Below are 72,089 nucleotides of genomic sequence, written 5' to 3' on the forward strand. Positions count from 1 at the left end.
ATAGATCTTGTAAAAAAAATTGACTTGACCATGCATCGAAAGTTGGCCTCATATTCCAATTCTCCAATCTTGTTCATGTAGTTGTTCCTTGATAAATATAGCATCTAACATATCACTCAATTATTACTAAAATTTCTTGGGAAGTACTATGTTTTTCTTTTGTTTTTCTAATCACCCGAGTTATTTTGTAGTCACTTAGTGAATAAAGACTCCCTTCATTAACCTTGTCACTTGGTTAACCTTTTATTCTTCAATACATTGCAACAATATATGATTGTAAAACAATCAAATCAATATTACATTATCACTATCCAACTCATTCAAGTACCCATTGAATACCTAATATATCACTTTTGTATTCATCATACTATCTTCAAATCCTCTTCATTAATCAAATGATATGGTACTCTACTAAGTTAGCATAATATCTAGCCAATTAAGACTTTGACATGAATGGAAATTTATAACAATTGATATGACTCTCTTAAATGCATTCCACTCATAGAATCAATTTCCCACTTATCAATTACATTATCAATTGGTGATAATACTTCAATCAATTTTGGAATACCATCCTTGAGAGAATCCAGAAAAAGTTTGTTTTCTAGAAGGGTGAGCTTTTGAGTAGTGCAAGGAAGCTGTAATTACTCACAACCTCTTTGTAAGGAGTTTTGGTGTACTTCATGTCCTCCTTCAAGATAAACAACAACATGGTAGAGAAGTTGGAAAAACTTTAAAGGAATTTCTAATGGACAAGAAGTGATGAAATGAATTGGGATATGACTTGTAAACCAAAGAATAAAGGGGGATTGGTTGTGAGAAGGCTTATGGACATTAATAAATCTCTCTTTGCTAAGGTGGGTTGGAGGCTCATAGAGAACCAGGAAGGTTGGTGCAAGATAATGAAGGATAAGTACCTTGGCAATGTTCCTTATGTCTATTGAATTTTGGAGAATGACATACTACAAGGGTCCAAAATTTGGAATAATGTGATAAGAAATGGAAAGATTCTAATAGAAGAGTTATGAGGTTCGTTGGAATAGGAAATAGAGTCAAATTCTCTCAACTAGAGGATGTGTTCAAACAAAAATTTGAGAAAAAATTTTGTGACTACTTTTCTAAGTAGAGGAAGTGGAAAAATATTTTAGAAGAGGTTCCAAATAATTTGAGCTCTTTTGTAGGTAAACTAAAAATATAACTTGATGCTTATAGAATCACTCTTTTTCTAGGGGAGGAAAGCTTTTCCAAGGAAATAACCTTGGATGGTACCTTTTTTGTGAAGTCTTCCTATCACATTTTTTTGGGTAAAGATTTCAAACACCCCCTCCCAGCAACCCCCCCCCCCCCCCCATCCCCCCCACCCCCCCCGCACACCCCGCCCCCATATCAGAAAAAGGTTTGAAAATAACTAGCTTATATTCAAGGTCAATTTTGTTTTATGGACAGCCTTGCATGGAAAAATTCTCACCATTGACAAATTGAGAAAAAGAGGATTTCAAATCCCTAATAGGTGTTACTTGTTTAAAGTTGAGGAAGAAAGTATCTAATGCATTTATATTCACTGCCCATTTGTTGAGAATATTTGGTAATCATTTTTGCATAAGTTTTAGGTGGAGTAGGTATCTCAACTTGACTTGCAGTAGTTCTTCCTAAACTAGTATTGTCCCTTTGTACATAATTTTCTCAAGCTCATGTGGAATTTGATACCTCCTTATATTGGTTGGGGAATTTGGAAAGAAATGAATGATAGGATCTTTAGGGAAATGGAGATGAAAGAAATTGTAAGTGATATCATCATCAAACTCTTGAAGGAGAATCTAGAATTCAATAAATGGAGAATGGCATAGGTTTCCATGTGGATATTTGAACAAAAGATCCTTATGCAATGGAATCTCCTGGAGGTAGTTAAAACTCAAGAGAAGAAATATTAAATGGAAAACTTTGGCTATACCTAGGGTGAAGCTTTATTTTGATGGTGTTGCCAGGAATGGGGGAGCAACTAGAGGAGGTATTATCAATGATTCTACTAGTAGACAACTCATGGCATATGTTGGCAACCTAATAAACAACTCCATCAATGTGGTTGAAGTTATGGACCTTTTGTTGGGGACTCAAGTTGGTTGTCATCTTAGGATGGAGATATACATCCATTGAAGGTGACTCTATGCTAGTTGTAGAGATAGGTAAAATGTAATTATGACTAGGGTGATCATTACGAAAAATTATGGGAGACATCTAGCACCTTCTAACAAATCTTGAAAGTTATGTCCTATGACACACTTATAGAGAAGGCAATGTTATGGTAGGATTCTATCAAAAGCTTTGGGATGCAAGTCAAGGGTTTAAGATGTTGGAGGCAAATGAAGGTCATTTCTTGTAATGGCCCACCTGAAGATCCTTGGAAACAAGGATGAAAATACAAGCCAGTTTTTTAAATTTTTAAAACAAGTGTAAGTGCACATGAAAAAAACATACACAGATCACAAAGATCGCAATGAAAGACTTAACAAACATCCAACCACCAACAGATCCCCAAACACCACTACTCACCAAAAACACAAACAAGAAAACATAAGAGATCGACCAAGCTAAAAGATCAAAATAGACTCCTCAAAATTGGCTAAGTTTGAATTCTGAAGCCCTAGAATTTCCTAGAATCTTTATCTTAGCCCGTAGAGGTATGAAACCCATATCAAATGAATTGTCGCATATATTAAAATATATCTTAAGTATAAGGAATTAAATATGCGTCAACTTATACTTCAATGATATATTTTAAACCTTAAAGAATGAACTACGAAAAAAACACAATAGAATTCCAAATTGCGCCGCCAAGGGATTGAAGAACACCTAAAAGGGTACCCTGAACCATCCTTGAAAATTTTAGATCGGACCGAAAAGTGCTCGCTGCCCACCCATGTAGGTTTCATAAAAATTGTGCAACACTTTATCAGCACTGTGCGATACTTTACCAGTATCGCACGACATTTCTCTAGAAGGAGGGTGACACAATCAGGGGTTGGGTGATACTTCTCCAAAGGGCATGCAATACTGGAAGTGTATTGTACAACATTTCTTTTGAGGGTGTGCAATATTTTAAAGTATCATACAACATTTCTCAAATGGGCAAGCAACACTATATTGTATCGCATCATGCTGACACATGGTCACTTAGGGAAAAAGAAAGAAAACTCTAAGGACAAACAACAAGCTAAAATATAGATAAAAACCTCCACTCCAAGGCATACTAGATCCATATCTCAAGGCAAAAACACTCAACAAACTAAAAGACAGAAAGCCAAAATCTAACCATCTAAATCCTACATCAAAGGGAAAGAACAGAAGGAACATCATAGTGTACTGAAAGAAATATCACAATTAAACTTAATTAACATCGCAAAGTACAGAACAAACAAACAAAGTACATGGTTCCTCACATCCATTAATGGCATCATAAGACAATCGTGGGTCCTAGCCATCCCCCGTGCATAACGTCCCAGCCACTAATCGGATCATCGGTGCTATCGTGACAGGAACGTCACTACTAAACATGCTATAACAATCATAAAGAAATCTAACATGCTAGTCGTAAAGCATAAGATAACATCATCTAACATACACTAATCATCATCATAAAGAAATGCATCAAAATAACATCATCTACACATGATAAACAAGAATCCCAATGAAAGCATAAATCACAATGAAGCATACTCCAAAGAATGAAGTACCAAGTGAAAACATCTAGCAGTGGTCATACTAGGCTCAAGACCATCTCTGTATATTGGTCCCTAGTAGTGGTGAAGGTAGCTATGCCTCCCAACCACATGACACCCGTAGGTCCATACCCATCGTGCTGATGGAGATAATGATCTAACCACAACCATGCAAAACAACATCCATGGCTAACACACACACCAAGCAATATGATGATTAAATCCCAAGACAAAGACAATGCATAAACTATAGGTCTTGGTCAGACATCTCAATAGGCTACTAAGTAGGGGCTAACATCATAGAGAGTTGCTTGGCATCCAAAAACCCAAGCTAGTATAGGAAACTACTCTTCTCAACAAAAGGTGCATAACCTAGGGTAGCAACTCTTCACAATGAAAGGCGCACAACCCACACATTTTATTATCTTGTATTTATTACCACCCAATGTTTTAATTTAATTATCACTTATATAAAACTTCCTCTACCAACTAGGGAATAGTCACCAGGTTGTAGGATAGAAGCCCCTCCATATGCTACCCTACCCTACCCATGCTCATCCAATGATGAGTTCTTGTGGGCATGCAAACTCCTAACCCAACCCCAATCATCAAACTTCTAGAAATACCACAAAAGATCGAGCCCCGCAGGTCACTCGACACATGTACTCGTGTGTGGTGCACCACCATCATGAAGATCAACACAAGGATTGGATGAGAACACAAATAGAAAGTCAATCAATCAAAAACATAATTAGGAGGACGGATGCTACATGCATCCCAATGCAAAATAAAGTGCAAAACTGGTCTGATGGATATCCAAACAGATCATCCAAGTCCATGACCCACATTGTGCCAAGAAAATTCAAGAAAACAAGGTAACACGTAAAACAAGGCAAAAACCCCAAATTTTGGAAAAAATTCAAAATTAAAATGCATTGGGCCTTTGGGTGCAAAAACCTCAAAAATCCAAAAATAAAAGAAATCAAACATTGTATGCAAAAATGGCCAGCATAACGGTTCAAAAACCCAAACCCCCATTTCAAAAATAGGGAAAACGTTCATACCTAACCAACTGGGCAGAACCAACATGCAGAAAAGGAGGGGAACACTAGTTCTCAACTTCCTAACATACTCCTACAAGAAATAGAAGCTGAAATGCAGTGAAAACAGTAAAACTAGAAAGCCCTACCTGACAGCAAAAGGGGCAGAAATAGTAACTTGCACAATAAAATAAATCACCCACCAAATGTGCTGAAAATGATGGCAAAGCATAACTCCCCGAGTCGAATCCAATGAGACCAACCATGCAAAGATCCCATGCTCGTAGCTTCTAGAACGAACGAAACAAGAATCCTTCAGAAGAGGATTTCCAAATTTTCTCTCAAAATTCTATTCTTAAAAAGTGAGAAGTGAATAATGAATTCACTTTTCCAATACTTATTCACTTTTCAAGTGAATAGTCGATTCTGGTAATTAGCCAACTAGAGTAGCTAAACTTTGAATTGACCCAAGCGAAAATAGGTTATTATCCAAAATGAAAATTCATCTAAGGCAAACTTGCCAAAAATTAAATTTGAAAAGATTTAAAACCCAAAAACTCAAAATCATAGAAAATCACTTAACACTTTCACGACAAATGCAAACTTCTAAATGCACAGACACACTCACTGGTCTAATCACATAATGTAGATGAGTTCAAATTTACTAATCATCGAAAGGTTTTAATTAACATAACTAAAATAAGGATATGTCAACCATACATGGATGACATTGGTAATTATGAATAGCTAAATCACTATCTCCATGTCCCACTGCTAAGGATATAATTCCTACACACTAAAACACCCGATCAAGTGCAATTGCATATAATATAATAGCTGAAGCAACATGTATTAAAATACCTATTTAATCCATATACATCACTCATGTTTGCAGAAAGCGTAAAGATACAAGAATGAAGTGAATAACCATAGCATAAAATTCATCTAATAATCATAACCAACAAATATGTCCAAATAAACCGTAAAACCAGATATCATCATAGATCTACTATCATCTCAAAATAGCATCAACATGAAAAATGATAAACTGAATAGCATAGCAGTATAACATCTATGGTACTAAGTCAAAGTATAACATCTGACCCTCGGGTCATCATAAGGTACAAAATAAGAGTATCAAGTATCTCTCGAATCAAAAAATAAACAAGGTACAGATTGCAAACATGAGAGGCACTACATCCTCCCCCACTAGCATAGGCTTACTCCTGGAAGCCAACAAAAAGATAGGGGTACAATCCCCTCAGTCATGTAGCATCTTCCAAAGTCATAGAGATCTCATCGCTCGGGTCTCATTGGACCCTTACTTGCTCTATGTCCTTACCTCACAAGGTCAACCTCCAGTGCTTTAGGATATGAATGGGCTCCAAAGTAAGCTACCCATCCACTACTTGCAAAGCATCCCAATCAAGAACATGGGTCACATCTGGAATATACTGTCTCAACACAAAAACATGGAAAACATCATGAATGCGTGACAGGCTAGGTGGCAATGCTAGTCGATAAGCAATATGACCAATCCTCTCAAGGATCTCAAAAGGTCTGACAAAATGTGGCACCAACTTAGAGCCTTTCCCATAATGGATGGGGCTCTTCCTTGGATGCACTCTCAAAAACACCCTGTCACCAATAGAAAAGTGACGATCCAAACTATGGGCATCTGCATACTTCTTCTGCCTATCCTAAGTAGAAACCAAATGCTCCCTAATGCGAACAACTTGATGCTCCATATCCTAAAGCATCTCTAGACTGAAAAGAACTTGGTCCTCTAAAAACTCCCAACTCAAAGGTGTACGGCATGGTCTACCATACAAGGCCTAAAAATGTGACATGCCAAGAGAACTATGATACCCATTGTTGTATGAGAACTTAATAAGGTACAAATAGTCCTCCCACTTCACCTCCCCATCCATAACATACATGCAAAGCATATCCTCTAGAACTTGATTTACTCTCTCAGTCTGACCATCGATCTCTGGGTGATAAGTCAAACTGAAATTGAGTTGCCTGTCCAAAGCATGCTGGAGAGATGTCCATAGTGCAGAAGTAAACACTGGATCTCTATCTGAAATGATCAGACAAGGAATCCCATGCAAATGAACAATTTTTTCCAAGAAAACATGTGCTACTGAAGAAGCTATGTAGGATGCTCTCATGGGAAAAAATGTGCTACCTTGGGCAACTTGTCCACTGTCACCATGATACAATCATGTCTCCATAATGACATAGGCAACCTTATGATAAAATCAATAGATAACATATAACACTTCCACTCTGAAATGGTATGTGGCTGAAAAAGACCTATTGGATGCTAATGCTTTGCCTTCACTCTCTAGAACTCAAGACATCTAGCAACAAAATCAGCAACATTGCATTTCATCCCTTCCTAGAAGTACAAATGTTTGAGATCAACATGCATCTTCTTGACTCCAGGATGTGCAGAATATGGTGCATGATGCGCTTCTAACAAAACCAAGGTACGAAAATCACTTGACAAGGGTACATAAATATGCCCCAAGTGTCACAATAGTCCATCAAAATCAAGCATATAACCTAAAAATCTCCCCTCAAGGGTACATCTAGACTCAATCTCCACCCTCACCTCCTAATACCAAGTGTCACTAGGAAAAGCCTCGAAAATACGATTTCACAAATCCACTCCCAATGACATCATTGATACCTCATGTCACCTCTTGCTCAAGGCATCTATGACAACATTCTCCTTCCCTTTGATGTAATGAACATCAAAGTCATACTCACACAGGAAATCCATCCAATGACGCTGTCGTGCATTCAGGTTTGGTTGAGTAAAGATATACTACAAGCTCCTATGATCGCTATACAACTCAAACCTATGTCCCAAAAGAAAATGCCTCCAATGGACAAGGGCATGCACTATGGCCACAAGTTCCAAATCATGAGTGGGGTAGTTAAGCTCATGGTCCTTGAGTTTCCTAGACTCATATGCAATCACTCAACCATCCTGCATCAACACCGCACCCACACCTTCCAATGAAGCATCTATGCAAACCATGAAATCATCTACAGGATTAGGCACTGCAAGGACTGGTGCACTAGTCAAACACTCCTTAAGAGTAAAAAATACTACCTCACACTAGTTTGACCAAACAAACTTCTTCCCTTTGAACTGAAGAGAAGTGATGGGATGAGCTACTCGTGAGAAATCCTTCATGAAGCAATGGTAGTAACCTACCAATCCCATAAAATTATGAACTTCTGAGACATTCATGGGTACTGGCCAATCCATGACAGCATGAATCTTCTCCAGATCCATAGCAATCCCATCACTAGTGATGATATGTCCCAAATACTTCACCTCAGACTAGAAGAACCCACATTTACTCAAGTTGCCATACAACTGATGGTCTCTCAAGCACTGTAATAGTTGACATAAATGGACTTCATGCTCCTCCTTAGTCTTCGAATAGATCAATATGTCATCCAAGAATACAATGACACACTGATCAAGGTAAGTATGAAATACACTATTTATCAAACTCATAAATACTGATGGCACATTGGTTAACCCAAAGGGTACAACCATGAACTCATAATGCCCATATCATGTACAAAAAGTTGTTCAATGAATATTAGCCTCTTGGATACAAAGCTGATGGTATTTGAACTTAAGATCAATCTTTGAGAACACTCATGCTCCCTTCATCTGATCAAACAAATCATGTATCCTTGGCAAAGGATAATGGTTCTTCACCGTCACCTTATTCAACTGCTGGTAATCGATGCACAAACGCAATGAACCATCCTTCTTCTTCACAAAGATGACTAGTGCACCCCATAGGGATACACTAGGACAAATATGGCCCTTGGCCAATAATTCCTCCAACCATAATTTGAGCTCACTCAACTCTTGTGTAGTCATGCATTAAGGAGCTCGTGAAATTGGCTCCGCTCCTGGTACAAGATCAATCCAAAAATCAATGTCACATTGTGGTGGCATACTTGGAATCTCCTCAAGAAACACATCAACATACTCACGAAGGAGTGGGTGATCATCAAGTGTCACTGTATGGCTCCTGGCTTCCTCGAGATCACTGAAAGACACAAGAAACAACTGGCAACCTTTCTGCATACTTTGCTTCAGCTAATTAGCTAAGATCATATGAAGCAAGACTCATATCTGAACTCCCAAAAGTTCCACCTACCCACCTGTGTCATCAATTTACTATAGCACCTTACGATGGCAATCAATATTCGCCTGATGAGTGGCTAACCAATTCATGCCCAACACAATTTTATACAATCCCAAAGGTATAGTGTGTAGATCCACTATGGTGGTGAAGGTTCCCAAATTAAAACAACTCCTAACCAATGAGTCAATAGCCACCTTGGAACTCGTGGCTAACTCAACTTTCCACCTATCAACCTGACACATTGCCACTAACCCACATCACTGAATGAGAGATGGTGAAATGAAAGAATCTAAAGCACCAGAGTTAAGAAAAAATGAAGTTAAAATACCATGTAACATATCTATAGCCTCGACTACCGTACCTTGATGCTTAGCTTGATGGTTGTCAACCACTGCAAAGACTCTATGATTCTGACTTGCATCTGCTACAGTAGGCTCAGATCTCACTGCACCCTTATCAGATCCCATAGATGGTTTGATGGAACAATCATAAGATTTATGGCCAGGTTGGCCACAAGAATAACAATTCCTAGAAAAGTTGGGTCCTGTCCCATGACTACCCTGAGTAGCACTAGGATATGATGCACTACCTCTGCTGGAATTCTGCTGACTATTTTGAGGAGGACGATCCTGCTGAGATTTCTATCCTTTGTTCTGATTATCTCCTTTCCTTCCTAAGGTACCAAAATATTGCCCCCCTATAGCCCTATGTCAATAACGACCTTTCTTACCAGCTTGAGAGGGTTCTGATTGGGCTTGACCCTTCCTAGTGGACCGAGAATATGGAGAATCTTGTCTTGAATACCTTGCACTTTGGTTCTGAGAACCAGATCTACTATTGAATCCTCTAGCCAAATTCTCCTCTACAATATGAGCTTTCTCAACAGCTAGATCAGGAGTCCTAGGCTGATGCATATGAAATTCTCCAATGAGGGAATCCTTAAGGCCTTGGATAAAATGATGCACTAAGAGAAAATCATCATTTTTATAGCATGAATACTACCTGAGTTCAAAGAATCAAATTTCAAATCAATCCACAATCATGTTCCCTTGATGGATTGCATGGAACTCATCAGCATGGGCCTCTCTAAACTAAGGAGATAAGAATCTCTCTCGAAACCTCTCCTCAAAGATCTCCCAGGTGAGATCTGCAACACTAACCTGAAGCTTATGACTCTTAATATTCCACCAAATGGATGCATGGTCCCTCAACTACATAATTGCACAATGGGCCCTCATGTTGGTTGAATATGGATACATGGTAAAGCACCGCTCCATGTCCAACAACCAAGTCTCAGCCTTGAGGCCACTTCCCTTGCCATCAAACGATGGCGGTTTGGAACTCTGAAGGGACTTCATGATATCCAATCTAATGGAATCCTCACTGCTGCAATCTCGACCACCCCAATGATGCCCTCTACCACTAGGTGGAGTAAGAGAATGCTCACATTCACATTCCTCCCCTCTATGCTTAGAGTGACAGGAATCTCCACGATGAGATCCCTCTTCTAGATTTTGATCATGTTGGCGCTCCTTAACACAAGGGCCCAGCCTAGCAAGAATCTCTTGGAGTACTATCATCAATACCCCCATGCCATCCTGATTAGAATTATTACCCTATTCTCCCCCTCCTCCCTATTGTTCCTCTTCATGGTGTTCATCTCCATAGTTACCACTACAGGTACCACCATGGACACCAAGTCTACGTGTAGGAGGCATCACTGTGGGAACAACAAGGTGATGTCAGAACAATTGGATCACAAGCATAAGAGTTAAAACCATGAACAAACAAGATATCAAATAATAAAACATAACATAGCAACACACAACATCAAAAAAAACCATAGTGGAAGCATAAAACAGAGATCCCAATGTTGCAACATGGGCTTTGATACCAGATGTAATGCCCTACCCAGAGATCCTTGGAAACAAGGATGAAAATACAAGCCAATTTTTTTTTTTAATAAAACAAGTGTAAGTGCACATGACAAAAACATACACATATCACAAAGATCACAATGGAAGACTTAACAAACATTCAACCACCAACAGATCCCCAAATGCCACTACTCACCAAAAAAACAAATAAGAAAACATAAGAGATCGACCAAGCTAAAAGATCAAAACAGACTCCTAAAAATTGGCTAAGTCTGAATTCTGAAGCCCTGAAATTTCCTAGAATCTTTATCTTAGCCTGTAGAGGTCTAAAACCTGTCTCAAATGAATCGTCGCATATATTAACATATATCTTAAGTATAAGGAATTAAATATACATCAACTTATACTTCAAAATTATATTTTAAACCCTGAAGAACAAACTATGAAAAGACACAACAGAATTTCAAATTGCACTGCCAAGGGATTGAAGAAAACCTAACAAGGTACCTCAAACCATCCCTAAAAAGTTTAGATCAGATCAAAAAGTGCCCATTGCCCACCCGCGTAGGTTTCATAAAAATTGTGTGACACTTTATTAGCATTGTGTGATACTTTAGCAGTATCGCGCGACATTTCTCCAAAAGGAGGGCAACACAATTAGGGGTTGGGTGATACTTCTCCAAAGGGCGTGCGATACTGGAAATGTGTCGTATGACACTTCTTTTGAGGGTGTGCGATACTTTAAAGTATTGTACAACATTTCTCAAATGGGCATGCGATACTATATTGTATCTCACCATGCTAACACATGGTCACCTAGGGAAAAAGCAAGAAAACTCTAAGGAAAAACAACAAGCTAAAACATAGATAAAAACCTCCACACTAGGGAGTACCAGATCCACATCTCGAGGCAAAAACACTCGGCAAACTAAAAGATGAAAAGCCAAAATCTAACCATCTAAATCCTACATCGAAGGGAAAGAACAGAAGGAACATCACAGTGTACTGAAATCAATATCACAATTAAACTTAATTAACATCACAATGTACAGAACAAACAAACTAAGTACATAGTTCCTCCCTTCTATTAAAGGCATCATAAGACTATCATGGGTCCTAGCCATTCCCCATGCATAACGTCCCAAGCCATTGATTAGATCATTAGTGTTGTCATGATAGGAACGTCACTACTAAACATGCTACAACAATCATAAGGAAATCTAACATTCTAGTAGTAAAGCATAAGATAACATCATCTAACATACGCTAATCATCATCATAAGGAAATGCATCAAACTAACATCATCTACACATGATAAACAAGCATCCCAATGAAAGCATAAATCAAAAGGAAGCATACTCCCAAGACTGAAGTACCAAGTGAAAACATCCAGTAACGGTCATATTAGGCTCAAGACCATCTCTGTACATCAGTCCCTAGCAATGGTGAAGGTAGCTACACCTCCCAACCACATGGCACCTGCAGGTCCACACTTGTCGTGCTGATGGAGATAATGATCTAACCACAACCACGTAAAACAACATCCATGGCTGACACACATGCCAAACAATATGATGACTGAATCCCAAGATAGAGACAATGCATAAACTATAGGTCCTGGTTAGACATCTCAATAGGCTACTAAGTAGGGGTTGACATCATGGAGAGTCACTTGGCATCCAAAAGCCCAAGCTAGTATAGGCAACTACTCTTCACAACAGAATGCACACAACCTAGGGTAGCAACTCTTCACAACAGAAGATGCACAACCCACACATTTTATTATCTTGTATTTATTACCACCCAATGTTTTAATTTAATTATCACTTATGTAAAACTTCCTCTGCCAATTGGGGAACAGTCACCAGATTGCAGGATAGAAGCCCCTCATATGCTACCCTACCCTACCCATGCTCATCCAATGATGAGTTCCCGTGGGCATGCAAACTCCCAACCCAACCCCAATGATCAAACTTCCAGAAATACCACAAAAGATCGGGCCCCACAGGTCACTCAACACATGTACTCATGTGTGGAGCACCACCATCACGATGATCAACACAAGGACTGGATGAGAACACAAACAGAAAGTCAATCAACCAAAAACATAATCAGGAGGATGGATGCTAGATGCATCCCAATGCAACATAAAGTGCAAAAGTGGTTTGACGGATATCCAAACAGATCATCCAAGTCCATGCCCACATTGTGCCAAGAAAACTCAAGAAAATAGGGTGGCAAATAAAATGAGGCAAAAACTCCAAAATTTTGAAAAATTCCAAAATTAAAACCCATTGGGCCTTTGGGTGCAAAAACCCCAAAAATCCAAAAATAAAAGAAATCAGACACCGTATGCAAAAACGGCCAGCATAATAGTTCAAAAACCCAAACCCCCATTTCAAAAATAGGGAAAACGTTCATACCTGACCAACCGGGCAGAATCCGCATGTAGAAAAGGAGGGGAACACTAGTTCTCAACCTCCTAACATACTACTAAAAGAAACAGAAGTTGAAATGGAGTGAAAACAATAAAATGAGAAAGCTCTACCTAACAATAAAAGGGTCAGAAATAGTAACTTGCACAATAAAATAAATTACCCACCAAATCTATTGAAAATGATGGCAAAGCATAAATTCCCTGAGCCGAATCCAACGAGACCAACCTCACGAAGATCTCATGCTCACAGCTCCCAGAACGAACAAAACAAGAATCCTTCAGAAGAGGATTTCCAAATTTTCTCTCAAAATTCTATTCTTAAAAAGTGAGAAGTGAATAATGAATTCACTTTTCCAATACTTATTCACTTTTCGAGTGAATAGTAAATTTTGGTAATTAGCCAACTAGAGTAGCTAAACTCCGAATCGATTCAAACGAAAATAGGTTATTATCCAAAATGGAAATTCAACTAAGGAAAAACTACCAAAAATTAAATCCAAAAAGATTAAAATCCCAAAAACCCAAAATCACAGAAAATCACTTAACACTTTTGCGACAAATGTGAACTTCTAAATGCATAGACATGCTCACTGGTCTAATCACATAATGCAGATGAGTTCAGATTTACTAATCACCGAAAGGTTTTAATTAACATAACTAAAATAAGGATATGTCGACCATACAGGGACGACATTGGTAATTATGAATAGCTAAATCACTATCTCCATGTGCCATTGCCAAGGATATAATTCCTGCACACTAAAACACCTGATCAAGTGCAATTGCATATAATATCATAGCTGAAGCAACTTGTATTAAAATACCTATTTAATCCATTTACATCACTCACGTTCATACAAAGCGTAAAGATACAAGAATGAAGTGAATAACCATAGCATAACATTCATCTCATAATCATAACCAACAAATATGTCTAAATAAACCATAAAACCAGATATCATCATAGATCTACTATCATCTCAAAATAGCATCAACATGAAAAATGATAAACTAAACAACCTAGCAGTATAACATCTATGGTACTGAGTCAAAGTATACCATCCGACCCTCGGGTCATCATAAGGTACAAAATAAGAGTATCAAGTATCTCTCAAATCAAAAAATAGACAAGGTACAGACTACAAACACAAGAGGCACTACATTTCTGGTTGATATTCACACTCTAATTGAGGAGGATAAAAACCTTATACAAAGTGATCAATGAGTAAGTTTAAAATGAAATATTGTTATTAGCTCTTGTGGGTAGAAACTTTATTAAGGAAAGACATAGATTCAAGGTTGATTCCAAATAATAATAAATAGAAATGATTATTATTTTAATACGAATATCAATAACTTGAATTGGTACAATAGTGGTTGCAAGTTGGCAGAGATTTTGGGAGAATATATCACTTTAAAACATAGTGTTCATATTATTACTTAATTATGAAACCTTTAAATGGATTTTGGAAGTATGATTCCTAGAGGCTTAGGTGGAATTTGGAGAAAGGTGTAGATGGAAGTATGCACATGATTGTCTATTGTCAAAGGGCTAAGATTTTTAGTGCATGCTTTGTCATTATGAGTCTACCTCTAAATTTCTTGTGAAGCAAAAAATGTTCATTTTATTTCTAAGGCTTTTGAGAAAAAATTAGGGTATTTTCAAACTTGGTAATCTAGAGGTTTTAGAGAACCCTAAGTAGGGCCCAAAAATTGGGGGTATATGGTGTGCATTGAGCCTTCTAAAATCAAGGAATATGCAAGGAAACCATGTACTTAGATGGATTTATGTGAAGGCATCCTAGTTCTATTTATGGAAGCCATGATGAGGTATGATGATAATATCTCAGCCCAATTTATTGATATTTGGGTTGAAAGGAGAGTCACCATTAATGGTATTTATTTTCATCTAAACAAGGAGATCATTGCAATGTCCACTAGTCTTTCTAAGGATGAGCAAAAAAGGAAGAAGGTCATGAAGGTTACAAATGGGAATAGTATGAAATTATTTTCAAGAATAATGAGTAGTTGGTAAGGTTTAGAGGCAGGTTTAGCAAAAAAAGTCTCCCATCCCCATGGAATGAGGTATGTTTTAGTCTCATGAAGTACTTGACCTTATAGGGTAGGTTTAGGGTCTGTTATTTTTATCATTTCCCCTTGTTGAATCACTTTAGGCACCATGATGAAATTTCTATACCTTTTTTTCTTTTTGCATGATCTTGAGGCTACTGTCACGGATGTTAGGGATAAGAGAAAAAGAGAAAAAGTTATACTATTTTGCATTGGGGGTTAATTCTTAGGCTTTATAACTCCTACTTTGTCTTAGCCCCTCCCCACTCTAGCATTAACAACTATGAGCTATCATTTCCTCCTGGCAATGGTTGGGTTTGCTCTAAGTTCTCCTCTCCTAAGACTTCTCCTTCATCTACACCCTTAGAAAACCCAAAAAAGAATGGGACCCATAAAAATCCAAAAGTTGAAAAGGATGAAAATGACCTAGTAGATTTGAGGGAAGAAAATGACACTAGTACATTTGGGGGTAATTTTTGATGGCAAACCAATTAAGAGATTTTCAGCACCATCAAGGTAAGGTTCATGGATTCATTTTCATTATCCATGTCATCTTCTATTTGGAACTTGCTTTCGAGGTAAGGTGTAATCCTCTTCTTTTTGCTTGCTTAATTTCAACGTAAGGGTTCAAGGTATTTTTCATTTTTATTGTAAGGTTTCAAGGTAATTTTTGTTTGTATAATTTTAGTGTAAGGATTCAAGGTAATTTTTACTTTGTCCATTGATTATGGTGATTCAGAAATTGTTCATATTGCCCAATTTCTTGATTGGATTTTATAAAGACCTAGTCATCTAAGATTTACTGAACCAAAAAAGTGCCCTTGATTGCACGATGATAAAATGGGTTTTATTTGTGAATTTATTTTGCATATTCATTATATCTAAAAGTTTTAATTGATTAAACCTATTAGACTACAGAGATTGGTTCTAATTTGGATGCTTCCTTAGTTATGCATTGAACCATAGGAGTACTATCATCATCTTTATCCTTTGCATATCTATCATTAGTTCATTTTCAACATTGGCTTGGTTTGTCTCCATTCTTCTCTCTATTTCAATTTGGTTATTATGTTTCCATCTTCCATTAATGAGCCCTCTTCATGATAAATATTTGTATTGGGAATCAAAGAGACAATTTTTTTTTGGATAATGATTTATTTCAAAATATTCAAGGATGTTTTCTTTTTAGGAATTTGTAATGGATGTATTTGAAATTCTCTTTCTTGCACTAATAAAGTAAGGAAGAAAATTGTGTTATTATGGGTTTTGATGTTGATGTGACCATTATTTGAAATAACTTTTAGCCCTAAAACTCATTAATTTCATCTATTTCCTCTATAAGATGCATATCTGATCATTTTCTTGAATCAAGTTTGAAAGTCCTCTTGGCATTCTGTTATAGCATCTTTAGATTTATAGTTATGAGCTATAACCACTGGGAGAAATCTAATCTTAATTTCTACCAATTCTAACTCCAAATTTTGCAATTTTGCATTATAATAATTGCACATTATTTCTTATATCATTCTGGTCTAAGCTCCAATCCATCCTCCTTGTGACTTGAGATTTGGTGTATTTTGAATAAAAGCAACAATGTGATCACTCAATTTTATAACTTTTCTTTATACAATTTTCAATCATTTAAAAATCTCTATAGATTTTAGTTCCAACAATAAGTGCATCCATATCTACTGAGACAAATTTTCAATTTATAAGTAGTTCAAGAACAACTCCTTGTATAATATGTTAAGAAATTCCTTCAGCAATTGAAAAATTTCCAACACTAGGCTCACCAGTAATAATGAATTTATTTATGTTCTTTTTGAAAGAATCTTTCCAAAGCTCCATATTCATTCTCAAGATTATGGACGATATTTCTTTATGAGATCAAGTGACATCAATGATTGCCCATTTTCAACTTTCCAACATCATAAATGGAGGACCTAACTTTTGTAAAAAAAAAAAATTAGGGTTCCATCTTGCCTTAGATTATTCCATTGAATCATACACAAACTAGTGAATTTATCTTCCCACTCATTATGGAAGATGAATAGTCTTTTCCCAAGTTTCTCATATCACTTCCCTCCATTGTTGCTCTAACTTAAAAAATTCCTTATTGCATGTTCATAACATTTAGACCAAAATTATAATCATGTTTTTTGTTCAAATAAAAGGTAATCATATATCTCCTTCGATAACAAACAATAAGAAATAAGAGTAGGCTATATCTAATTTCTCAAACCATGAATGATACTATGAAGGTAATTACTACTTTCCATCATGTACATAGAAATTACAAAGCAAGAACCATCAAATTCCATATCTGTTCATGATCCTTGATGCTTCCTATCATTAATGTCTATGCCTTCCAACATTCATTCACTTACCTGTTTAACCTTTCTCCATGATTTCTCTGTATGATTCCAATATTTTAGTTCCTAAATTTTCATTTGAAAGTAAAGTTAGTTAAATGAGGTGATAAAATTGCATATGCAGATGTATGTGTGTATGTATGTGTATATGTATGGATGTATGTATATGTATGTATGTATGTATATCTTATGGTGGGATGGAGACCGAATCAGCAAGAGTAAGGATTTTCCCACCAAAAGGATTGCTAATTCATTTCAAATCCATATAGTACTATTCCAACCCCAAACTAGGTTGAAGATAATCAATTTATAGGTCAGAAATCTTGACCTCACAACTTCATCTTTCCATGTTTGATCAAAATCATGATCTAACTATTACACTTCCATATCAGAAGAAAATTTGCAAAAAGTTGCATGATAGCTTTTATTGTATTTTTTGTAATTTTTACAACTTTTACACAAACTTCAAATAAATGACTCTACATACCTTCAAGACTATACCAAAATATACGAAAAGATTATGAAACATAAAAATAGAGATTTTTGGTCAACACACAATGTTTGACTAGTCATTGACAAACCTTTGACTTGCCTATAGCCTTATTACAACATGTAAACAACTTGCCTAAATGCATGTTTGAGATTGTCTAAACTATCTTGTGTCAAATTGCATGCTTATTGATCACCTTCTATACTATCCTACGTGGTGTTTGGCCACCTTATTAATGACCTAGGCCCCATGCACCAAGATCTAGGATTTCATTATCGTGCCCTTTTGATCGATGTATATGTATGTATGTATATATGTATCTATGTATGTATATATATATACATATGTGTATGTATATATGTGTATATGTATGTATATAAACAATAAAAATCACTCAACAGATAGCATGGCCACAAGATTTTAAACATAACTATATAAGGAATGAGTTAGGAAGTATACAAGTCAATTGGTCTAGTTGTTGATTAGATGGGTTGATTACAAATTCTTGTAGAACTATCATTAGATTAGGTACAATAAAATGAACAATTAGTTGTTCCTAGTTAGCATTAAATTGATTGGTCTATTTAAACCCATTGATTATTGTCACAAGCTTTAAAAAATAACTATATAAGGAGTGAGTTAGGATGTTTTTAGGTTAACCTTACATTAACTATAAACTAAAACACAAAGGTTACAATAGGGTATTTATAGGATTGTAATTAGAGAAAACTGCATGATTCGCCCTAGTGGGTGTATGATGGTGAAGAGTTGTATTAGATGAGTAAAGCTCACCATTGGTTATAGGAATATAGCTACATTAAAACAATTAGAAATTAGAACTACATATTCATTAGAGTGAGTAGTTCAAGGGTCTTGATCCCATGTATACAGGTATGTAGACAACCTGGTAGGCAGAGTATGCATCCAGTGTGCAGACACCTTGGATATAGTTAGGTAGCCTTGGACATATTTAGGTAGCATGGATCATCACAATGGGGTATGCACTTTCTCTAGCCTTACCTTGTGAATGTAATAGTTCAAAAGCTTTCTACCAAGTTGAATGAAGTCTAGAATCAATGCTAATGCTATATTTTTCCAAATCAATGCCAATATTTATATTGTATAAATCATTTGATTTTTTAGATGCAATCTGTATTGAAGATATAATAATATTTAATTATTATTGATTATATACAACATACTACTAATGCTTGTATGTTTATATTTGTTATAATTGTATAGCTTGAATATTTGCTTTTGAAGAAAGTCCACACCTAACAATATGGACCCTAAACAAAATAAGGTGACAATTGCTAGATTGTGGTCTTAGTTCAAAAGAAATGGTGATGGAAAATGTTATTTTCCTTGCACAAAAGGAAAGGGCTTAAAGAATCAAAGAATTCTAATCACAACAACTTAGAGACATTGTATGCAACATGATCACATTGAAGCGAGAAAGGATTTTCGCATTTTGGTGAATGTGAATTTTGAACTGGTGGAACATGGAGGTGTGAATATCAAAGTAGAAGGTAATGTTACCATGGAAGAAGATGATCATAAGGCATAGAACACAATTGAAGATGTTGGTATTGGTGCAACTGATAATGTGTCAAAGAACAAGATTGAAATAGATGTTACTAGCACAATTGATGAAGATGATGAAGATTATGATAGTTGTGCATCTAATAATGATGATGAAGAGAACCTTGATATACCTCATACAAGCCCTTGTACCAAGGATCCCAAACAAAACTTCTCTTCATTGTATTGTTGTCAATAAACTTCAAGATTATGAATGGTATATCCAATGTAGCAATCTCACGTATGCTAAGATATAGTGTCATTTTTGTCATCTTCTATGTTAGTGTACCATTAATGTTCTTTATATTAATATTAATGATTTTCCATAGGTTGATAGGTGAGTGTTTTTTACCACCATCAAACATTCTACCTCGCTCTTACCAAGAATTATTGACCATTATGAAAGAAATTGGAATGGAGTATCAAATAATACATGAATGTTCCAATGATCATATTATATATCATAAACAACATGAATTTGCAACAGAATGCCTTGATTGTCACATTAGTAGATATCAATAAGATAAAATAATGAAAAAGTTACCTCACATGGTTCTTTGGTACATTCTCATTATTCCATGTCTGCAACAATTATTCAGGTGTACTAGCTTGGCATAATTTATGGATTACCATGCATGCAATAGAAGTCAAGATGAAATTATGAAAATATCTGTAGATGGTTCTAAATTTAAGTACATAGAAGATAGGTGGTTAGTATTTAAACAAGAACCTCATAATCTAAAGCTTTCATTGGCATCAGATGGTGTCAATCCATTTGGATAGATGAGGTTTGTTTGCTCGATCTGGCCTATTTTTTATTATTAACAATAACATTCCTCCTTGGATGTCCATAAAGAGGGAGCACATAATGTTGGCAATTATTGTACCAAGTATTTTTCCATTTAATATTAATCTAAATTAATTTATGAACACAGTATCGAAATGGCCATAATAATTATGTTTTTTTTTATGTTCATTCAACTAGGTAGGTGCCGAGTGAAAGATATGAATGTATATATTGAGCCTTTGATTGATGCATGTTTAGAGTTATGGAATTAGGTCACTATGTATGACATCTCTAGACCAATTAGTGAAAGGCAATTTCAATTCCGTGCAATACTTGTATCAACTATACATAATGCCCCTGGACTAACACATTTTTGTGGTATGTAAAACTATTAACAAATATTTTTTGTTGTATGTTTAAGTTGCGTGTGATAATTGTAAATATTAATCTTATAGTACACATGTCATACAATTATACATGATCTTGTTTGTCTTTAGATAAAGATAAAATTTACATGTCCAATTTGTGGTCCAAAGATGAAATTTTGCCATTCAAAAAGTTTAGGAAAGTAGGTGTTCGATGAGCATAGACACTTTCTCCACAAAAATCATAAGTATCAAATTATTTAAAAGTATTTTTTCAATGGGAAAGAAGAGACAACATCAAAGCCATGAAGAATGACACCTCACATGTGGAAGTTGGAATATAATAAAATAGATTATCGAGTAATGTCATTCTATATAATGTAGGTTTTTGTATGAAATTTAAATTTGGATACTCTCTTTTGTTTTCTAATGAAATAATTGATGTATGTAAAGGTCATCAAGGCATTGATGAGAAACTTCCAAAAGGACTTAAAAAGCTACCCTAGAAAATTTAGAAGGTTGTCATACTATGATCACCTCTCAATCATGCATTTGTTTGAAGCTATGCATATTGGAAAGAATGTAATAGAGACACTATGGAAAATATTGGATGAAAGGTGTGACAAAGAAAAATTGGTCAATATTTGCAATGACATTGATGAATCCAATCATGCATTGAAGTTTTTCATTGAATCAAATAGAGATGGAAACCAAATTATTATGAGTGTCGTTCTTTGGTTATTAACATAGCAACAAATTGATGCCATTTATGAAGCCATAAAAATAAGTAAATTTCACACAGGATTTGCTGCAAACAAAAACAATTTCATATCAAAGAAAGGTGATTTTGGATCAGGGTAAAAAATGCATGATTAGCATACCTTCATCAAGGTAAGTCATTTTCTTCTCTATTTACGATAAATTTGTAAAACATCATGTACTTTTGATTGTTTTATTTCATAATATATTGAAAAGATATTTTATTATTACTACAGTACATTCTACCTCTATCTCTTCCACACAACTTTGACAATATGAATGTCAAACATGTTATATATGATCTTGGGAAATACATGAGATTAACAATATTATTTTTTTATTTTTTTGTATAGAAGTGTTATTAGTATTGTTAATATATGTTTGCATGATGAATATCTTCTAGGTAGTTGTCATCTAAAAAAATTAATAAAAAGGACATAAAGCAATGGAAGAGAAAAATTCCCTAGCTTTTGTGCGAGATGCAAAAGTGTCTACCTTCAACTTTTTTCAATGCACAAGAACACTATCTTATACATCTAGTTGAGGAGATTGAATTGTGTGGACCTATACCAACTAGGTTAATTTGGATGGTTGAGAGGCACTTAAAAAATTTGAAGGGCTTGGTTTGATAGAGAGTACATCCTAAGGGTTCCATGGTTGAGGGATATATGGTCTACTAGACCATGGTTTAGATTAGTGAATATCTTTCCAAGTTTGCATCAAAGATCCATGTAGATCACATTTGGAATCCCAACTCCATTAATAGATTTGAAGGGGAGTACTTGATGGGGAAAGGTAGATTGAAGAAAGTGAGAGGTACTTATAAGATGTTATTGTAGTTAATTAATTCTTATCCATCATCAATATAAGTTATTTCTAATTGGTCTATTTATTTTATACAGTTTCTCGTGAGTGGAATGCACTTTATTTGTATATTTCAGAAAATCTTGATTGGATGATGCTATGGATTGAATGATCTCAACAAAATGGTTTCTCATTAACATAGGAAGGTGTTGCTTCATTGGTTAAAGAAGTTCATTGTAATGGAGATCCCAATGTTACACCAATGCTAATTGATCTAGAAAATGGTTTAAGAGGTGGAAAGGTATGTATAAATAAATCTATCATGACCCATTTGATTAATATCAACTCAAGGATGGATGCATAATTTTGACATGTTTGAAAAATAACATGTCAAGCACTATCGATAAATGTAATGTTTGAGGTCACCAATATTTCATCTAGAAATGACATGCATCCTCAAAATTTTGAAAATATATACTATGGCATTTTGGATGATATAATTGATTTTGACTTTAATTCCTTCAAACAAGTTCTATTCGATGTCAAATGGTATAGGCTATGACTAAATCAAAATGATCCTGATGGAACTATTATTGAACATGATAATGGATTTATAATGACTAATACAAGGTCATTTGAGTCAGTTTGAAATGAGCCCTATGTTCTTCCAAGCCAATGTGAATAAGTGTTTTACTTTGGCATTCCACATAAACTAGGTTGGTCATTTGTCATTAGACACGATCCAAGAGGAAGATTGGTAAAGTATAATGTGATCGAATAAGAAGATGAAGGAGGAGAGATGATAATGATGGTGAAGATGAAGGAGGAGATGATGATTTTGATGATGGAGAAGATGAAGAAGGAGATGATGATGATGATGATGAAGATGTTCATGATGATGGTGATGGCATTGATAATGATGATGATGATGGTGGTGGTGGTGGTGAAGATGATAATGGTTGTGATGGTGATGGTGATGGTGATGATGATGATCACAATGATGGTCATAGTGATGATCATGATGTTGATGATGGTAATTCTAACGATTTGAATGATAATGGTGATAATGATGATGTTCATGATGATGAGATTGATCAAGGAGATGATCAATGACATGGTCAATGGAAATGTATTAGGTGTTGATTACTTATAATATGTTTTTTGTAGAGGTAACCAATTGAAAAATATACAATGTTATGTTTTTTGCATTGTATGCATATTGTTCATGTTATGTTCTATGCATAATTTATAGCATAAGTATCATGTAATCTATAACTAACTTAAGACAAATGATTTACATATGTAGGAAACTATACCCTTTTAATGAGGATCATACAAAGTGACATGGATTAGGAGGTATAAGTTTATTACATGCTTTCTTTCTCTTTACCTTAAACATTAAATTTAGGAAAACTTTATCATTATTAGTCTCATTTTATATCTTGATATTTTTTTTCCTTCAACTATATCTCTCATTTGATGGGCTCTAGTACCACCAAATAGGTATCTATCAGATTTGTCTTGCTCAAGTGAGGGAAATGCAAGAATAGAAGAGGACAATGAGACATGTAGTAGGTCTATGAAAGAGGGACAAACTAGAGGGCAAAAGATTAGAAGAAAATTCAATAAACACATGCAATTTTTCCTTGCTCAAGGGAGGTCATGTTCTTATGATGATGAGACAAAGGGTGACATCAAGATTCCCTTGAGGGACACACATCTTGAGAAAGAATGGGTACCCAAGGAATTACCTCCAATTAACATTGACTTTTGTGTTAATGAGATGATATATCACATAGCTCCATCATCATTACATGTTTTGGGCCTACTTTCCATGGACGGAACAAAGGTCAGTTATAACAAGATTGTTGAATTGATGGAGATCTAGGACCTTGTTACAATTACAAAAATTGGATGCAAATAGTTCAATAAAAAAAAAAGTATGCATAGGTATGCATTGTCAACAAATTATGTACAATAGAAAGAAAATAATCAAAGTAAAAGACTTGTTGTGCACATTGGAAGGCCAAAAGCAATAACCAACATTGTAGATTTTATAAATAGTGTGCATCCTAGGTTAACTAATAAGTGACCCAATTGCATTTTTGAGGCACGTGAGAGAAATCATGTTTTTAAATTTGCAATAAAATCAATAAGTTTAGAGGAAGAGTTTCTAATATATTACAATTTGAATCGCATAAATACAAATAAAGTTACTATCATGGGACTTGTACCTACTATATATTGAAACTTAAGCTAATTACTTCCAATTACAACTCTAATATACAATATACCATTTTAATAATAAGTTTTTTTGGTAAGTGGACTATTCCTTTGATTATGTTGATGTTTCTATATATATTCCTTGTCATAAAGTGACATGGCCAAGCCATCAAATGATAGAGGCAGGGATGTTGCTCCACCCCTTCTCTAGTGTAGGTAAACCTTCTATATAAAAATTAATGCAATTTTAATTTTACAAAATGTCAGAATATTATGTTACTTTCATGAAGGTTTTGGACTTGTTTTGATTTTTTTAATAATATTTTTATGTCACAATTTGATTCATAGGGAAAGGGAAAGGGAAAGGAAAAAATTGTACAACAACAATTACTTGCTGATATGGCAACCACTGTATTATGTGATGATGACATCACATATAATAGTGACCCTATTAGCTTGTGTAAAAGGACCCTAAAGAACATCAATCTAGAAATTCTTGGGCTTGTGATGGATCCACATCCAACAAAACAAAAAGAGGCTACAAGAAATGAATTGTGTCGTAGAGTATGTTGTCTGGAAGTAAGCAACAATAAGTCTTTTTCTAGGGCAATAGTCCAATAAAGATTTTATGTTTTATACTAATTTATGGATCATGAACCACAATTATATGTATGTTTTGTTATAGGATTTTTTGAGACCAAATAGAGTTCTTCCACCTAATGAGGGTACCAGTGTATGTCCTATAGGTATTCACTCTTGTCATATTTTAATATTACCAAGTTTATATATTACTATTGTCATGTTCACTCTTCTCCTTTACTTAACCATTTGTATTCATTCTTTGATACTTAAGATAATTATTGTATGTGGAAAACTCATATATCTTTTCTAATTATAATTGTTGAACCTTTATGATGATGTAATCTTAAATGCATATCCTCTTGACCAATTCCATGTCCATGAGCTTGTGATGATATGATCATGATATTTTTGTTATATATAACAGTCGGTCTAAAACTTTCTATCATTGCCTCTGATATGATTCTATTGTCATTGTCATAAAATATGCCTCTGAAACTTTCTATATATGAATTTGATATCTATGATGCTCCTCATTGATAATTCCCTTGATGTAATGTCTCCTTTTATTAAAACATGAGAAATGGGTATAGATAACGTACAAAACTCAAATGCAAGAGACTTATTTCCTTAAAGTCCCAAATAACACTTAAGACTGATAATGATTGATGTAAGAAAAATAGTCTACCGTACCACTTTTAAATGATTTCTCTTATGTTATACAATTGATATGATATATGATAACAATGACACTGCTATCTCTAATACAACAATTAGGTATATGTAAGATGATTTTGGTCTATGTATCTACAGTTAGTCCAATGCAATAATATTAAGATTATCACCATTGTTTTTTATATGACTAATAGCAATTATGAAAGGATGATCTTTAATTTGAACTATGCAACTAACAAGATTGGTAGCTATCTCTGATATGATAGTGTAAGCTACAATCTATTCCTACTCTCACTATAATTACTATCACTCATAGTGATGCATTTTCTATTCTTCATCTGTTCATGAAAACTTGCAAGTGTTCTCAATGATGTTATCACTATGTCTAATTTTGATCCTTAAACATATGCAATTATCTTTCAAATATTGCTTATTTGTGATATGATGACATGTTTCTCTTGATATATTGCTATAGGACTAGTTCCATTTATAGTAGTATAATTCTAACCCTTGGCTGATAATATTTATTTGGAACAACTCATGGGTGGAGAGTTTCTCCTAATAGTGATGTCATTGTTATTTATTATTTATTATTGAATTCTATTAGAGAAAAATAGGGGATGTGAAAAATACATTGTGTGTGTGTGTATGATTATTTTTCAAGTGTTGATGATTTCCATACACCTACTTCTATGAGGCCAGCCAACACTCTGAGATTGTCGACTGTAGGATCGACAACAAGGAGCATGCAAATATCGACACTTGCTGCAACTAGAGATGGTAAATCCTTGTTTTTCTATTTTTTGTCTTAAATATGATAATATTTGTACTTTCTTGTTCATTTGAGTATATTGTGACATTTATTAACTTTGTTACGTGATAGGTACACCTTGTAATGCTGCTAATAGAACTAATACCAATATTGTTGATAATTTACCAACCTTTCCTAGAGCAACCTGTGTTACTTGTACTAGATCATTGGAGGCATCATTTTTTATGGCCAAGAAAGATAGGATTCCCTTAAAATTTTCTAAGCTTCCAAGTACTTTGAAATTGTAATTATTTAGAGTTTAATTGTAGATTACTTATTCATAACTCATTTTCAACTAATGATGTGGTGATGATTTTGCAAGAAATGATCTTTGTTATGAAACTTTTTATGATCTAACATTGAAGATATTTGGGCCCACATTATGTAAAAGGTATGTAGCTTGATATAATTGGTTGCTACATTTTTTCGTTCATCCTTGAACTAATTTTTTTATCTAACAATTTTGTTTTTTGTTAAAAGTTGAACTAACCAAGCCCCTGAATTAAAAGATCATCTCATAAAAACTATGGAGAAGTTCTTTGGTCAAAATATTTTCAATAGAGCCCAACTTCTAAAAAAATCTTGCAAACATCTAAAGACTGTGAGAGACTAGTACAGAAGGGTTCAAAGCTCAACCCAAAGTATGAGTGTCCTCCTATGGTGCCACAGCTGGAGTGGAATGAAATCATTGAAGATGCAAAAGAGAAGAGACTAAGGGATAAAGGAATTAACCCACCACCAACAAAAATAGTTATGTGTCTCATAAACTTCATTCATATTTTTTTTTTCAAGAATGTTGATTTACTGTATTCTTCACATAGCGAGAATCATACAATCAATGTATTCTTCATTCTTAATTTGCATAGTATTTACTATCTAATAGTGACCAATGAGGCCTTTTGCCATTACATGTTATTTATAAGAAGGTTAGTGCATTGTCCTAAAAAAAATGCCATGATGAAAATATGCAAATGCAATGGATTTAGGTCAGAGAAAACTTCAATGTGACACATTTTCTACCACAACTACAAATCATTTTGAAGGAATTGCATTCTCATGTTTTGTCTTTGTTTTTCAACATACTATTAGCTCATCCCAATGTGAAGTGATGGAAGCAATTAACATATTTTTTTTAGGAATAGCTTAGATTTTCCTTCATCAATGTTTAGGAATTAACTAAAAATATCTCTCTAATCCATACGCATCAAACTTTGCACCAACTCAACCTATATATATAGGTTGAGTTAGTGCATCTTGATGTTAGAATTTTTTTAGATTAAATAAAAATGTTAGAAATATGTTATTAAATTGATGTGTCCTATAGCCTGCATATATATTATCTGCATCTTTCTATATGTGAAAACAAAATATGAAAAATGCTTGCATTTAGTTAGTAATAATAGAAAGGAAATTTTAATCTAGAATCAATATTCTCTGGCAACTAAATCCGATTGAATCTTCTTAATTAAAAAAAAAAATTGTAGTAAATATTTCAAATTTCAAGCATTCATAAGATCTGAGTAATAATGTCCTTAGACAAATTAAATGGAATAATTTTCTAAAGGAAAGAAAAATCTTGGATAATTCTTCTATGATATGCTTTGATGAAGAAACTATATTCACAAATATAAGAGAAAAGTAAACACAAATTTATCATTGATTTGGAAAAGACCTGTATTTTTTCTTGCACTTTTATATGGAATTTTCACAGGTCAAATATGATTAATTGAAGGCTGTCGATTATGTAATGTCTTCAATTAGATTTCAAAACCCTTGCACTCAAATCCTCAAAGTGATTTTGTCAAGGTTTTTGAAGTTTTGTACATATGTCGAATATGATATATATTATACTCATAGAGATCAAATTCATAATGCTTAGTTAAGTGTTTTTGCCACTCATGTCAAAGGGGGAGATTGTTGGTCTCAGATTGGTTTTGACAATTTAGTGTCAATACACTTAACCAATTTCTAAGATGATGTCGAGTATGATAGATATCTTGAGCTATAGTATGTGCCAAGTCAAAAATTCAATAGGTGTCGAGTGAACTTTAGGTGTCGAGCAAGATTCAAGTGTCAAGTGATAAGTGATGCTAAGTCACTATAGATGCTGAAAAAAACATAGACGTCGAGCAAGATAGAGTTACTATAGAAACCGAGCGAGACAGAATTCCTATATGTGCTGAGCATCATAAATTAGTAAGTGCTGAGTAACACAATATTAACATGAGTTTTTGCCTTCACAAACTCATATGTAAACCATTTTTGAAGGCGACTTAAGATGAATCTTGAAGGATCTAAGAGATAAGATTGAATCTTTTACATTCCCTATGTAATCAGTATGCAACCAATAAGAAAAATGGAGAAAGCATGCAACCAATAGGAAAACTGAAAGAATTGAGCCGAAAATGAAGGATGAATACTGATCACAGATTTATACCTAACCCTAAGTCTTTGAAGCCTTTAAAAGGAGGACGAAACCCCATAATTTGTGCGAGTGTAAGAGAGGTATATGGAATGAATGAGTGAGAATTTATGGGAGAATGCTAGTGAAATTCATAAGGGTGTAAAGACTTAGAGAAGGAAGAACAATATTGAAAAATTTAGTTGGTTAGGATAGAGTATTAGCACTTCGAGTAGAGACATATCAGATTAGGAAGGATCATATCAGACTGAGCATAACAAGGATATGGAATCAGCAATTGAAGATTGTAAGTCATCAGGTCAACACATTCTAATACTCTCTAGCCATTTTATTTGGAATGAAAATTCTATGATGATAGGTTGGTCTAACAGCCATGTTGTAAGCCTTTTAACAAGGTACTAAATCCTTTAACAGGGTAACATTCCAAGTGAGTGTTTGTAAATCCTTTAACCAGGTCACTTTTAACAGGGTGTAAAGCCTTTATTAGGGCAGGTCTTTCATAGGGAAGACCATTGGAAGTGGTCAAACTTTGTAACCTTAAACAATTACATATTGCTATAGTGATAATATGTGGGTGTCATCCCCACCCCAGTTTCACCTTCTCATTTTGGAGGCTTTTTGGGTGACCAAAATCTTGTGTTATCTATTTTCATGCATGCCTTTACTTTTATGTTAACTAGATGTGGTAGATGCATGTGAATGATCTTAGTTAAAAGTTTTAGAGGTTAAATATTGTTACTTCTGATTCACCCCACCTCTTAGAATAAATCTTCCCACTTGTAAATTCCAACAATGCATAGTTATACTCTAGATATAGAATTTCAAGAGTTTGTGCTTTCATTTCAAATGTTAACCTATTAAATAGTTTAACAAAGAAGATCAGACGTGTTGATTGTGGATTTATATAATCTATCATTTTTCAAAGTTTACATATACAAGCTATAGGACACATCGAAGGAAACACAAGCTAGAAAAGAGAAGGTTGGTCAATAGCATCTTAGCTCTGATGGATATATGAAAATTCACTCATGTCTTGTAAGTAACAGTAAATGAAATTTCATATCAATTTTTAATATAAAATTAAAAATAAGAAATACATTACTTATTGATGATATTATGCAAAAAATGTAGGGCATTGAATTTAATCTAGCGCCCATAGAAGAGGACAAAAAAATTGGCTTCAAGCAAGGCTATAAAGGAGTGGTTGCCCACCATCACACAGATTCTAGTGGCAAAATAGGTGTAGAAGATTCTGGTGTAGTGGTTGACACATAGGTAAATAGGCCAAATGAATAATAACAGTAATTGAAAACTTCATGATAAATAATCTATTTGATGTTAATTTCAAACAATGATAACAATGTGTATATGAAATTTCATTGCAGCCTACTACCCTAGCACATATCTTACTCATGATGATGAAGGCATAGATTCTACACATAATGAAGACCTCAATGTGCATCACAATGATATAGGTACATATTCAATTTCTATTAAAAAATAATCATGTAATTATTAATAAAATTTAACATCTTAAATTGCAATTGATGTATCCTTTATGTGATATTTTTTGAGTATGTAGAGCGTGATGTTAGTGTTGAGCATGTTGAGGTTGGGGTTGAACATAATGTGACAGTAGATGATGTGGCACTATCAAGTAAAGAAAAATCCTTATTATGTTCTTTAGATTAATGAAATACTTATAACATTAAAAAAAAGTTTAGAATTAAACCCATTTATTTCTTATTGCAGGGGCACATCAGCCTTGTCCTTGATTAAAGAAGAGGAAGCTTCATGTCATAAGATCACAACCACAAGAGCCACAAGATGCTGAAGATAGTTAGGATGTGCCTATTATCCTTTATCTTCAAAAAAAGGAAAAATAAAAAATAAATGAATGTTAAAAACCTTGTTTGATGATGAATGTGTTGATGGATATTTATGAATGTTGCTTATTAATGGATTTTTATGATGATGAATGTTGCTTATTAACAAATTTTTATTAAGGTTACTTATTGATGATGAATGTTGATGGATTTTTATGAATTTTGATGAATTTTATGTCATGTTTAGGAATATATTTATGTGATTGTAATGATTGAAGTGTTCATGAATTATTGATGAATGTTTATAGGTATCAATGAATTATATGTCGTGTTAATGAATGTTATGTGAATATAATGATTGATGTGTTCAAAAATTATTGATGAATATTTATATGTATTAATTAATTGTATGTCATGTTAATGTATATCATGTGATTATAATGATTCAATGATATACTTCTAAAATGAATGAATGAAATATTTACTTAGTTGTTAATGGGAAATTTAGAGTGATTATGGGGGGTGGGGGGGGGGCAAATGAGCTTCCAACTTCATGTGATTGGCCTTGTTAAGTAGAGAATATGAAAGGATTCTCGAAACTAAGTGAAGGTCAAAATAAACCTGTTAAAAGCATTTTAGTTACAACTTATTTTTGTATCATATCATTATTGACTCTCACATGCATTATTGTCATTATTGTAGATCATGGGATCCTTGAACTTTGAAGTCTCCAACATGGTACTTACTTTTAGTGGGTGAACGTAGCAAGTTCTAGGTGAATGCCTTAAAATGGCCCTAACATAAGTACTATGAATTACAACATGTTGCTTTCTCTATAAGTTGTATGCAGACATGGAGCTACTCTCACAAGAGACTATGTATCACACTTGTCCACCAAGGAGGAAAAAGTATTTGATTTTCAATATTAAGGTATATTAATCTTCTAAGTTTATGGCTTCAAGTTTCTTATACTATCTTTGTTACTATCAATATCTTATGATACTCTCTACAAGTACAATCTATGAATCTATACAAGTCAAATGAAGGTGAATGAATGTAGATCATAGGATGAAATATGACTTCGAGATTGAAGGGGTATGAGATAATTAGGTACCATAGACCATAGAGTTTATTTAGTTGATACCAAGAGTTTCTTCCAAGTTTTAATTTATTATCATCCTTATTTTGCCAAAAATAAAAAAAAGCCCCAAGATCCATGTTCTCTCCAAGCTCCTTAAAGTATATCATAGAAAAAGTCATGTCTATATTGAGAGAAAAAGGTCAAGAATTCTACAGGTTGTGAAGATAGCAGCATGCCTTTGTTAGTATGGAAAAAGTGTGCATCATTACTTTATTGTAATTATTGTCATAACCAATGGCAATGATATATAATGATGTTTATTTTTTGTTTACCACAATGGTTATGTTGTATGTCATGAAAGCATTTGATTATTTGTCATGGAATGACCATACAAAGTAACTTGCCACTATCATTTTTTAAAAGCGCTCTCATATTCAAAGCCCTCCTTGATATGCTTTGAAATAAATAGATTTATGCTATCATAGTTCTCTAATTCAATCTTGTAATTTATTGCCAGCATGTGCATTATTCACATATATTGATGATTGACATGCTACATTAAAAATGTGTTCAAAACTTACCACTATTGAATGTATAAGAAAGTCTAAGTAATCAATGATTCTTTGGAATGATTACCATTCTCCTTTAATTGTTTAAGATGGCATGTGATTTTGGGTTGCAAATCTTCTTCATGCAACCTTTCATTTATCAATAGCAGCTCTTTGTAAATGGAAAAACCAATGTGCTTAAACTAAAGATACAAGCCATGCTTAACAAATGATGTCTAATATGTTATCTTCGACAACAATTATTTGAATATCAATTATTTTATAGAATTTTGCTTGCTACTACAATTTTTTTAACTCTGACTACCATTGCTATTTTGATGTTTAGTATCATCGATGGTATAACCCATTCAAAAATCTCTATAATTCATCTCTATTTTGATGCATCATGTTGTCGAGAGTATTATAAACCCATTGAAACATATCTCCAGGTCATTGATAGTTCAACGCTTCCCATCGTCGATGATGTGGAATACCCATTGAACCATCTCTCGTAGTCATTGATAGTTTGACATTCAAAAATAGTTATCTGACGGTGCCATGGGACAATGATGGCAATAATTTTTAATTTTTTTTGTCATGGATACATCGACACCCATCTTGTTTGTCAAACTTTTGACTCTAATTTAGTAATGGTAGTTTTTGACATTTTTGAGTCACAATTTTGACAAAAAAACATCAAAAATAGGTTCAAATTTACTAGTGTAAGGAGGGTAAAAGAAGGTCTAGGATACTTGCTAAAATTAGGGCTAGAATGAAGCAAAAAGTCTATAGAGACTAGGAGATTAACGAGGAAACAAAATCTGAAACCAGTGAAAAAGAAAAGAAAAGATTAAAGAAGAGAATGGGGAAGGAAGAATATTTGGAGGGGATGGGGACTAAAGACACTAGCTCGGTGTCAGAGGAAAGTAAGACTAAGAAAATAAAGAAAAATGTTGACCAAAAAACTACCACTGCATCACGTAGTTTCACAATGAACACAATGGACTTCACATCTAGAGCAATCCCTTCTCTATAAAAGAAGAATGATGACTCACCAATGAAAAAAACTTCCCCTATTTGTGTGGATAGAAACATTAGGAACATGATTTCTACTAACTCTAAGTTATTGCAGGTTCAGGCTATGGAGGCTGGGAAATAAAACTAAGTTGGTTGCTAGGAGTTATCAAGTAATGTCAAGGAGATCAAGAAAGATATGGTGATGCTTATGGGTAAATTTGAATCCGTGGATGAGAGTTTCATCACTCTTTCCAAGTTTTACCTTAAGATCACTCATGTTGCTACTATCACTCTCTAGCTTTTACAACAAGAGAACAATGAGGACAACCTTGGTGCAGAGGACTCTGCTAAGCTTTATGGCTTCCTCATATATGATTGGGCCAAAACCTTGCTAGCCAAGAAATTTAAGGAGAAGGCCAATGCTTGAGCCTTTTTTCTTTTCTTTTTTTCTACTGATGACTCTTTGTTGTTGGTCATGTCCAACTTATACTTTTATTATTAGGTCATTCAACCTTGAAGAATGTGTATTTTTTTGTTTAATCTATGTAGTAGATATATTGGTAGCTACATAGATAGACTAGTTTTTTATATTTTGGAAATAATTTATGCACTCTAGTACATACTTTGTTAGTTATGTTTGGATGATTCTTTCCACTAGTAGTTTGGGTATGGTTACTAGTGGTTTTGTGAATATGTATGCTTGTATATGGGCTAGGTTTACTAGTTGGGTCGCTATAGTTTTTGATGTTACGGGCAGGTGGGATGCCAGTAGTATTTTTCTATTAATGTGTTGTTAATGGTTTAACCATAGTTGAGGGCCATCCCCCTTGTTTTGGTTTCTTTTAATATAAAAAATAATTAAGAAAGGACCCAAACCCATTATAGGAAAATTAGCATCAATTCAAAAGACATTCCAAAAGAATTCAAGAGAAGTAAATTCAACCAACATAACCATACAATAAAAAACAAATGAACCCATTATAAAAACAATTGCAATCTAGAACCAAATAACACATGACATTAAACAAATGGTACATTAATCTCCTTAAGAATATCCAGAAAGGAAGTCTTCTTAGGATGGGGCAAAATCATGTCATTAGAGGTGCCTTCTTTCATTGTCTAAGAAGAAATGTTCAATTTTTCTCATGTTTTCTCGGTTTAATATTTCTACATTTGATATTTTCCTAGAGAGTGTTGAAGAAATAAGTAATTTTTCTAGTCATTTTCCTACTAAAATTGAAGACATACTTGTAATTTTTTTATTGATTTTGTGTTGGTTTGTTGAAGTTTGCAACATAAAAACCAAGGACAAAATAGAAACTAAAAACACTTTTCATGAGCAAGGGTGGCAATAAAATAATTTCTATAATCCTAAAAATAACATATATTACAATTTGTAAGATCGTATAATTGTAGGATTAATTACAATAAAAAGATTCATTACTTTAATAGAAAGTAATAGTGTTACAAATAAAATGAAAAACTAACTCAATTAGAAATATAAAACTACATATAGATATGCAAACCAAAAGTGCATGATATGTACAAAATGAAAAATAAAGATTACTAAATTCAAACTGAGCTTTAACCTTGAGTTGGATCATGAATGTGTAATCATGTACTTTAATTATGTATAATAATTTGTATGAGAATAGTCTCTATCTCATGTGCATTATTAATTAAAGAAATGTGTGCAAGTTTTCCTAAAGAAACTAATATGGATTCCCTAACCCCTCCTTGAGTGAAGCTTGAGGAGACAATAAAATATATGCACAAATAAGTTTTGGAAATAAAGGATTCATTAGGTACCCATATAAAATGAAAGTCTCTTAAAATGGAGAAAAAAAAAGATGAAAACCTAGTGGAAAAAATAGCCTCTTTAAGAGTGAGAGATACAACTATGTAAAGTGTAGAAGAACCTCTTATGGAACAATAAAAAAGGTGTCAAAACATGTCCAAAGATAACTTTCATAGATTTAAATGAATAATCTCCTTTAAAACCAAGATGATGATCAATAATTTCCCCCAACAACACTACTTGAATAATGAGAAAATGGAAACAAAGGAGAAATGTAAGTCATCCAAAGATACAGAAGATAACAATCTACATGAGTGGCCACAAAGACACTACTTAAATAATGAGAAGATGATAAAAAAGGAAAAATACATGTTAGTTGAAGATTCAAATGAAATATGCATCTATAAGTGACCCAAATGAAACTAATCAACCATTCAAGAACAAATTTCTAGTCAAAAGTATAGGCACCAATAGCCTAAATAACTGGTTAACTAAAAAAGTAAGGAAGTGTCTAACAAAGATGAGGCTTGACATATTCACTAAAATAATGTGTCATTAAGAACAAGAAAAATCAAGGTCCATTGCATGACCTTATCCCATATACGACAAAGAAGACCAAGGATCAAAAATATGATGTCTCTCCATGGCCTCTTATAAATAATCTAGTCTTGTCCAACACTTATTAATTGCATATCACATGTTTCCATGAAAACTATAAGGGTTATGTGACTTATATTTCTTTTTCTTAAAAGAAGACTCACCAAACTAAGATAAAGGATACAAAGATAGAATAGAATATTGAATATTGAATATCTCAAAGAGATACCCCTACCATAATACAAAAACCCTCCTACAATTGGATAGTTCAGAAATATGCAAATAAACAATTTTGAAAATAATGTATACCTGATCAAAACTCTTTAAAAGGATACCAAATATATAAATGTGTGGACAATTATAAGATCCTTTTAATGATTTGTGGAAGTCAAAAAAAAAGTCTATTTACTCAATTTATGGACCCAAAAGTTAAAAAAAATACTAACTTTAGAGGCTTGATACACAAGATTGGCAAATAATTTAATCAAACCACCACCATATTTATTATCACTATAATAATATTTATGATGATATCTCATTTTCCAATTTTGAGCATGTAAGACAAAGTTGTGGGGAAAAAACCCAAAAGCTACTCTTTATTGGATGACTAGTCAAATTGGTCAACATTAAACTGTGGGAAAAAAATGATAGCTATCAAATTGTCACAAAATATTCTTAAAAAAATTCAAATCCAAATGCACACAAAAAGGAAAATTTTCAAACCCTATAATTCTCTTGAGAAAAGAAACCCTTGAATATTAAGAAGGGGTTTATTGAATTCACACTCTAATACCATGTTGAAGTTTGCAACAAAAGCACCTAGGATCAAATAGAAAATGAAAATACCTTCCACAAGAAAGGGTAGAATGAAAATAATGTTTATATTTCTCAAAAGCAAAAGGATTGTAATTCTCAAGATCACATAATAGAAAGACTAATTACAATGAAGAGATCCATTACTTTTATAGAAGGTAATGAAAACAAGAGAACAAAAACTATAATAGATTGATGTGTACAAATTTTCATTCAACCTAATTGGATGGTATTTTTATTACATTCATGATACTTATTAAGCCTTATTTTACCTCATATAAATTGTATACAAGAATAAATGCCCAACACCTAAATATTTATCTAATTTATATTATTTAATCTAAAAATACAAACTAAACTAATTAATGTATAACTCTAGCATTCCCCTTTTATAATATTAATTTTAACAAGATTTTGAGTTATAAGGGTTTTAAACCTGACCCTCTAGAATCTTTGATGAAGTGTCTTTACTAATCCTCTTCACTAATGAGTTCCTTGGTTGTATAAGAGATACTGACTGTTAGAAGTTGTAATCTTTCCTTGGTGTGTTTATAAACCAAGGTTAGATCTCCTTTCTTTATTGTTATAATATATTAGGATATAAGCCAAGGTATCCTAATATATTTCTTTTTTGTCCTTTTTCCACTACATCTTATTTTGTCCTCTAGTGGAATATGTGAAGACAAATATTTATTGTAATTTACATTTTAGATTATTCCTCCTTAAGAGGAATCTCACGCTTGGCCTTACACACTTATGAATGGTGACATTCTAACTCCTCTCTCTCATCTCTATTTAAGAGATGACCCTCCTCTCTCATTTCTAATTAGGTTTCTTCCTCTTCTCAATTATTCTATGAGTGATTGCTCTCTCTCTCTCTCTCTCTCTCTCTCTCTCTCTCTCTCTCTCTCTCTCTCTCTCTCCATGCCTCATTCATAATGTCACAAGGGGTTTTCTTTGCTTTCCTCTTTCCAAATATCTTGTCTCATGGTGTTGAATCTTAAATCTTTCTCTCTCCTATCTTATGGTAATATCTTTTCATGCATTAACTCACTTAGATTCTTTCCTGGTATTGCTTATTTACATATTTCTTTTTCCATTTCTAACATGGTATCAAAGTAGTTTAATCTTTGTTTTTGATTGTTTGCATGAAGGTACAATTTGAAGGAGACTCTTGAGAGAGATTTCACTAATTTTTTTTTTTAATCTTCTTAAGTTGGAAGAAATTGAATTTTTTTTGGGTTTGGCTGGTTTATTGCCAAACCCGAATAACTTTTGTTTGCTCTAATTTGTGTAGGTTTTGATATATTGTTGATTAAAAATAATAATTTGTTCTTCTTTTAACAAGTAGTATTTATAATTCTTATTTTAATACAATTTTTTTTTATATAGTGTGCAATTTTTTTTCAATATTTAAAATTAAAATTTATTATTTCCCTAATATTTTTTGTAGGGAAGACTTCATAATTCTAAGTTTGATTATTATTTTTTAGTTGTACTTTCACTCTTTCTCTATTTGGTTAAATCTATCTCATATATATATATATATATATATATATATATATATATATATTTCTTCTCTTATCTACAAATTTTTCTTTAAATCTTTAAATATTATATTTTTAGAAATAGTGTGCATTTCTATTCTTTTCAATTCGAACTTTTTTAATATTTCCTTTTTATTTCCTTTTTTTTTAGGCAACCTGCATATTAGGGTTTAAGCAAATAAATATTATGGTTCTTTTTATGTTTTCCAAACAAATTGCTTGCTTGAAGTCACTAGTTTGTAAACATAAACCCTGAAATGCACTCCCTAGATTATATCCCTAAGATTGGGATATCGAGAGCTGTGTTGTTTTATGCATTCTCTCACATTAATTCTATCAAAACTTCTGCGAAGCAAAAATAGGCCGACTCAATTTCTTCAGGGAACCCCTCCTTTTGCAACTCTCTAGTAAGTTGTGTTTGGAATAATTGATAATAGCTCCGCAATCAAGTGGTTTCCTCTAGTGGACCTGAACTGTGATGATGTGATCAAATTTTTTTTGGCATTTGTTCACGATTAAAATCTGCACTAAACTCATCAGCGACATTATCTGCAAACAACTCTTCATCATCAGGTCTACAGATAGTCTCATCAGACTCTCGTGTGTTTTCAATGGTGCGAGGAACCTTAGGTTTTGGAGGCTCTTCTCCGAGCTCCAAAGCTCATTTTTTTGTAGCATCCCGAGAGAGCATCGTAAGGGCAGTGGCTACCAATCTGCAGTTGCTGAACATTCATATGCAGGTTTCTCTTTTTAGAAGATTGCTTGTTATGGTGAGATATTTAAGAGCAGAATCAGATTGAATGCATGCTCTCTCCACCCACTCTTCATCTGAGTTATTTTTTTGTTTCTTATTTCATTGCATTGAATTATCTAGACATGCATTGGATTCTTTACATGCATAATTATTATTCCTCCTTTTCTCTTATTTTCTCATTATATTCTTTCTATTTTTAGTTGTTAACACTTGTTATGGAGGATTGAATGATTTATATAACGTCTCTGATCTATTTGTTGTTTTACTCCAGCTCATACTCTATTATGAGTTTGTACCATTTTTTTATTCGTTCTTTGCATTTTCTGTCACTTTTTTCAAAAATCAAATCATTACAAATCAATTTCTACATTCCATTTTCTGGAAAGATGCTTGATAGGAGCTTGTTATTGATGTTTTTTCCTTTACTGTAGATGACTCCTTGTTGATTTTTCAAATCTTTTGCAATTTTCTGTTGGCATTATTTGGAAGGATTCAAATTTTTGCAGTGTACTTGCAATTACTCCAAATTGTATAAGTAAGAAAAATGCTTCTTTTATACTTGCTGGACATTCCATGTTATTCTTCATTTGGAGGCTTTGACGTGAGCTATGATTCTGGACACATTTTCTATTTGATTTTAGCCCACTCTTGAAGGTTTTACTTGACCTTCTTGCTTTTTCTGATATGGAGTTGGCTTCACGGGCTGGAGGTAGTCTAAAAAATGTTTTCATTTGCAAAATTTTTTAAACATATAACTTTACTCCTGCTATTCATAAAATCTTCCCCCCTTTGCTTGATACTGTGACATTTCTCTGCCTTTTTTGCTTCTAAGAGTCATGATTCCTCATTCTGGGGTTTGCATATTGTAATATGACATGACTTTAGCTAGGAATCTTACTGTCGTGGCTACACATCTTCTAGGTATCTGTGTTATACGTCTTTGAACTTTCATTCCAACTGTGATTGTCACTTACTACTGTTGGAGTTCTTTACAATTTTTGAGTTTTTTTTGGATATTAAAGCCACCATTACTAATCTTTGCTATAAATATGATGCAGGTCCTTTTCTAAATAATGAATAGTCAATGGACTGCTTGTTACTATTCTAACAATAAACAATCTGTACATTGATTAGAATAAATCAGTTATTTGATGGTGAAATTTTATTTGCATATAGAACCTATAAACAACCTTCATAGTGAGAATAAACTTCTCTATTTTAAGGCCTTTAGTGCATATTGTTTCATATATTCTAAACAACCATATTCTTATTTTATGTTGGAAAAAATTGCATTAGCTGTGTAGTAACTGCTACAATTTTCTAGTCTCAAAAAAATATGCTCTGTAGGGTTAGGCAATGGTAATTTGTGGTGCTCTTGACTGTGTCAATTCATATTGTGTTTTTTTTGAAGTGTTTAATTCTAAATAGTTGGAAAACTAGTGAAGGTGAATTGAATGTGGTTGTGCACAAAGTAATATTTTCGCAAATTATATTGACAACCTTACCAATATGACAACAGTTTGCCATCAGTTGTTGCTAAGTATGCTTTCGGCAAGAATTATACTTTTCTTTTCAACTTTGGGCTCATTGTTCAAATAGAGACCTACTAAAGTTTTTGATCTTATTTGACAAGTCCACATTCTTAAAATCTTATAATGCAATTTAATCAATTTGAATTTGGAGAGAAAATGATAGAAATTTTATCATTTTTTTGTTAATATAGGTATTTATATTATTTTTCATTTTAATTTTTGATCAAGCATCAAGGTAAGTACCTCAAGTCTATTTCTTTTAGAACATGTATTTATGTTCCATCAATAATTTGGCTTCCATGTGAGCTAGATATGACCTTGTTTCATTGTAGGATTTCATATTTTAAGTATATTTATTCAAGTATATATAGGGGCCCACATATATACCCAGATAAATATACAAGCTATTGTGATTTTATTAATTTAGAATGTCTTTTTTTCTTCTCTAAAATACATATGCTCAAGACTCCACTGCATAAAATCTCTTAAGTACTCATGCTTACCCTTAATGGAGTTTTCTACTTGATATCTAATAATTTATGCTAATTGCTCTTCCAAATTCTTCTTTATCTCAAATTATTCAGGTTTATGAGTTATCTTACACTATTGCCTTCATTATTTAATGATTTGACTTAATTGATCTATCTACACATGGTTGAAGTTTTATGCTTTTATAGCATCTCTTTATGCTCATAGTAGCATTTCATGGTTTAATACCATTCTTTTATTATATATATATATATATATATATATATATATATATATATATATATTGTAAGTTGCATCGGGAGCCAATTTATCAAGGTTAACTATGGTGGACCCGACAGTTTTTAACTGACTCATAGTTGCCTTATCTGGCCATGGAGTATCCCTCCAACCTATAATTGGTGTGCACTTACTTCAATGGAGTTTCCCTCCATTTTTCCTCAATGCAAGGATGATATTTTTATGGGGATTTCCCATTCCAATCCCTTTGTCTCCTTGGTGTATGCTCCTAGTTTTGATTTATTCATGGTATGACTTCCTACACTTTGCTAATTTTTTAGTGTATAGGTGACGAGGCTACCATATCTTGGAGCACTCCAATATTGGAGACTCTATTTGAGAAAGTTGTTTTGACCCACGATCTATTGGTTCCACTTTGAAAGATTGATATTTATATGGAGTTTCCCTCCATTTGATTCTATATGCTCTACTTTGAAAGGTTGATATTTATGGAGTTTCCCTCCATGTTGTTCCATTTTGTTCCTCAATGAAGAGGATACTATTATTGGAGTTTTCCCTCCAAATTCAAATGATTTGATCCAATTTGAAGGAAATATGTTGTTAAACCCTCATAATCCATTCATTTAAGTACCCTAACAAAAATCATGATAATACTAATTTGATCAACATGTCTCTTTTTTTACTTTATTTTCATATTAATGTGATAATGGTTTGCATACTTTATTGCTTAGATCATGAGTCATGCATGTTATGGAGGGATGCCCCCATTAATTTGCAGTGAGATGATTCATTAAGTGGATTGTCTATATCCACATGATTGATGCAATGTTGATGCAAGTATCATTAGTTGGCCTTGTTTGTGGTCATTAGTACATTAGTATAATATACTTTTCATGAGAACATTGATCAAACTTTTTTGTACTTATGGATAATTTTTGAGCATATACTTCATTTTTGATATCAGGTTATCTCCATTGCTTTGTGGTAACATTTTTTATTTTCCTCATTGTTTCTCTATGAGAGTTTTATTATCCTTATTCAAAGGATTTCTAATTTCCATATAAGATGAAATACTTCCTGTGGATAGTTGTCTTATTTCTTGTGTCTATGTTTTTTAGGTAATCCATCCAGGCACATACAAGATTTGGTGTACTTTAATGACCTATCCACTTAGCTATATGAAGATCTACCTACACTCACAAGAGACCTTTCACATAATTGAAGACATTGTCAAAGCTCAAGTTGCTTCTATTTAGCATATCATTGTAAAATTTGGGTTTAATACCCTTGATGTAATTTCCCCAAGTAAAGATTAAAGGGGGGGTGTTAGAAGTTGTAATCTTTCCTTGGTGTGTTTATAAACCAAGGTTAGATCTCCTTTCTTTATTGTTATAATATATTAGGATATAAGCTAAGGTATCCTAATATATTTATTTTTTGTCCTGTTTCCACTACATCTTATTTTGTCCTCTAGTAGAATATGTGAGGACAAATATTTATTATAATTTTTATTTTAGATTATTCCTCCTTAAGAGGAATCTCACACTTGGCCTCACACACTTATGAATGGTGGCATTCATTGACATGGGAGTTACATTCTAACTCCTCTCTCTCATCTCTATTTAAGAGATGATGCTCCTCTCTCATTTCTAATGAGGTTTCTTCCTCTTCTCAATTATTGTATGAGTGATTGCTCTCTCTCTCTCCCTCCCTCTCTCTCTCTCTCTCTCTCTCTCTCTCTCTCTCTCTCTCTCTCTCTCTCTCTCTCTCTCTCTCTTCTCAGGCTTTTGATGCCTCATTCATAATGTCACAAGGGGTTTTCTTTTCTTTCCCCTTTCCAAATATCTTTTCTCATGGTGTTGGATCTTAAAACTTTCTGTATCCTATCTTATGGTAATATCTTTTCAAGCATTAACTCACTTAGATTCTTTCCTGGTATTGCTTATTTACATATTTCTTTTTCCATTTCTAACACTAACTATCGACATAAGTGGATCTCTTGAGCATAAAACTTGAAGCTCACTATGCAATATGAGTGTTCCTACATTCTGTTGTGGTTTCACAATGTATGCCTCATTTTCACATAGAAAATGGGGACCCCCTATTTTTTATTTCTCCATCAAGGCTCCTAGTCTGGAGCCAAGGATATTTTGGACCCTCCACTAGGTCTGGGTCAAACCCTAATCTCTGACTAGGGAGGTTCTAGTAAGCAAAGACAGAAGAAAATAAGATTCTAATGGAAAATGTTAGACTCTAGAATAGGTGCACACATTCACACCTTTAAGAGGTGCACATATGCACACCCTTTAGAGACTTTTGCACTCATGGAGGTGCACACATGCACACCCTCCAGAGGTGCACACATACGCACCCTCCAGTGGTGCACACTTGCGCACCTCTAGAGGTGCACACATGTGCACCCCTCCTAGGGTCCTCATCCCTTGGGTCTATATAAGACCTCAACCCCCTCCCCTATGTCTTTCTTCACTCTTCACTCCCTACAAATGTCGTACCCTCACACCTTGTCCCTCAAAACTACTCTGCTTGGTCCCCTGCAAACAAACATAAGTTCAACACCTAAGAGGTGCACACCCCTCTAAGGTGCACATGTGTACACCTTAACACATTCAAAAAACATAAAAACACATTAAAAAATTAAAACCTTAAGGCTTCAAGGAGGTGTGCACATGTGCACCCCCATAAGGTGTGCATGTGTGCACCTTCAAACCCACAAAAAGATTAAGGAAAAAGGGTTCCCCATTGCATATGCACTGTGCATGTACACAATTGCACATGTGTGCACCTTTCCTAGGTGTGCGTGTGCATAGGTGTTCAACTATGCAATAATAGCCATTTCAAGGCTAAACTAGTGCACTAGCACACCTATAAGGGTGCACTAGATTTGCTCAACTACAAAATAAGCCATTTTTGGAGGGGAATTTGTATTTTGATCTAGTTTTGACTAGTTTTTTTAACATTTTAAGTCTCATAGAAGTTCATTTTTGCCTTCTAACTAATTTTTGTCTCTTTCATGTAGATCAAATGGTATCCTCATCATTTTCTATGAAATAGAAGTTGGCACCAAAACCTATTGCCTTCAAGTATCAAGGAGCCCAAAAGAAGTCATGATTCTAGGATGGGCATGCAAGTTTTCTAAGAAATAGAGCTGGGACATATAGACTGGAATGCATTCCTGACAATAAGCAAAAAACCTAAAGAAAGGTCGGCAATGGTATCTTCTTTAATCTCATCTAGCCTCATAAATACAACATCTCAACATACATGAGTTCAATCTTCAAAATTGATAATGACACTAGTAGAGCACTATGTGACTGAGGAAAAGATCATGAAGAGTATAACTAGAGAGATTATCTTGGACCCCTGACCCCAAAACACTAAGAAAGTGTTTCACCTTCCAAGAGTAGATCAATATTTACATATTTCATATGATGGGGGAAAATGATGGTATAAAGATAATGAGGAAGAGGTGAAGGAATTAATGTAGTCCTCATTCTTGATCGATAGGACACCTTTGAGCTACAGAGTAGGCAAAGTGGATATGACTAGAGGATATGGCATGAAAGATGACATTGGATACATGATTTTCCTCCTAAGAAGATTCATGGTTCTTCCTCTAGTGGGTCACCATCTAACATGGATGGTTCATTTTATTCAAACTATCAAGACCACAAAGATGTCCATTAATTAGGCCACCATCCTAAGTGATAACTTGGATGAGAAACTAGTCACCATCCAAGCATACCTTCACTTCTACATGGCATCATACATGATGTACTTGTTGGCAACCTAAACCATTGACTATCTTGGCCTATATAGAAAGGGAAGCATGCAAGATACAAATACTTTGCCCTATGTGGTGTAACCACAACTGGTGAGAAAGAAGCTTCCATTGAAAAGTGTGGAGTACAAAGTGGTTAATGATGGTTTCATCTTTTCCATTATCTAGTTTATAGAAGTGGATTATGCAAAGAGAATTTTCGTAGAGGTGGCATCTTGAATCACAGAAATTGGAGCCTACTACATTCAATTTAAGACCTTCACATATCTTTAGGTACATGGTAATCTATTGTGCCCCAAGAAGCTCCCAAGATACCCCTCATACATGCTAATACTCCTAGAAATAGCCTGCCAACTCACTTCTACTTATGACATAGTGAGGAAACAACATAAGAAGACATAGGTCTAGCCCATTAGAATAGGTATAGTCAAGTTGAAGTAGAAACAAGACATCACCACCTTCAACTCTAAATGGGATTAGTATCCCTTGGAAGAATACAATTCCTCTTTCCCATTCTTCAAAAATATTGGGATGATGCAACATTTGGTAGGAAAAGAGTTTGTTCATTTTGAAGCATTGGAAGATCATTGGATCAATGTGATAGATGAATATGATGTCTATTAAAGGGAATATTATAGGATGAGTCTATACCTAGTAGATAACATGATTAAAATGAATATTCCTCTAAAGTTCATAGAGAAGGATGTTAAAGAAGTACTGGGTCCTTTGTATAATAGAGATAAAATCTATGAAATTCTTATCATGAATGTTGAGATAGGGAGGGAGGAAAATGATGACATAGATCATCGGGCCATACATATGGTCAAATTGACAAGGGAATAGATCCATAAGCCATTTCAAATGGATCTAGTTACCTAGGCCATACCTCTACAAGCCACAACCAAAACTATCAAAGGTAAAGTTGCAAAGGTCACCATACCAAACTACCCTTCTCAACCCCCAATAAGGTTAGAAATGGTGCAAAAACATGAGCATGAGGTTGAGTACTTTGAGGCTAATATCGCCATAAAGAGGAAGAGGATACCTCCTAGGGTGAAGAAATAATTGGCTAAGGCCCAAAAATCACCATCTAAATAGGAGCAAGTTGAACCTCAAGCTAAGAAAGAAGATCCTTAAGTAGAGTTAGAAGATAAGGCATAGCCAGAACAGTAAGAGGAGGATCAAACAAAAGAGAAGAGGGATCCATGACTAGAAACTATAGAAGAATAAGCCTCCCCCTTAGCTCCAAAGAAACCATGGATCGTGGTACACAGAAGAGAATATTAAATAAAAAGAAGAATACTCCATCCCTACAAGTTCTTGAGACCATCTCAGAAGTTGAGGATGAAGAAGAATGGGAACAAATAGAATTTGTCTCATTGAGCTAAAGATCCTTCTCAGCCAAAGCCATAGAGAAAGAGAGGAGCAAAGGACCTAAATAAACACCTCCATATGCTCCAAGAGAGCCTATCCAAGTATCAACTTTAGAAGATGAACAACAAAAGTGGATAGCAAAGATGTAGAGTGAAGGAAATGATGTCTTTGACCTCTCAAACTTTGACTTTATGCTAGTAGGCATTAAGATGGTAGGTTAAAATATTAGAGATACTCCCAAGTGAACCCTTAAGGGAGGGTTGGAATCAATTGCCTCCTCTACCTCAAGGATCTCTAGGCATTCTACCACCACCATCACAAGATATGGCTTTTTTGGACAAAGGGTCAATAACTCCACTTCCTTTGGTCACTCAAGTAGAAGCAGAAGAACAAAAAATTGAGGAAGGGGAATTCCAACAACTTCATTCCAACGAAGTATTTGAGGAGGGACAAATACTAGAAGAAATTCAAAAAACTCCTTGAGATATAGAGGCTAGATCCTTAACCCAATAGAGTACAAAGACTCCTACTAAATATCTTCCTTGACATAAGAAGACTCTTGAGAGAAGTGATAAGGGAAAGGAGCCTTCTAGAGAACCAACTTCTTCATCCAAGTACATGTCACCTATAGGCACCACACTAGCATGGCTAAAGGGGAAGGTTCTGCTTCAACAAATAAGGAAATTAGATCTGATAACAAAGAAAGGAATGAAGGAATTAATTAATGTGGTGAAGAGGCATAAGCCACCTAAGGGTGATGGAAGAACACTAGCCTTCATAATGAAGAACCAAGACTTGTCCCTTCTTGCACATATCACCATTCCTCCTCCTCACACTGACACTATAGAACTAACTCTAAAATATTATCAAATCAAGGAGGTCATTTTGGGAAGGCTCATACTGGACATAACCAAAGTGATGATCACCATAGGTATGAAGGAGGTTTTTCAACACATGGATCAAGATGAGCTAGAACTGATAACACTGCATAACCAGAATGAGCTACTTAGAGGCTAACTGAACAAAGTAGTGGGCCTTATTGACCTGGAAAATCTAGAGATTTCTCTTGCAATGGAACTAAGAAGAAAAGGAGTAGGAATATAGTTGGATCCATTTTTGGAGACATGTCAATAATGACGTGATAGTTTTGAGGAGAAAGGAGTGCAAATAATATAGGGCAATTTGAACTTGTTGCACCACATCCAATCAAGTGCCAACAAGTTGGCTTCTATAGTGAACCAAGATTTTGGGTTGATGGATGAAGTACATACTTGAGCCAAGAACCTATAAGCATTAAAATAATTTTAGGGTCAAAGGTATCGAATGCTTATGGAGGTATATATTGCAAAGGAGCTAGATAAGCTTGACGATTGGATTGAGAAAATACTAGCAAGTAATAAAGTAATGGAGGGATTGCATGAAGAGATCCAATGGATTAAGGACAAAAATCAAGAGTAATTTTTGGAAGCAAAGAGGTGCTATAACACCAATTGCCTTGAGATTTTTGAAGATGAGTCTAAGACCAAGCTTTTTTTGGTGCAATTAATTGTCCAACAATTTAGAGGTAGATTTGAAGATTCTTTGTCAGAGAGAGACATAAGACAAGCATTCAAGATCGAAGAGGTATTGTTGGAGCTAGATGTAGCATTTTGTGGGGACTCAAATAGAAGTGAGTAATTACCAATAGCTGGTAAAGGATAAGTATGGGGATTTATATTTACAAGAATCTAGAGAAGTACTAGAGATAATAGAGAAATTCGAGAATAAACATCCAAACATTATTTTAGTGTAAAGAGGGAAAAAACCTAGATGTTGGAAATTTAGTTTTGGACACTTAGAAGATTTTTGGATTTTTTGAAACCTATCACCAAGGTGTGTAGGTGCACTTTTCATAGAGGTGTGCTGATAGTTTGAAGAAGAACAAGTGCATTGAGAGTTAACTGCTAGTTCCTAATTTAGAGCATTCCATGCACCGAGAACACATTTTGATGATAGTTCAACTCTGAGAAGTGCCTAAAGAAGGTCAAGATCCCATTTTTAGATTTTCTAGATCATCTTACAACTTCCTTCTCTTAGTATTCTTATTATTTCATTCTTTTAAGTCATGTAAAGGCCCATGCACCCATTAATTGATATAAACAAGGGTGAAGACCTACTTAGCACCATTTAGAGAGTCAGTTTGTATATAATTAGATTTGTTTTATTAGTCTTTAGCATGAGTTTGCATTTTAAGATCTCTCATTACTAATAGAAATGGAGGAATTGATTTCTTATAAATACATGGATGTAATATGTACTCTAGGCTATTATTTTGATGCAATAATATATGATATTAGTACTCTCATTTTGAGAGTAGTTATTCTTGTCAGAGTGTATTATTTTTGTGAATGCATGTTCATGAATAGTAATGGAGCCAATGGTTTTATTGTGTTGTTATGATTGTATGATCTTTTAGTTCTGATGTTTTCCTTGTGTTAAAGAATTCCATTGTCATCATCGTTGTTCTTTCATAGTGTCTTGTCTCACATGAGTGCACTTTTTGTGGCCTTGAAATTTGAAGAAATGTGAAACATATTTTGGTTTATATAAAGTTTCCATGATGATTGCATTAGTGGATTTAAGGAAGCACTACTCCTAATTTCATTGGTTTCCTACTTGATCCTTTTGATAATTTCATTTGCAAACATGTTGTTAACTTGATTTATGTCCATTAGGAATTTCCCTTTCAAGTATTTTCTTTAATCTCTTCTTACTCTATCTCTTTTTTTTATAACATTTGGTTAAATAGGAATCCATATAGTTGCATCAATATATTGCATTCGTCATAAAACAAAAAATACAAAAAATATATCTCTTTTGTGGTTACATTTCAAATAGTAGTAGATTATCCAAGATTTTTTTGAACTAGCAAAGGCGTCCTCGTGAACTTACATATTTGTCTTCAATTGAGTGAACCTAGTAGGTTACAAAACCACCCAAATTCTTGGATTTGGTCCTTGATCAACTTTTCAAGAGAGGGATTCAAAATAATTCCTGTCATTCAGAATCATGCAAAACGACAACTCAACACATTCTCTACACAGTGAGACACATTCCCTTCTAAATTCCACATCTCCTAAGTGTGTCTAATGCATCCACTAGTGTTGTACATGAGATGCCTTTCCTCTTAAAGTTCAATTTTTCTTTGAATGTATCTAAATCATCCTCAAGTATAATGGAAGAAATCATTGCCAATATACCTTCACATGAGATGTCTTTCCTCTAGAAATCTACATCTTCTTTGAGTGTGTCTAATGCCTCCCTAAATTCTTGATATATCATATATTATTACTTGATTGATTATGAGATTCTAAGATTTTTTATACATTACTAATATTAATATGATACTTCAAGTGATGTTTGATCATTTATTTGCTAAGGAAATATTTTTCTTTAAGTGTTATTCTAAGACTTCTTATTGATTAATAGATTGTCAAACTGGTAATATTAATCTAATAATTTTATTTTGATTCTTAAAAGAGGTACAAATTATTTACTTCTATGTATCTAATATAAAAATAGTCTATGATAACAATATTTATATTATTTTAAGCGTAGATGAAGAAGTGTATATCCAAACAAGATTAAATGTCTTCTTTCAATGTTATAAATTGATATAATGTGGTAACATTCAAGTAACTTGTTTGGAATATAATATAGTGAATCTTGGGCATTTATACAAGTTTCCAAACTTTTGGATGCATTGATCTTTTAGGGAATGAGGTAAATTAAACTATCATGAGATCTTAAATGACTAGATTATATAACCCATTTATCTTGTTTTATCAATAAAAGGCTATTGCTAACAAAATTTGTTCATAATTTTTGAAAATATTACAATCATGGATTTTTTCTATTAAAAGTGCAGGCACCACAGGAAGAAGAACAAGGAAGAATACCTTCAATTTATCCTAGGACATTAGTATCATGTTACCTTTTATTGAATACAATTGCCCTTGTATAATAGGGGACTCTAGAAAGATATACCTTCCCTTATATGAATATTTTTAGATATAACTTATTTGTGTTTTAATCACTAATTTTAGTGATCAATTGAGTTATGATAGATGCATTTTCCTCTTGTCTAAATGAGAAATTTGAGAAGGCATACATTCCCTTACAAATATATTTTAATTTTATCATTCTTGATTCATATCTTTGTAAGCTTATCCTTTTGTTGACGATAGTTTATCCTACAAACCTTATCCTTGGCATAAATCAATGTTAGACATCTTTAAAATTAATATGAGCGATAAATTTGACAATCCTATATGATATATAAACCTATATTGAGTAATGAATAAAGTCTTAAGCCTTTATATGCAAGTTAATATTTTAGAACTACATATATTGGATCAACAAACAAAATGATTACAAAAGTTATAGACCATATATAATAAATCAAAAGGATAAGAATAAATAATTCTTCCCTTCATAATATCATAACCTTATAATATCCTTCTAAATATGAAGTAAAATATTATCAAGGATACAATATCCTAGAATAAAAGAGTTGATTAGAAATTTAAAAATAAATAAATCTAGAATACCAAATATCTAATAATTCCTTTAATAGTCTAAAAGTTTGCATACTAATTTGACAAAACAAAGAGGTAGGATAATAACCAATTATCTGAATAGAAAAGGAGTTGAGAAGTAGGATGGATGAAGAGGATTGAAAGAATTGATTAGAAATTTTAAAATAAATAAATCCAGAATACCAAATATTTAATAATGCCTTAAAAAGTCTAGAAGTTTACATAGTAATTTGACAAAATAAAGAGGTAGGATAATAACCAAAGATTTAAATAGAAAATGAGCTGAGAAGTAGGATGGATGAAGAGGATTGAATAGAGATGAGAATAGAGAACAATAAGAAGGGCATAAATAGAGGACAAAAGAAAGAAAATTCCAAGTAGAAAAACATGACTTACAAAATGACTAGAAGGTAATAGGTCATGATAACAAGGGTAGGAAATAAGGCTAGGAGGAAAAAGAGACATATACATGGAGAGAATAGAAGGATAGCTCTAACATACTAAATCTAGTTGTATGCACCCTAAAATGGTCGCCTAGACTATGGGCCCCCATTATTCAATTTATCAATTTATCAAATTTCTTGAATCGATGATTTGCAATATTTTATTAAATCAATTTAAATCAATTTCCTTGATCAAATTCGATTATTTCATTTCTAATGTTGATCATTTTATCCTAAGTCTTATTTAATTAAAATAAAATCCCCCTTTTAATTAAATAAAATAAGTCCTCATTTAATTAAAAGAAAACCTCTCTTTTAATTAAATAATTCATCCACATTTAATTAATTAAGAGAAAAACCCCTCTTTTAATTTAATTAAATATTTCTTATTTAATTAAAAGAACTTGCTCCCTTTTAATTAAATAAATTAAACCCACTTAAAAAAAGAAATAAATTAAATAAAGATTAAATAAATATTTTATTTATTTTCTCTACACTTAAATGCACATATCTCTAAGTGGGACTTATCTTTATCCTCTTTCCACTTTTTTCTCAACCACTCCTCTTTTCTCATTGGTGGATTTTTGTCTCACATGGATCAAACTCTATTATCCCATATTGGTTGTGGGAAGCCTCTCACCTCCATATTTTTCTTTATAAGGGAGAGCCCTCTCCTCATTTTGGACATCCACAAATCATCCATGATATATCTGCAATTCATCCGCAATTCATTCACAATTCATCCACAATTATGCTATTGTTATGCTACAGGTATGGAGAGCAATTTTTGAAGAAGGAGTTTGAGCATCAAAGATTTTTTTGGAGAACTTCTATCTTCTTGTCTTATTCTCTCATGCGTCCATGGCTTCCATCATGAGGTTTCATCCTTGAATTTGCATATTATCTTAGAGTCATATTTATTTTCATAGATTAGTATTGCATTGTTATTAGATTTCCTTTCTTGCATTGTTTTGCATAGTTATCATTTAGATTAGTTTGCATTTTCATTTGCATGCATTTTTTAATAATTGAATCTCTTGTTTCATGGTGTACTTGCATGCACACAAACTAGGTCAAATTGAGGGCCTCCATTGCAAACCCTTGCACTCCATGAATAGAGAGCTATGAGTCACCATTTAAGACCTCACTTTTGAGAAATCTTGGATATAATGACTCATAGAAGCGTGCCCACATTTTAGGCATACACTAGTAAGACCTAGGAATAAGTAAGAGAAAACTAAGACTATAAAGAACAAGAATTATACTAATCCAAATTAGTTTTAATGATTAAAATCATAGGTATTGATCCAATATATTAATCTATAAAATAGGTATTTAAACTATAACCTTGTAATAAATAAAATTAGATTTCTATTTAATCAAGGTACCTAATTACGATAAATATTCAATCAAATTTGTTAATTAGGAAATAAAATAAAATTAGATGTAGATTTTATTAATTTTATTCAACCTAGCCATATGAATATATGGAGTACTTTTCTAACACCATCTTCAATAATGTATCCTTGTTAAAAAATTCTAACATGTTTGAAATCAAAAGCCCTTAAATAGTTTGTGCATTAAATATTAAAGAGAATTATTACCAACTTAACCTTAATAACAACAAATAAGGTATATACACACACATATGTCTCAATTTGTTTTAAGAAGGAATGTGATATAAATCCTGTAGTGATTTTTGTGAAGAGAGTGTATATTGTTGAAATATTTAGAATACCTAAGGTCCAAATGTAAATATAGGGGTATCACTCCTTCAAGTACCTTGAGATAGGGGTATCACCCCTAGCTTACCTCTTAGATATTCATGTGCATCCTTAGGTAAAGCCCTTGTAAATATATTAGCTATCTATTCCTTTGTATTCACTTATTTTATTCTCACTTCTTTGTCCTAAACCAATTCTCTCAAATAATGATATTTAATTGTGATGTGATTTGTCTTTGTGTGCATTATAGAATTCTTAGATATATTTATAGCACTTGTATTGTCACAGTATATTACCATAGGTTTAGTGATTTTCTCCTTCATTCCTTTGAGCAACTATTTAATCCATACCACATTTTTACAATTCACTACAACAACCACATATTCAGCTTCAACAGTAGATTGTGAACTGCAAGTTTGTTTCTTACTAGTCCATGTAACTAGTCTCTTTTTCAAGAAAAATGCTCCACCACTTGTACTTTTCCTGTCATCAATGTTTCAATCCTAATCAACATCTGTATAGGCTCTCAATTCAAACTTGTCATTCTTCTTGTAGTATAGACCATAGTCTTTTGACCCTTTTAAATATCTCATAACCCTTTTGATAGCCATCAAGTGATTCTCCTTAGGATTTGTAGAAAACCTTGCAACAATCCCAATAGCTAGTGTAATATCAAGTCTACTATGAAGTACATATGGAAATTTCCCAATCATAGACTTGTACAATATTTGATTTACCTCAGTAGAATCATTAGTTTTAGATAATTTGTGTCCTTTCACCATAGGAGTGCTAACTAGTTTTGAATCTTCCCTACCAAAAGTCTTAAAATTTTACTTTACATACTTGGACTAAGTGATGTAAATACCATATTTCATCTAATACATTTGTAATCCAATGAACAATTGAATCTCTCCAAACATAGACATCTCAAATTCTTTCATCATTTCATTTACAAATGCCTTACACAATGCATTTTATCCTCTAAATATGATATCATCAACAAATATTTCAGCTAGAAAAATTTCTTTACCTCCTTTTTTCTTCAAGTATAGGTTGTTGTTGTCATTAGTCTTCTCAAAACTAATCTTCACAAGATAGTTATGCAATCTTTCATACCATGCTTGAAGAGCTTGCTTTAAACCATATAAATCTTTGTGCAATCTACATACCATGTTCTTATTTTTTGGATCAACAAATCGCTCAGGTTATTCAATGTAAATGTCCTCTTCTAGTCTACCATTCAAAAATGTTGAGTTAATATCCATTTGATAAACTTTGAATCCTTTATAATTAGAATTACTCCTTCCAATCTAGCAATAGGGAAAAATGTCTCTCCATAGTCAATTCCCTCTTCTTGTGCATATCCTTTGCAAACTAGCCTTTCCTTATTCCTTGTCACTTCACCATTCTCATCCAATTTTTTTTTGTACACCCACTTGGTTTCAATAACATTCCTATCCTCTAGTCTTGATACTAGAATCCAAGTTTTTTTCTTCTCATTTTGATCATTTTCTTCATTCATAGCTTGAATCCATTCTTCACTTTCTAATGCATCCTTCATAGATTTAGGTTCATGTATGCTTAACAAACATGTCTCATTTTTCAATCCATTCCTTGTCATTGGTCCATCTTCTTTTGCTCCACTAATTTTCTTAGTAGGATGATGTCTTCTGACATATTTTGATAATATTGGCTTTGTTCTTCTTTCTTCAACAATAGGTCTTTCATGAAGTTTAATTTTAGGTTCACTATGTATCTCTCTATTAGGCAAATCAACATTTTGTTCTAGTAATTTGATCTCAGCATCAGATTGTAACTTGGCTTCTAAATGCAACTCAACATATATTGTATGTGACTCGATAGTCACTGATTCTTGTTGATTAGCATCTTGGATTATAGAATCATTAGCATTAATAGACATGCTTTCATAGTAATACACAAAGGTTTTGTAATCTTCAGGTTCCTCGTTCTTTTCTTCTTCATTTATTTCTGTATATTCATCAACTTTTACATTAGCACTTTCCACAACTTTGTTAGTGTTAGCATTTAAACACTTATAAGCTTTGCTTCTTATGTAATATCCAAGGAATACACCTTCTTCACTTTTAGCATCAATTTTACCTTTTCTATTTTCCTTTAGAATATAACACTTGCTTCCAAATATCTTAAAATGTTTGACATTAGGTAAGTATCCATACAATAATTTAAATGGTGTGATACTTATATCTTTCTTCACTTGTACTTGGTTAAAGGTATAGACAATTGTACTAATAGCTTCTCTCTAGTATTTCAAAGCAACATTCTTCTCCATCATCAGTGTCCTTGCATAGTCCATCACATATCTATTTCTTCTTTTAGCTATCCCATTTTGTGGAGGGGTCCTTGGTGTAGAAGTTTCTCTCTTGATTCCTCTATCATTGCAAAAAATTTAAAATTCATTTGATGTAAACTCTCTACCTCTATTAGATCTCAAACACTTTAAACTTCTACCAGTCTCTTTTTCAACTCTCGCCAGATACCACTTTAACATCTAAAAAGCATCATATTTTTCTCTCAAAAACATCATTGTCATAATTCTAGAATAATCATCAACAAATAGAATGAAATACTTGTCACTTTTGTAACCTTGGACATCATTTGGTCCACATAGATCAGGATGAACTAATTCAAAGATTTTATTTGAAGTATGAGTCTTACTCTTCAAACTAGACTTTGTCATCTTGCCTAACTGACATTGTTTTGCAAATCACATTATCAAGTTTCTTTAGTTTTGGCAAACCTCTGACTCTCTTCATCTTACTGATACTAGCCAAGTTGTCAAAATTTAGATGACATAACCTTTTGTACCATAGCCATACATCATCAAATTGTACAAGACAGGTAGCTTCACTCATGTCAAGATAAAATAGATTACCTCTAGTTTGATCGCCACATCCAATGAGTTCACCATCAGCATCATAGATTTTAGCCTTCTTGTTTCCAAATTCAACTTTACATCTTGAACTATTCAATTGTGATACACTCAACATATTATAGTTAAATCCTTCCAAATATTAAGTATTTTCGCACATGATATTATCTATCAATCTTATTGATCCTTTACCTTTTATTAGACAGGGTGTATCATTACCAAATCTAACACTATTTCCATTATAATTCTCAAGGGTTTTGAACTTACTTTTGTAACCAATCATTTAATGAGAACAACCATTGTCAATGATCCATCTATCACTTTTTATCACACAAGATACTAATACAATTGCCTCATCTTCATTAGAATCATCCTTCATAGCAACATAGACAACTTCATCATCATGATCATTAGATTCTTCTTCTACAATGTAGCAAGCCTTCTTTCCCTTGTCTTTGTAATATTTGCTACTCTCATCATATTTACCTCTATATTTGTCTCCATTTCTATTATTTGACTTCTCACAACACCTTGTTGCAATATGAAAAACTTCATTACAATTGAAAATTATGATGGGTAACTTATCTTTGTATTTTCTTTGCCTCTATGAAATCTCCTAGCCAGTAGTGCTTCAAGTTCTTCTAGATCTTCATCATCTATATCACTATCACTAGCAACATGTTTTACCTCATTATTTTTTGAATCTTTATGGTCTTTCAATATCAGTTTATCTTTGAAAGTGGATTCAACATTCTCAATCTAGAAATTGTCAAAATTTGGGGAGGGGTGGTGAATCAATTATCCAATGATTAAAACATTTATCAAATATAAACAATTCTAACCATTCAACCAAAGTAAATAGAAACTATATAAAGATACACATACACAATTATTCCAGATATGTTGACTAGGGAAACTCTTGATCAAAGGGAAAACCCCACTGGGAATGATGCCCACAAGATGATGTACTAATATAAATATTCCTTGTTAGAGGATGGACCTTGTTAGGAGTCTATTACAAAATTTAGTACATATGAGTCCTTGTTAGGAGATTTTGAAACCCTGTTAGGAGATTCCAACCCTATTAGGAGTTGTGCCAAGACATAAGGACCCACTATCCAAATAGCTTCTAGGAAACTCACTGTCCAACTGATCTCTCAACTATTCCTTTTAGAATAATTGAATGTACTATACTTTAACTCCTTTTCTCTATCCTATCAACTAGACCAATAATTGTTAGACCTTGTAGACTATATCATGAACCTCTGATCCAAGTATTGAACTTCAGATCACACAATAAAACCTTTGCAATGAAGATTCCTTCACCTTCACTTTGCTCTACTCAATTTTGCATTTCACTCTTCATGTTTTTTACAATTACTTCACATCCATGCTCATGATAAAGGAATATTCCATTACTTTATATCAAAACTATAAAATAATTCCCTAAATCAGTTATTAAACCTTCTCAATTAATTATTTTAGGACCACATTAAGAATATGTTACACTTGGTGATAACATTAATCTTCCACTTTGCAACTTGAATAACTTTTCGTACATGTGTCATTATGATGAGAAAACTTAGCCATGTCATCACTAAAATTTCTTCTTCACATCTATAACTTTGGCTTCACAAAATAACAAATTTGCTGAGAGATATAACAAGTTTACAAGAATGTGCCTCTATAAACTATAGCTCAAAACAATCATCACCAAAACTTGCATAACTTTTTCTAGACTTAATATCGTATTCTTATGAGGTTAGCTACATATACTAGACACATAATATGATCTTTCTTTTAACCTAACTTGGTGAAAATGCTCAACTTCCTATCTGTACCAACTTGATCTTCCCATTGTTCTTCTATCAAATACCATAGAAAACTACTATGTTGACATTGATGAAAAACATAGTTATAAATGTAGCATATCATCATGATAATGATCTAATCATGTTTCCACAATACTCCACCATAGGAATATCATCAGCATTCATGCTTCCAACAATCTCTAGCTTTGGAATTGATGGCAACATAGATGAAAAACATCTAGTTCCAAGAATACCAACAAAAGATTGTTAATCTTTCTTTTCAAATCCTCTTCATCAATCATTCTCCCCCATTTATGCCTCAATATTCTTTACATCAAATTTTTTTTCCATGCATACTATTTTTAAAATTATTTTCATGCTAAACTTCTCCCCCATTAACATCAATGTCAAAGGTTTCAGCAACCAACAATCTCTATAACAACTATATTTGACTAGTTCAAGTGTCCAAAGACACTATTTAAAAACAACACCCAATAGGATTCCTAGATGACTCTATCCATCATAGATACTCCCCCATTATAGATCTATACTTCTTCTTCTCAATAGTAGTTGTCTCATCCTTTGTAGATACTTGTGTCCAATTACCATAGGTGTTCAAATGGGTTTACATGTTTCTAGACCAAACCTTTTCAGTAAATCTTTCAAATACTTTGTTTGAGAAATAAAGATTCCTTCTTTATCCTACACAATTTGTAATCCTAGAAAATGTTTCATCTCTCCTATCATGCTCATTTCAAATTCCTTCTTTATTTCTTCTACAAACTTGTCACTTTCATTATCATTTCCTCCAAATATGATATCATCAACAAATATTACCAAAATCATTAATCCATCATCAATTTCTTTCCAATAGAGATTATTGTCTACCATACCTTTTCTATATCCAAGTTTATTGTCATGATAATCAGTGGATTCGCGGTTAGCAGGGATGAAAGTTTTAGCAGCCTTGAGCATATTGCAGGTATAGCTAGTAGTGGCAGGAATAATAACTCTGAAACCATGAAATGGGAACTTAATACATTGATGGTATGTGGATGGTACAACACACATCTCATGTATCCATGGTCTTCCTAATAAGATGTTGTAAGCCAAGGGAATGTCAAGCACCTGACAGGTGACATCCCTTTCTACAAGACCGACGCGAATGGGTAAAACCACAAGACCGAAAGACTTTTGTTCCACTTTGTCATACACTTTGATAGTGATCTTACATTGAGAATCAATAGAGTCCTCATAATAATTCAATTGTCTAAGGAGAGTAGCAGAGACAATATTTAGGCCAGTGCCATTATCGATGAGTACCCGATGAACATGTGTTTGATGGATCATAACCTTGATATGTAGGGGTTGATTGTGTGGGTGACTGAGCGAGTTATCATCCTCCTTAGAGAAATTCATGAGATAAGGTGAGGTCAGGTGACCTACCATGGATTGAAATCGCTCAAGATTAAGATCTTGTGGAACATTTGCCTCTGCGAGGGCTTTTTTCAAAATTTTCTTGTGAATAGGCAAGATTTTAAGTAGCTCAAAGATGGAAGTCTGAGCATTATTTCATTTCAATTGATCGAGAACACTATAACTGGTTGTTGTCAAGTTTGTTGTGCATTTTGCACCTTTGCTAGATGGACCAGCAAGGTCTTTGTCTTTGTGTTGTTCAAGATCAAAAATAGGAGGCGTAGGGCCTTTGAGCACCAAGTTGGCATGAGAATGCGTGACAACATTAGCAAAGTGTTGCAAAGGTGTATTATCCATTACATTGAGAGTAGGGCCCCTTAAGACAAATGGTGCCTTGGGTTTGTCATCATCTTGTTTGCCCTTAATGGTAATAACATCACAGTATTCAGAATCCACTAGTTCAACCATGTGAATGACATTGTCATCATTGGAATATGTATAGTTGACCTTGTTGTAGGGTTGTGGTTTTGAAGTCTCTCCTTTTTCATAAGTTGGGAAAGGTTCTTTGAATGCCTTGTGATCCAAGTTTTTGTTATGTCCATCTACCACAAGATCACCAACATCAATCATGTCCTGGACTTTATGGCACAAGTTTATGCAGTTGCTAGTTTTGTGTTCCTTATTTTGGTGATACTCATAGAATGAGGTTTCATTCCACCATGGTGGATGTGGTTGTGGATCATAGGGACGAGGATTATCCATTGGTGAAATAAGCTTATGTTGTAGCATTATTTTGTAAACCACGTCCAAAGGTTCTCCCAAGGGTGTATACTCTCGCTTAGGGCTTGTGGCCTAGGAATTTCTCGATTTGTTCCTGGATTTTTTGTTGTCAGGAGGAGGTTTCTTAGCATTTTCGATCACTTTGAGTCTATTTGTGAAATTGAATGCCGCTTTAGCAAGTTTGGGTGTGACATTGTCAATGAATCCACCATGTACAACTTCTTGGTTCTTGTTGACATGTTTGGTTTTATCCCTGTTGGAAGTGGAACCTTGTTTTATGTCCCTCTAAAGAGTAAGTTCACCTTTATTGACCATAAATTCCTCGATACGGATAGCCTACATGATCATGTCTTCAAAGGTACATGGAACTTGAAGTTGGATTTTATATCCTAAATCAAGTAGGAGGTTATCAGTGAAAATGTCAAGCTTCTTTGTTTATGGAATTTTGTTGGAATACTTAGCGTATTGTTGTCTCCACTATTGGAGGAATGTGAGAAAAGGTTCTCCAACTTTCTGTTTAAGGTTGCATAGATCTCGAATATTGACAGGGTGTTGTATGTTATGAGAATATTGCTGAAAAAATAGATTGGCAATTTTTTCAAACGTCTTGATACTAGGAGGTAAATGTGAGAACCACTCCAAGGCCTGACCACCTAGGCTTCTAGGGAATAGATGCATAAGGTATGTTTGGTTGTGTATAAACTCCATAGACAAAGCACCAAATTCCTGCAAGTGATCTTGGGGATCTATAGTACCAAAGTACTTGTCATACTTGGGTAGCTCTACGCCTCATGAGAAAGGCGACATGTTTATGCTTTTTTCAAATGGAAATGAACAAAGAGTGTCCAATGTGTATGTCTTCATGGGTTTCTCCTTCTCATGCATCATCTAAGCCAATTGATCTTGCATAATTTTCAATTATATTTGGAGTTTAGAAGTCTCAATTTTTTATTTAGGTGTGATAATGGTTTCCACATTGAAATGAGAGGGTAGCTTAGCTCCCTCTTGGGAAAGTTTGAGAATGTACTTTTCTTTTTCTTCATTGAGTAAGATTCCCATGACCTTTTGAAAGTTTTTGTCTCTTCGACATTTTTCTATGTGTTCAGGGAGTATTTCCACCTCTTCGTATTCCTAATCGGTGTCATAGTCTTTCTCTTTCTCTTCATTCCTAGGTGGTTCTTGATGTCTACTATGACCACCAGGTTCATGATTTGTAGGGACATGTTTAGTTTTAGTGTGTTATGTTTCAAAAGGTCCTCTGAAAAAGGAATCAGACATCATGTTTGGTGATGCAGGACCTCTACCTATCTCAGTGTCCTCTTGATACAAAGGATTGTTGCAAGTTTATGGAAAAATTTTGCCTAACTCAAGGTGACCTAGCAAGTGAGGGAGATCATGAAGATGCCTCACTAGCCAAACTAGATATAGATTGTTTAATGAAAGGCAAGTGACCTCTACCACAATTATGACCCCTAACATGAGCACATCTAAGGTTATGGGGATAAAACACATTTCCACTCCTTGTTGCTACAGTCATAGACGAGGGCAAAGAGCAAAAGCCTAGACAAGTACTGCACTAAGACTAAGTCTTAATAAGGTAGGATAAGACTGTCATATACTAAGGCACGAGTAGTCTAATTTGAAGGCTAGAAAAGCCAAAGGTTATGACTATCGGAACATAGAGTATGACAAGCATTTAAGAGATGAAGAAAAAAATAACTCAAAAGAAAAGACCAGTCAAAGTACAAGACACAAGTATTTAGCTAAGCAAAGTGTCGCTATTTCAGGACTATTTTCAAACAGAAAAGGACAACTTAGTGCAGGAAATTGACTGGACTAAGATCGTTGATTGGTCAAACTGACTAATTTGATAGTTCTAGAGCAAGATTTTGTGTGAAGATTCTTTGCAAGTCACACAAAGAAGTTCAAAAGGTCGTGCGAAGACTCATGACAGTGGTTTAATTTCGCATGAGAAAATTTTACAGGTCATGTGAAGAATCATTACAATGGTTTAATATCAAGTGAGAAAGTTTCACAAGTCGCACGAAGACTCATGATAGTGGTTTAATTTTGTGCAGGTATATGAAGATCTTGCGCAAAGACTTGAACGGGCTCACACGAAAAGATGAATTCTCGAGCCAAAAAGTACAAGTCTACGCAAAAATTAGGACTAGATTAACAACAACATTGGATTTCGAAGAGATTTTTAGACTGTTCAGACATATTGTTAATTCATTTGGAAAATTTCAAATAGATAACAAGGTTGATTTTCAAGTGTTTAAACAACATTTGGTTTTGAATAAGGCAAGTGTTTTCAATAAGACACAAAAGCAAGCAGTAGTCAAATACAATCCAACTAAGGGCAAAGCAACTCAGGGGGACAGGGGAGTCTTGACTTTCAGTTTGTTAAAGCAAGTTTGGACATGTTTAGGATTTGATAACAAACATGCATTTATCCCTAAAACCAAAAATTGGTAGAGAAGGAAAAACCTGTGTCCCACATCTTATGCTCATGTGTGTACCTCACATAGCCATGTCACCCCCTAGAGGGTGCCCATGTTTTTTGTATATTCAAAGGACTCAATAGTATATTTTTAATGAGTGCCCTCATGGCAGGGGATTAGCGCATATACCACCTTCAAACATACAGTAGCATGCCTATGGTGAGTTCTACAGGAGAGATTCTTCCCCCTCCTTACACAAAGATTATTCCTCCTTTCGGAGGTGAACCAGGTGGCTTCTAACTAAGAGGTTTTTATTTGGCTTCTGTTCGAATTAATCCCCGGTGGCTTCACAAGCAGATTTGAGGCTAGCAGCCCACACTAGCATCTAAAAGTGCACACTACTTTCTTAGCAAGCCAAGGGTCGGCACCGACCAGTGCATAGACAGAGCTTCCCCTTGATATGTGATATCAAAAATTAAGGGGAAGAAATTAATCCAGCTTTGGAATCTTTCGCTCTACAAAGCATCTCGATTATAGTGAGTTGGAATCTCTAACGAAAGGAGTGTGCTCACTTGGGTCATTCTTAGAGGTTGGATCACTCCGACAAGCCCTCTAAAGGATTGACTTGGACTGGTGGTTTGATCATAAGGGTCAAAGTTTCTAATTTCCCTCAAGGGGAAAGAGCATACTCCTCTACCTTACTTTCTCACCCAAACATGCAAAACAAGTTAATTACTAACTTAGCTTAATCAATCCCACCTTGGCCTATTCCAAGACTTTGATTCCTTAAAAGGAAATCATCATCCCTTCATTAAAGGCTTCATTTGGGAGAACCACTAAGTTGTTTTCCTCCGTCAAAATGTCATCTTTCAGAAGGTTCTAGGTTTCTGATTCACCCTTGGTCATGACCTCCAAGTGGTGAAGAGCATAATCCTCTATTCTTTCATCTTGCACTCTAAGAATTTTACAAGCCCTAATTAATCTAGTTTGAAAAATAAGAAAATAAGACACGCTATTTTGTGGGTTTGAAAATTGGTCTTCGACAAACGTATCTTTGACAGCGTCCTGCAAGCAAATCGTTAGTCCATGTTTGAGTGTGTTGTATGAGGAATCTTTGAAAAATTGTCCTATAGACAATAGTTAAGCTATAGAAAATCAGAGAAACAAAGCAACACAAATTCCATGAAAAGTACATTAAGAAGATTGAATAAATTGTGAAATAAAAATGCTTGAAACAAAATTTGTTTTTACAAGATCTCGCGCGAAATTTTTGACAGAGCCGTGCGAAATCTTTTTACGGCTCACGCAAAGAAACAAGTTGCCATGCAAAAGTTTTCGTGCTCGGGCACTTTCTCACGCAAACCAAAAAAAATCTTCCTGTGAAGATTCAAAATCCTTGTGTGAAAATGGATTATTTCGTGCAAAGATTCTTGAACCTGCATGGAACTGTACGGAACTATATGGACAAAGAACTTGAAAACTGATTTTAAAAGTGCAGAAAAGGTGTGAGAAATTGATTTTCTCAGCCCCATAGTGGGCGCCAGAAATGTATGCATGAATTGTGGCCTATACTAACACACACACTTCAACATAGTCATTGTATGCAGATTCATCCTGGAATGAACATGAGATTGTTCATCCAAGATTTTCCCTGCAAGCCGACCTGGTTCCTCCTATCTAAAGGGATTTTTCCTTTTAATATCCTTAGAATCAAGGTGTAGGCAGCCAAACCCTCTAAGAACGAAGGATTTTATATGCAACTAATCTATGTGAGAATGCAATGTAATCTATGATGAGATATCCATTTAATCTAAGAACAAGTAAAGGAAACTAGATTAATCATATGCATATTATATTAAATGAAATTAAACTAAGGATGAAAATGTATGCAAAATATGAGAAAATGTGAGTATGAATTTCAACAGCACTTTGATAGCAATTTAATTCATCATCTCAAAATGAAGAAATGAGGGTCTCTTAAATAGATTTTCCTAGAATCCATCAACGGTTGAGATCAATTTCAATCAACGGTCATGATTGAAGATGAGGTTTAGTTAAGGTGGAAGATTCCCAAAATTAAAGGAAGTTAACTAACTCAGATCTGAGTGTAAGAGTCAGTCAACTCAGATAGACTTTAGTGTGAAAGCAAGTGATCTGGGTCACTTCTAATTTGATCAGTAGTTATCTAGGAATTTCCATTTTTGAACTGAAGAGAAGAATTAGAAAGAATATTTAATTTAATAAAATGAGATATGTTCTCATAAATACCTTTTTTATTTAATTAAATAATTTTATTTAATTAATTAGAGACACTTTTCTTATTTAATTAAATAACTTCATTTAATTAATTAGGAATGGCTTCCTATTTAATTAAATAACTTTACTTAATTAATTAGAAATAGGTTTTCTATTTAATTAAATAATTTTGTTTAATTAATTAAAATAGGCATATTTATTAAATTAAATAAATTTAATTCTATAGTACATTAGCCTTAGGAGATAATTTAATTTAATAAAATATAAATACTTTAGATTAAATTAAATTAAAATCAAATAGGTTTAACGTAGCTAATATAAGTGTGTACTATAGGGATTAATAATGAATATGATGAATACAGATTAAGATTTTCTGTAGCTAACAATTAAGTCAAGTAGCGAAAATCAGAATGAGAATTGCCTATTAGAATAGGTCTTAGGATTGATTAGAATAGACCAGAATTGGTATAATGGCAATGAGCCAATTTTGGGGTATTACATTTTGCCCCTCTTTGAATGAATATGCGAGCAGCATGTTGAATTCAAAGAAAAATCAGAAAGCATGATGCGAAGATGAGATTGGTTCTGAAGTTGATGATACATAGACCAATTGGTAAGCTTTTAAGGACCATCTCTAGAACAGAGCTTAATCCCAAGGAATCCAATTAGAATACCCAAATACCTAAAATTGATAAGCATTTAAAAAATTTCTTCAGAATGAAGTTTAACCTTTAAGGATCCAAACAGAATGTCTAGATACTCGAGATTGATAGCATTTAAAAGATAATCTCCAGAACAGAGCTTAACCTTTAAGGATCTAGATAGAACACCTAGATACCAGAGATTGAAAGCATTTAAAAGATTATCTCTAGAACAGGGCTTAATCTTTAAGGATCTAGATAGAACACCTAGATACCTGAAATTGATAGCATGTAGCGAGATCAAATTATAAGTCATAGAACCATCCCCAGAACAAGGCTTGATCCTTAGGAATCAGGGTTTAGATTGTCATGATACCTGTAATCGAATGATGACAAGATGAAAAAGATGACAAAGATGCCAGAAAGGGGGGAAATAAGATGCCCTGAATGATGAGGACAAAAGATGGGAACAAGATGCCCTGAGATTGATTTGAATTTCAAGTTCAATGATGTAATCATCTTGCCCCCTTAGGAGCGAAATCGAAAGATAACACAACAGAAATATGATGTAAGGAAATGATGAAATATATAGAATAAATCCAAGGTTTAGCAAAATATAGAAGAGATCAGAACGATTAGGAGAAAAGATGAAGAGATCAAAACGATCTTAAGAAAATTGAAAGTCGATCCAAAGTGATTTCAAGGTCCAAAAGACCAAGTTTGACCAAGGATTTGACCAGAATTGAGCATAGTTGACTTGAGTTGAATATATCCAAAATGAGTTTTGAAAACATGAAGAACGTAGAGTTGAAAGGATTCCAAGAATCGCAAAGTATCAGAAAGATTTAGGTTGCACAAGCGTTCGATCGCGTTGGTCCCCAAAATTTTAAAATGCATTTTTGAGGCACTGAAGTGTGTTAGATTTCAAATTTGATCCCGAAAATGGATTCAAAATGGTCAAATTAGCCAAGGGGTGATTTTTGCACAAATTGGAACACTTTGAAAAATTAGGTCAATAGATATAGAAGTGCCCAAATGGTCATTTTCAATTCATTTGTGTTATTTTTCCTTTAGTGAATTGATCTCTGAGAGAGACATGGCAGTGAACATGAGATATCATCATTTTGAGCATTCCAGACGACACAGTCGGCCAACAAACTATGGACCACCAGTGAGTCATTGATTTCCCACATTCATACTTCCATTTTTACGTAGTTCGAGGTTATTTATTGCATGTTTTAGCATGTTTTAGGGTTGTCCAAACGGTCTTTGTGCGAGACTGTCCTTTCTCGTGCGAATATGTTCTCTCTTTGCGCAAAGAAATATGGTGCATTTTTTCTTCACACGTGTCGGTGAGGTTTCTCGTGTGGGAGATATCCACTTCTTATGTGAAGAAAGAGATTCTTCACGTGCGAGAGCTTCATTTCTCATGCGAGGACTTCATTTCTCGTGTGACAAGGAGATTCTTCATGTAGAAGAGGGAAACTTTGCACGAGATCTGGATATCTTCACGTGAGATTTAGAGATCTTTGTGTGAGAACTTCTGATAGCAGAGGTTAAAATGTTCAATTTTGTACATGAAATTTGCATTTTTATTAGCTTTGTTCCACCATTTCATTCTGGTACTAATCATTTGCTTGTCATTTTTGTTTGTGAGTGTGCAGGAGGTCTTTGATGACATCTCATTCAGATCACATTATCCACCATATGGAGAGTTGTTGCAGAGTCTTGATGATGTGGATTGAGCACATATCACTTGATTGAGCTTATCTTCTTTATGCCAAATCCCAGTCGTGATGGTGAATCAAAGCTTACTCACAGCTTTGGTGGAGCGTTTCTGTTCAGAGATGAACACCTTCCATCTACTAATGGGGGAGATGATGATCACCTCGAAGGACATCTGGAGGATATTTTGTATCCCATTCCATGGAGCCGGAGTGGTCTATGATAGAGTGCCTTGAGTAGGTACAGAGGCACTTTTTTTTGTGTTTAAGAGGGAGCTATAGAGAGATTGAGCCATCAATTAGGATGAGCTGATGCATACATATGAATAGATGCATAGACTGGCATCTATGCTAGAAATCTTCCTGAGTTGATTTCTGATTCCTGATAGAGGACAACATGGGCTAGAGTGTGGATGGGGAGTTATGTTGCGCTAGATGGTAGAGGCACCTGAGATTTTTGGGTGGGGTCAGTGTATGCTATTCCACCTATTCCATGAGATGCATGAGATAGTCTTCCATGAGAAGAAGACTATGGTCGTTGGTGTTTATGTGTTACAAATTTGGGCATGGGAGCATCTTCCTGTATGTGGGCCCATTCATGAGGATGCCCAAGAGCCAATGGAGCCATATATCTATAGATATTGGGGGCACATTACCCAGGCCTTCCTGGGTAAGACAAAGCATTGGAGGACATGTCTTGATGACCTAGTCTCCATCATATGGCAACGTTGGTGAGAGACAGAGGATTGGGATGACACTCAGAGAGCTGCATTGGATGTTCAGCTCACGACCACTATTGGGCAGGACTGCGCAGATCATAAAGCAATTTGCAATTTCATGGGTGTGGTGGTAGTATGGCCGACCATAGGATATTTCTCAGGAGTATTGTGCCTATGCTAGACTGGTGAGAGATGTAGGGTGGGGATGGCCTCCGCATATGGATCCAGGCTGATCCATGATAGAAGTGTGCAGCCTTGCTGCAGTTCAGTGGGACTACCTTCCGGAGGTAGCAGATGTAGGGATGACACTTGCCTATCAGGCTCATTTGATTAGCCATCCATTCCCATGATTTAGAGATCTACTGGGGATGGCAAGTCAGGCACAAAGACAGGTGCCTCAGTAGTAGCAGGCACAGCCACAGCCACAAGTGCAGCCATAGGAGCAGCTACAAGTCTTGCACCAGGTACAACAGATATAGATTCCTTAATGTCAGATGGGATTAGACATAGGTGTCGGGGGTAGTGGGACAAGAAATGGTTGGCAGTGGAGGTAGAGGATAGAGGAGCAGGCCCCATAGCAAGAGGCTCCATAGTAGCAAGTGCCACCACAATAGCAAGCACCACCACAGCAACAAGCACCACCATAGTGACAGGCCCCTGAGATGCTTAATGAGGATATGCCAGATCAGCTTGCAATTGGGGTGTAGGACACAATATGATGCTAACGAGAGAGAATTTGTCAGGCCTCCCAATAGTTGGGAGATTTGTAGATACAGGTAGCTGTTTGGGACTCACAACTGGTGGAGTGACAGCGGGAGATAGATTGATGGATAGAGCATGCTGAGACTTCTGAGCAAAGATAAGCAATGCTACAACACAAGGTTCGATTACAGTCAGCTCGAGCAGCTTATTCCTTTGCTATGTATTCGATAGTGATACCTGATGAGGCTCTCTAGGTTCTGTGTTTTTCACAGTATGCACAAGAGTCAGGAGGTGCATGACCTCTTGGTAGACCTAACATGCCACCACCTCCTCCTCTGCTTGTGGCTCCTGCTCCTAGTCCTCCTAGAGATTAGAGCATAGGATAGAGTTAGATGCTATGCATCTGGCTCTTGATTTTGATCTTTGGCTATGTATTGATTGTTGTGCTAGCATCATTTTGTATCATTTTGATCGATAGCACTCGAGTAGTGCCCATTTTTGTACTGACCCATTTTTTTGATATATATATATATATATGAAATTTTTTGAACCGATTATTACTGTGTACATGACATTGTCTGTGTCTGTTTCACTTTGATGTACATGAGATGTCAATATGATGATTATGAGATGTATATTATACTTTGATATGAATGTGAATGTATATTTGATTCGATGTGATGTGATGTGATGTGATTATGAGCATGTAGAGTAGATATTATGAGTATATGGATGCAATGCATATGGAAATGGATTGACATCTCATGTATTGTTGCATGTTTTTGCCTGACAGTGATAGGTAGTCCATTGAGGAGCATGAATCAATGAATCAAATTCTTGTGCAACTATGGAGAAACCTGATATGTTTGAAGATGCCCCCAATCCTTCATCACATAGGGGAGAAATGGAATCACAATCGAATTGCGTGCTTATGCATGTGAAGTACGTAATGCAAGACTCTATTAAATGCAACCCTAGGTCTGGTTACCAAGCCTCGACAATTTATCATCACTAGATATAAAAGAAAGCTCGTATGTTATACAATTCCCACTGACATTGCAATTATGGGAATATGAATAGAATATACATTATAGGTTTGTCAGGATTAAATCTAAGCATTCAAGGCACAAGAAGCCAGAATGACTAGAACATTTGTCCCTTTTAATGTAGAAAGTTAACATAAGCATCGAAGCATAAATGCTAGGATGACCAGAATGTTGCTTGCATGACAAACACACCAAACACATAGGAGATCCATCTTATGCTAAGTAATTAGTGCTTATTCTATCTGCAACAACCCTTACATTCGTAACTTGAGACAGAAGTGTGCTAGATATACTCACAGTGACCCATACGTTCACTTAGTAGGATGAGTATTAGTATTTACTGTAGCATGAAGAGTTCACTCCAACAAACAAGGAAAATAACCAATGTTATTGACGTATTCTAATAAAAGGAGCCAAGATACACACGGCCATCCAATACGAGATGGAGGCTCTTATAGTAGACACCCCTTTTATAGGAATATATCAATTTATTGGAACTAAACCATAGATAGAAAGCAAAGAAAAGATCATGCCCCCAATCATTACTTCTCTAGTTGAAGATGACATCATCAAGTTGTTGGAGGAGATATGATCAAGAAAAACAAAGCAAACAAAGAAAATGCTCAGCATATCCAAACAAGTATATCATTTTTAAGTTCAATGTTTTTGGGATTGATGTCAAGGCTTAGTGTCTAGAACATGTTTGAAAAAATTCTCTTTAGTAGGGTGACGATAGTAGGAAAACATAGTTAGAATGACTAGTGACTGAGGTCAAAGAGTAAATCTTCATGATGAAGAACCTAAAGAGGACTAAGCGACAGTAGATGGACACAACCAAAATGACTAGTGATTGATGCAAGATAGATATTTCATAAAATAATCTAGAGACATGACCCAAGCAATAGTAGGCAGACACAGCTAAAACAACTAGTGACTATTGTGAAAGAGATTCTAGGAGGAGAATCTTGGAAATAAGGTATAGTGGTGACAGTAGGCAGATGCAGTGAGGATCACTAGTGACTATCGCAAGGTAGATTCTATGAGGAGAATCTCAAAAATAGTGACACTAGTGACAGTAGGCAGATGCAGTGAGGACCACTGGTGACTATCGCGAAGGAGATTCTATGAGGAGAATCTCAAAAAGAGTGACACTGAAGGGGAATGCCCTTGAGCTGAAACAAGACTCAATCCATGGATACATGAGTGGAAAGCAAGAAAAGTAGGAAAGTGAAAGCATGAAAGTGACTATACAGAATAGCCAGAAGATGTGTTGCAAGATGGAGCGTTGGGAACAAGAGGCGCTTGTTCACCAGATTTTCACCTTCTTAGCAAGATTTTCCTTTTTATTTTATTTTTGCTACCATGATGCCTGTTTCCAGGTTTTCATCAATGGTACCTTTTTTATTTTTTCATATTTTTCTCTTTTTGAATTTTTTTTCTTTTTTGTTGTATTTTTCATATTTTCACTTTTTTGGGTGTTACCAAGCGCTTATTGCTAGGTTTTCACCAAGGTAACAATTTTTTTTAGGATATATAGATATGTACAAAGAGCTTACTTGATATTAGATCAACTGTAAAACCACTTCAAGTGGAGAGTGTTGACAGGTTCTTTTAGCACTTCTCCCTCGATTATGGAAAGCTTGTAAGCACTGGACCCATATACTATAGTAACGATGTACAGATCGAGCCAGTTCGGTTCAAACTTTCCTTTTTGGACTCGCTATTGTTGATCCTTAGGGTTCTCTCTCAAGATGAGGTCACCCAATTGGAAATCACATGGCTTGACCCTCTGATTGTAGCTTCTTGTCATTCGTTGTTGATATGCTCACAGATAATCACATGCCACTTGTCGATGTTCATCTAGTAACACAAGCTCTTGAAACTGAGCTATCCTATAGTCATCATCAGTGATAAGACCCTTCATAGAGATTCTCAAGGTAGAAATCTTGACCTCTATTGGAAGCACAGCTTTTGTGCCATATACCAAAGCAAAGGGAGTCGTGCCTGTTGGGGTCCTGATGCTTGTCCTATACACCCACAGGGCTGGATTGATCTTGAGATGCCAGTCTCTCCCTGATTTTCTGACTGTGCGATGAAGAATTTTGAGGATCACCTTATTGGATGCCTCAGCTTGGCGATTACCTTGGGGGTAGTAAATGGAAGACCAATTTTGTGTGATTTTAAATTTCTTGCATAATTCCTTGAGGTCTTTATTCTTGAATTGTCCTCCATTGTCAGTAATGATTGAGGATGGCACACCATATCTATAGATGATTTAGTTTGT

This window comes from Cupressus sempervirens, chromosome 9, assembly GCF_028749045.1.
Source record: "Cupressus sempervirens isolate cs-2001-9-10 chromosome 9, ASM2874904v1, whole genome shotgun sequence".
NCBI classification, from domain to species: Eukaryota; Viridiplantae; Streptophyta; class Pinopsida; order Cupressales; family Cupressaceae; genus Cupressus; species Cupressus sempervirens.